Raw genomic sequence first — 72,089 nt, forward strand, 5'->3', positions numbered from 1 at the left:
ATTTGGTGCACTGCCAGAGCATGTGTTCTAATGAAGCTATTTCCTCACAATGTGGACAAAGATTACTTGGATATAGGTCAGGGTACATGATGTGTAACATTTTCAAAGTAGGGTACATCCGCGTTTGCAAAAGCCTTAGTGTAAGTGCTTGGGGCCGGGTTAGATTTTTGTGAGGTGGAGGAAAAATCCTTCTAGACAGGTAGAAATGTTTAGTGAGCTCGTTATATGTTGTAAGAATTTCCCGGTTATCCCCTTCACCAGTAGAACGCATCCCCGGGGAGGCGCGGTTGGAGAGTTCTCGCGCCGCCTCGTGTGCTGCTTCGTTGAGATTGGGAGGGGAATCGTTGATTTGTCCAAGGTGAGCTGGGAACCAACTCAGAAGATGATGTGTTATGTTCTTGCCTTGCAGTATTTTTAGCGTTTGTTCACAGACCGTCCCCTTGGCGAACGCCCGTAGTGCTGCCATTGAATCACTGTAGACCACTTCAATGTTATCCATCTTGAGTGCTAAGGCGATGGCCACTTGTTCCGCAATGATTGGGTCTTTCGTCCTGACCGTCGCTGAGTTGACGACATGGCCAGCCCCATCGACTACCACTGCCACAAACGCTTTCCCATTGGCGTAGGAAGCCGCGTCAACAAATACGACCCCTCGTTCCTCGTTTGAGACTTGACGAAGTATAGTCCTGGCCCTCGCTACTCTTCTTCCGACGTTGTGTTCTGGATGCATGTTTCTCTGTATAGGAGATACCGTGATAGTCTCCCTCATGTTGTCAGGGATATCATTGTAATTGCGTCTGATTGCTATTGGGTTTTGGCCCAGCTCCTGCAGTATCATTCTCCCCGACCTTGTAGTAGATAACCTTGCAAACTGTGCTCTCTCCTGGGCTTCTGCTATTTCTTCGAGCGTGTTGTGTATGCCAAGCTCAAGCAGACGCTCGGTGCTGGTATGTATGGGTAGGCCCAGGACTTTCTTGATAACTTTCCTGAGGAACACATTCAGTGTCTCGGACTCTGCTCTTGACCAGTTGTGCATTGCTGCCTCGTATGTGAAGTGACTTAGAACAAACGCATGCATCAACCTGATGAGGTTGTCTTCCTTGATCCCATTTCTTTTGTTGGCCACTCTGCGTATGAGGTGCACCGCACTGTCTGTTTTCCGAGTTAACTTGGCTATAGACTAAATTGGAGTATTTTGGTTTCTTCATAATGCGCTCGCGGCCATTTTGCTAGCTCCGCATATACCAAACATGGTGTTACGTGACGACAATGGATGAAGAAATGTATGACTGGTGCAAACATGATAATCTTGACACGCGTGTCATGTAAAAACTTGACAACGTAACGCGCTCGTAGCGTGCTCCTGGCCATGTCGCTAGCTCCACATATACTAAATTTAATATCACGTGACATGTATAGATGACGAAGGTAAACGAGACAGCAAACGTGATCATCATGATATCGAAGTCATTTATGACATCATTTACCTCCACCTCGTAACGTTGTTTCATCTTAAAGTGAAATATCAACATTTCGCATTCGTGCTTCGCATATCATCGATCTCCACTGTACGTAGGATGTGGCGATTATTAACTCGAAACCGAAACAAAGAAACATTGAGTTAGCATTGAACGCTACTTGCCCATATCAGCACTCGCCCAATTTCCCTGTGTGTACTAGACGTTGAAGCGAAATAAATATATCAACTATCTGCCAATTAAAACAGTAAGCAGGATGCTAAGCACAGCATAGGTTGACTTAAAGTTACGTTAATCCTACGCACCTTGCCTGATCCTAGCGTGTTCTTGCAAGTGGAACCCTTATGACTTTCCTGCAGTTTTTGCTGCAGTTACTAGTTCCCAACTTTTGTTAGAACATGCCACGCGGATTCGTCGCCATGTGACGCGGGAGCACGTGCATTCATCGTGCTCCTGCGGAATCTAGTTCCTCGACACCATCATGTGAGGAGGCCGGGATGTTGCCGTGCAGGTCGGACGCATTGCGATAGGCTCCAGTGATTTCTTCGCTTCTTGGTGTTATGAGGCCGCATTCACCCGAAATTGGGTCGCAACAGACTTGTAAGATCACCGGGACGCTGAGGACACAAGAATCACACCAGTAAGTGAACTATTTGTACAATAATAGGTGACTTTCGTGACGACAACGCTGAGAGTGCAGCTACAGACGCCGCCGTTCGTCCAGGCCGCCATTGTTTGCGTGATGCACAGGCACCGCGTCTCAAACATAAAAGGACTAGTTCTCGCCACATTAAAAGATGGAAGATGAATCATCGAAGACCCCGGGGGACGCTGAAGAGGATAACAAGGATAGCGGGTGGATTACGGTGACTAAAAGACGATCGGAAGTGAGGAAAGCCATTAGAGCTGCTGGCGCCGGAACGCCGGTGTCTACGACGAATGCTCAAGAACCTACGCTCGGCCGTCACAGCTTCAGAGATGTAAAGAAAAACCATATAAGAGGAAGCAAGATGCCACCGCTGCCATGTGAAGAAACTAAGGTCGTCGTGAGGCCGAGAGGTGGTCTGTGTATTAGCAAGTCCGGCGCGTCTGTCGTGGCAGAGGCCATATGGAGTGCGGCGGGGCTCGGTCCGGAAGAGAGAAACACGGACACAATGTGCCCTAATCACCTGCAAAATATTATGGTCGTCAGTACTTCGAGCCAAGAGAATGTTAAGCGCTACGTTAAAGTTGTAGCTTTTACGGTGGCCGGACAGCGCCACAAAGCAGTGCATATGTTGCTGCTCCGCTTGCTTGTGCAAGGGAGTCATCTATGGGATCCCTCTTGGTGATGATCCAGGAGCCATTGACCGGAAGATTGTCAACGCGAGAAATCCACTGGCCCTCGGAGCAAAAAGGAGAGACGCTGCTCTGGTCGGAGTGAGTGCACGCGCGCCGTGTCGGCTCCGGTTTCAACGAATGTTTTGCAGTGGAAGTCACCTAGAAGCCCACAAGACTTTGGTACCCACGTATTCAGCTTGTCATCAGGAATCACCCGGCCCAAGTTCCAGGTAGGGACTCGAAGGCAAAATTCACGAGGCGGACAAATACGTACACAGCTTGTGGTTCCCTGCCCACACACCACTAGGTAACGCGGAGGCCAGTCCGATTGAAGTGGCGCGCAACGTGGCTCGAGGTCTTACGTTCCGAGCCACGTCAGACAAAGCGGCCACCCAAACGGACCTTTCTGCGCCGGTGTGGGAATGGGACGATCGGTCACTAAATTTAATGACATAATTCAACACTATCGACTGCAAAGACGGGAGTACCCTCCGCCTCACTCCAAGCTAAATCGGTCCCAGGACGTTCAGTGGCGGCAGCTACAAACACGCACATACACGAACCCTGTCATCATGAACCACATATATTCCGACGTGTATAGTTCTAATCTATGCCAGTGCTGTACCACCAGAGCCACTCTTGACCATATCCCATGGGAATGTCCAGCATTAGTCAGAAATTCTGGGGTCGCGGCCTCCAATGAAGACCATCGGGCGCGTTGGCGGACTGCGCTGCTCAGTTCGGGCCTGGACAAACAACTTAGGACGATCCAGCAGGCCAAGGAAGCTGCTGGGCGAGACGGTCTTTTCGTTGGCCCCTAGGTGGGAGTCCATGCCAGCAATCTGCCGGAAATTAATAAAGTCTATATCTCTCTCGGAGCAAAAAAAAATCAAGAATACTGGCGTGATAATAGTGCTGTTCGACGTGTACAAGGTTCCCAATTGTGTTTCCTATGGCGGCACCCTCATCAAGTGCACTTTATACAGGAAGCAAGTCGATGTTTGCTATGCCTGCGGCCGACTAGTACACCGCTCTGACGTCTGCCCGACGCCCGACGCTTCAGTCTGCAAGGCTTGCAGACAAGCTATTCAGCAAGAAGAGGATCATGTTTGTGAACCAATATGCAGTTTGTGTGGCGCAAAGCACCTCATTGCATCCAGGGAATGCCAGCACCGATATCGGATACCCTATGTTGTCAGGCGCAGGCGAGGCCTTAGGGCCCGCGCCCTTCGAGAGAGGTCTCCATCCGTCAATGTCGATGGCTTCCTCGAGCTCAACGACTGTCATCAGCAGGGCCAGCCTGGACCATCAACTCCTGGAGGCCGATTCAAATCTCGAGGGAGATCCAGAACCAGAGGCAGCTGAAGGAGTCGTTCTACGTCCAGATTGCTTCTCGGATGCCGTTCAAGATCTAGAGCCCACTCCATGTCCAGTACACTGTCTCAAACCAGGAGTGGCACCAGACCACGTCCCAGCTCCGGTGCCCGTTCCGGATCTGGTCTCAGACCTGGCCAGGGAAAGACTGACGCACCGAGTACCAGACCGGACCCCTCACCCAGGACAGACTGCGGGAAGGCACGGGGACTCCAGCTATCCCGGGCAGTCCACGCCACCGAGGACTAGAACAGGGGCAAGTCAAACCTAACCTGGGTCGACAGAGTTCGTAGTAATGATGGCGAGCAACCAATGCAATGCGACCCATCCCCAGAGCATGCTAGAGACGCGGAGATATTACGATTGAAAAAGGAAAACGCCGAGCTTAAGGATACGCTTACTAAAATGGCAAATGAACTGGCGGAGTTTAAAAGAATCCTGAGCACGATGCACAGAAAAACTGAAGGCGCAACCACCGATACGCCGGTTCCGGCTCCTATTGGTGATGGGCCCATGGCAACCAAACGCAGAGCGGTAGTAAGCAAGGTTAAGAACACGGAATCTTATGTCGAGGACATTAAGCAAACGCTGGTTAGAATTACAGAGAACATTTAGATGGTGGCAGGGAGTGTAGCTAGCCTCACGGAGAGTGTTAGGCAGATGCAGGCTGCACTCAGTGACCCAGTAGAGGGGCTTAGGGCAATGAACGAGCGCACCATTGCACTAGAAGTTCACGCCAAACTGCCTAAATCTGCGCCACAGGGTGCGTCGCCTGGCAACGTGGAAATTGCCATTTTTATACAAGTCGAGAGCCGAGGAGCTAATTATAAAGATGAACCGATTTTTCGAACCACACTGACCCCCCAGGGTGGAGATCAAAGTAGAATCCATAATAGATAACGATAAAGACACTCTCTGTATTTGGCAATGGAACTGCAGGGGGTACGACGCTGGTAAAAGAGCACTCCTGCAGCAGTACTTTAGAACAATAACAAAGAAACCTCAAATTATAGCACATCAAAAGACCTTAACCTTTGCAGCGTCCCTTTCTGGTTACCGGGCAGTCCCTGGCCAGTCAGGAAGACGAGGTGTCTGCACACTTATAGGTAAAAAGCTGATGCACGTCGCCCACAACTTGCAGATGGCCAGATGCAATATAGAATATGTAATGGTAGAGATCCTACTTCACACACCAAGTCGCAATCAGCGGAAAAACAGTGTTTTTGTTTTGAATGTCTACAGTAACCTCAGGCACAGGCGCCAGTATTTCAAGACGTTGCTCGAAAGGGCAGTAGAATTAGCCGGTCCTCGGCCCCTTGTCATAGTCGGTGACTTCAATTCGCCACATGGCTTATGGGGATACTTGTATGAGACGAGAAAAGGTCGTGACCTCTGGCAGGACGCCACCGAACTAGACCTTACCTTAATCACTGATAAGGCTTTTCTTACGCGGATAGGCAACTCTGCGAGCAGTGACAAGACGCCAGACCTCGCTTTCATCAAGAATGTCGAAAAGACTACATGGGCCAACACCGTCATGCATTTTGGCAGTGACGACTACGTTCTGCAAACTTCTATTATAGTGGACTGTAGCAGAGTCCGAGAGTTCACGTTGGTGGACTGGATCTTTTTCGCAGCATTCGCGGTACAAAGGCCAGTGCTCCTGAGAATTTCGAGGAATGGTGCGAGGGCATCCGCAGAGATACCACCGCTGCCACCAAGAAGATTAAGACAGATTTAAATGTGGAGCAGATGGACAGTAGGCTTGCCCACCTGCTAGAAGCCAAGACAGCTCTATTTTCTCAATTGAAGAAGCAGAGGCACAACCGCAGGCTGCGGCAAAGAAGGTCAAAGTTGAACAAAGAAATCGAACAACATTGCGACACACTGTGCAAACAGCAGTGAGACGAGTTGTGCGAGTTTGGCGACGGTCAAATCAGAAATGGCAAGTCCTGGCACCTTCTGAAGGACCTCCTGGACGAGCACAGCACTTGAGCCAACCAAAGACACAATTTAGCCTGTGCCTTTCACGAAGCCACCAAAGAACAGGTGATTGACGAACTCGTTACCCGATTAGTTTCCAAGTACCTGCCGGTTGAACGAGAGGACGAAGACGGCGTGTTCCCAGAGTATGGCGGTCCTTCTCTACCTGAACTAGACGAAGACTTTCAGAGGCTGAAATCAGGAGAGTGATTCAAATGCTCAATCGCAAGTCGGCATCAGGGCCAGACGGGCTCACGAACAGAGCCCTCAGAAACCTCGACGACGCATCTATAGAACGTCTAACTGGTTTCATCACTGAAGCATGGAAAACGGGAAGGGTTCCTGAGGAAAGGAAGCTAGCTGACACCGTACTGATTCCCAAGCCAGGAAAGTCACCTAGCGTTGAGAATCTTCGCGCCATTTCCCTCACGTCGTGCGTGGGCAAAGTGGCAGAGCACGCAATTCTCAAAAGACTTAACGACTACCTGGAGGGAGATGAGATTTATACGCACAATATGATTGGGCTTCGTACCGGCCTTTCAAAGCAGGATGCAATGCTGCTCATTAAGCACCAAGTCCTTGATGGATACTCTAGAGATAGAAAGTCTCTTTTTGGCCTAGACCTAGAAAAGGCCTTTGACAACATCAAGCATGAATTCATCTTGGAGACTGTGGCGAAACTCGAGCTTGGGACCAGGCTGTACAACCACATCAAGTCCTTCTTGTCTGGAAGAAAAGCGAGGCTGCGCATCGGGAACTTCTTCTCTGACGACGTACCACTTGGACATCGAGGCACGCCCCAGGGGTGTGTGATTTCTCTGATGCTGTTCAATCTCTGCATGATCGGACTGTCGAAAAGACTGGCTAACGCGCACAGCATCAAGCATACCATCTACGCCGACGATATCACAATCTGGTGCGTTGGTGGCAGCGAAGGCCGGGTGCAAGATGCCCTTCAAGAAGCAGTCGCCGAGGTGAAATCGTACTTGCGCCAAACAGGACTCAGACGCTCATCCGCCAAGTGGGAGCTCCTGCTCTATAGAAAAGAACGAGGTGGCCAACCTAAGGGATGGAAACCCGTCGAAGAAAGCGATAAACACATTTACACGAGTGACGGTGAGGAAATCCCAAGGGTAGACACCATCCGAATCCTCGGCATGTTTATTGAAGCGAAGGGTGGTAACGGTACTGCTCTGCGGAAGGTTGTCGCCAAGACTGACAACGCTTTTCGACTCGTCGTCAAAAGAGTCTCCGGGAGACATAGAGGCCATAAGGAAGAAAATTTGTTAAGGCTCATCAATGCGTTTGTGCTCTGGCACTTTACCTACACCGTTGCTATGCACAACTGGCTTAGGTCAGAGTGGGACAAGCTTGACGTGATTATCAGAAAGACCGCAAAGAAAGCACTGGGGCTTCCCGTACGCACACACACCGAGAACTTGCTCGCGCTCGGTGTGCACAACTCTGCGGCCTAGATAGCGGAAGCGCAGCAACGCTCGCAGCTGGCTCGCTTGTCCACTACGAAGGCTGATCGGTGCATACTTGGTGAGCTAGGTTTTAACCCAATGGAGCTGGAAACAAATAACGTGCGTATATCAAAACATATACCGGAAAACGTCATTTTTGCCCCAATACCCCGCAACACTCACCCTGTACAAAATGAGGGATGTCGTCGGGCAAGGGCGACGGCTCTACTGAAGCAACTGGGAAAAGGTGGTGTAAATGCAAGTTTCGTTGACGCTGCAGCATATCGAGACGGCAAAACGTTCACAGCGGTGGTCGTGGACCAGACTGGCTCGACTACGAACTGCGCCACCGTACGCGCAACGAATCCCCAGGTGGCCGAACAAGTGGCCATCGCACTCGCTCTCCTAAATGGTCGGTGCGAAGAGGTGTACAGCGACTCCGAATCCACAGTCAGATCCTTTCAGAAGGGCCGCATATCAACAAGGCAGCCAGGATCTTGAACAGCTCCACCAGCGATACGATTGTCCCTCACACCATACATTGGTTGCCCGCGCATCTCGGCTCCGTAAATGGCGTTGCACTGAACCCGACCGAGTCGGCTCACACAGCAGCGCGTGCGTTCACTGACCGCGCTGCTCTCGACCTGGGTGACGGCTCCAGTGCCGACGACGTGGGACATCAAGACACACCTACTACACACAACGAGATTACCAAGTATTACTACATGACGAGGCGGGCATTCCCAAGCCACATTCAAAACTCAATAGAGCACAGGCCGTCTCGTTGCGCTTACTTCAAACCCATTCGTACCCGTCGTTATCATACCTAAATGCAATTTATCCTCACGAATTCCCCGATGCCGCCTGCGCCGCTTGCGGGCAGACCGCTATGTTAGCACACATTCTCTGGGAGTGCGGGTCGCTTGGGCCGACATATAGCAAACTCGAGTGGGATGCGCTTCTGCACAGCTCAGAACTTCAGGACCAAATCCTGGTCGTCCAGTGTGCCTGCGACAGGGCCGTCAGGCTAGACCTGCCGGTCCCCACGTGGGAGTAGCCGGGTGACTCGTAGCAACCTGCACTGGACCATAAAAAAGTTGTTCTCACTCACTCACTCATCACGTGATTGCTCGGAGAGCGTAAGGCGGGGAGGCCACAGCCTCTCACGCAGCCACATGCGCCAGCCCGAACGCGCAAGAGCGGCAGGATACAACACGTTGGCGTCTCGCGAATCTGCAGAATCTCGTTCCCCGACGCCATCACATGATTATTGTGAGTGTGTAAAGGGGAGAAGTCACAGCGTCTAAGCAAGCGCCTTAGATTGGCCGGAACGCCTTAGCGCGTTCTAGTAGTGTGGGGCCTGCTCTTGGTACGCACACGGGATTGATCTTCTTCATAAGCTTCTTCGCATGAAAAAACCTAATCCAAATAAACATGCTGACTCTGTTCAGAAGCCATCGAAAGTGAAACTCATGCGACTACGACTATTTCCTCACAGCTGTCTCTGTACACGAGATACTTCAGAAACTCTGGGGATGTCGCATTCTTAGCCAGAAGCTTTCAAAGAAGGATAGTGTTCTTGACATTCTCACCGTCACCCATTGTTGGTCCGTTGGTTGTTCTTTAGAGTTCTGGTGCCACCCCCAGCGAAGGATCGGCCATGTAGAGCGTCCGGTTCCTGGCGGGCGTTGTCTTCTTCTTCCACTCTCGTGGTCTCTCGAGGATGCAGAGAGTGCGCAAAGCGATGGTGGTGATGATAGTGAATTTTGATATGGCTGTGAATTGTGCGAAAGTGTCTCTAAGCAACCCTTAGTAGTGCTGACTGAAAGGAATTACCACACGAGAGAGAAAGAGCATACGTCATGAATAATTTGTTAAATCTTGAGTTAGGTGAAATCGGGCCTGGATTTAGAATCCCGTCTTCAGAATGCGAAGCGCAGAGAGCACAGATATTTTTGGCATGAATGGCAATTTTCGAATAAGCTTACGCGAATGCTCTAAGGAAATAAAAAGCAAAAAGGGGATGTCAAATTTCCTCGCCAAAGATGTTGTATCCACCGTTCATGCGTCAAACTGGGTAGATGCTTCCGTAATCTTTACACACGCAAAAAAAACTTTTTCAATGCCTCTACCTCTAACAATTTTTATCCAACCGTAGTTCTGAAGATTCTCTGCCGGTGCACGCTCGTTGCCAAAAACAAGCGATCCAATGACCCAATAAATAGGTGAACTTGCTGTTGCGAACAAAACTCTCTTGTGAGAGCCAAAAAATTTGTTTTTAAGAATGGCTTTTACTTTGGTCCATGCGGTATTTTAGTATTCCAAGAACTGGCAGATCCCACGTGCAGTAGGAATTGATAATATGGGAAGCACGAATTAGGAACGTTGATATGTCTATCAAAGTCACCACAACGTTTCCAAGCGGATGAATGTAGGACACAGTAAACTTAGGCGGACATGTTTTGCGCATTCAAGTATCTAGATAAGCTGCAAGTGTGTTGTTTATAGTCGCGTAAGGACGGAACCACTAACTTTGGGAATACCAGCAGCAGCAGTGGTAGGCATGTAAGGTAAGCCGAATATGTCTTCCACGTCACGATTATTATGTTTGAGCCTTCATTTGTGTTCGTCGTCCATTTACGTCACGTATTACGAAACTTTGCATGTATTAGGTTAGCGAAATGACCAGGAGCCCGCTATGAGCGTAGTGTGTAATCATGTTCGTACATGACACGCATGTCGTGATTAACATGTTTGCGCCAGTCACATACTTTCTTCATCCATTCACTTTACGCAATACCCAATTTGGTATATGCGAAGCTTGTGAAATGGCCATGTGCGCGCTATGAGCATAGAAAGTAGGGATGTGTTACATGAGACGCATGTTATGATCAACATGTTTGGACGTGTCATTTGCCTTTGCCGTTCACTAGCGTCACGTAATATCAAACTTGGTATATGTGAAGCTAGCGAACGACTGCTTGCACAACATGAACTTGGTGTCTAGTCATGCTGTCAAGTGACGCGCATAGCATGATTTATACGTTAGCGCCTGTCACTTATGTTCGCGTTGCAGGCACGTCTTAAAATACCAGTTTTGCAATATCTTGTGAATGGTACCACCGCAAGAGTAGCGCGACCATGACGTGTATATCATGAGATCTGTTATATACACGTTTTAGTTTTACTGTTATATCTAGCCACCTATGCTCGTCATACAGTCGTGTTATGTCATACCAATTTTTGTACAGATCCGATCTTCGAAACAGCCAGGAGAGCTAAAAGTCGTAGGTGGCTAGATAAATAGATAGATAGATAGATAGATAGATAGATAAATAGATGGATGGATGGATGGAGGGATAGATAGATAGATAGATAGATGGATAGATAGATAGATAGATAGATAGATAGATAGATAGATAGATAGATAGATAGATAGATACATAGATAGATAGATAGATAGATAGATAGATAGCCTCGGGGTGGCCTCTGCCGTCACCTTCGATGGCGACTGCAGATTCAGTGCGCCTCCAGGCACTTCCCAGTATACTTTTGCAACAAGTAAAAACGAGGAAAAAACAATGAGATTTTTTGACTGCTTCATCGTTCTATTTTGTTGCCATCACTCGCTTTCCACGCATCCAAGTTTGTCGCTGGTCAAGACATGTCAACGTAGCAATGTGTCATGGGAATATTCCGACCTTGATGTCTTTATGCTTATCACCGAGACGATGTCAATGCCTGGTCCCTTCATGTTGAACACAATGAAAGATTTTATTTCGTCAATAGAATTACAGCAAAAAAGAATTTCTGCAATTTTTGTTTTCCTTGAGCAGAATACGTTTGCTGCCTTGCGCTGCTAGAACTTTTAGAAAGATTGTTTCCCTATTGGGCGACCAGCTTTGCTTCAATCTGGTGCTACTACGCACCGTTTTAGGTTCAATGCGAGTGGTCGTACAGGGCAGCGCTTGTCTCAATATCTTCGAAAAGTAATTTTGGTACTTTTGAGAATATTTGCGATATCGCAAACAAACTGGGCCGTCTGTAGCGAATACATTTCATGTATGAGAACGTAAGAATCTGATCGGATTCGTTGTGAAATAAGATTAGACTTGCTTCATAGTTTTGCCATTATGTTGCATCAAAGTGTTCAATGCCAGGCTCCAGAAAAAATTGAGTGACTTACTTCCACCATAAAAATGACGTCAAAAAATATATCAGGTAAAAAAAAATCTGCTATGGGAATGGGACCCACTATCGGCCTGCGGCAATAGCTGCCAGCACGTTATCTACAGCGCCACAATCACATAACCTGTACCGTTTAAAGACACGTCTTTTATACTGAGTGATGCCCTCTCAAAGTAGTATTGGTAAAGTGTAACTATGCATCATGTCCCTCATATAACTGATTAGTTACTTGAAGGCGTAATTTTTTGCGTCCGTTTCTTTCGGTGCGTTTTCAACAGAAGCAGCCGTATTTTGTCGACGCCTCAATGCCGACAATATTGTCGATGCGTGTCGGGTGGCGACCTTACTTGAACCATCAGTGTGGCTCCTAGCAACTATCCATATTTTAGTGACGGCTGGACTAAAAGAGTGGCACACGCGCACGCATGCCGCTCCTCCAGCTCAGTTGTGGCTATATAGTCGGTTACTAACTAAGAATAAACACATGCTCCGCCTCCAGTCCTGCAGCATGCCTGTAATTCATTTGTACAACAGAGCAATGATTAGCGATCTCTGTCTAACCATAAAAGCATTTTTGCTGGCAATGCAAATACTAAGAATAATCCAAATAAAGCTCGTTATTCTTTGTTAAATTATTAAATTTTGATGAAGAGCGAAGTTTGAATTTTCCGTGAAGTTTGCGAAGGAGTAAAATGTCTTGATCAAAAATTTGCAAAACCAACATGAGCCAGTAGAGTGAAGGAATAAGCCTAAAATCTGCGAAATCTGCCTGACGTCACGTACTGTAACGTGCCGCGAGTAGGTGACCCTCGCCCCATGTTTCCTCGGTTGGGTCGCTTGATGCCAACCCTAGAAATTTTCGTTCGCAGGGCCTCATCAAGTGTGAGGGCCATGGGACGGTTTTACGCTTTCCCATAGTCGAGTACCTACTCCTCTAAATTGTTAACCACTTTTTCTGAGCACACACCATGGCCAAAGATTGGCATACTGTCAGTCGTGCTTTCTTAGTTGTCACATCACTTTTTTTCTGGTTCCGCTCCTACTGTTAGCTAGTAAAGCTATCACAGGCATCCATGACCAAGAGGGCATGTTTAATCGATAATCAATAAACAATCATTAGCGTTAGTCGTTACGATGGAAATGTATCTCTAAGCGTCAATGTGATTGAATTTGGGTTAAACGGAGCTTTAATAACTGTCGAATACCAACAGACATTGTGCAAGCTCTCCGTAATCAATGTACAATAAAGAACAAACTGCTTCTGTAAGGAGACGCTTTAGTTCGTGCTTTGCTGATTCCTAAAAAGTGGAATAAGCAGCGTTTATTTTTAATAATTCACGTTTTTATCGTTAATCTTTCACGAAAGAAACATACATAAGTGTCTTCATTGGAGAGTTCAAGCCGCTTCAAACCAGGTGTTTTGCATGCCTATCTCAAAATAGCATCTAAAGAATTCATTATTTTTTGCAAGTCGTGAACCTCCCTACGAAGGAGAAAATTCTGTGTTTAGAGCCTCTCAACTTAGCGATTCTTCTTTCTGCAGATGTTACTGCATTTCTCCCTGTCTTAAGAACCATTCCCTCCCCCCAACAGTTGTAAACAATATAAATACCAACACAGATTGAGAGGTAAATTCAATTCTTCAATCCGCTGTGCTCTTAGCGGACCCGCTCTGTGGGGTGGTCCATTGTTTGCCAGCATCAGCATTACGAACCTATCGTCAGCTTTGTTTGTTCTGATCGATCAGCAAGCCTCTCCTTCAAGCATTTTTTTGAACAAGTGCATTCGACAAAAGAGGGAAAAGGAACTATTTGAAAAAAGAAAAAAACTGTACGCTTGAAGATGCAAACGGAAGAGGTTTCAGTTTGGATGCAGAATAAGCTGCTTCGTAACAAAGTGGTGCAGCAAGACCTACTGTTTTCCCCTGGCACTGTCAGATTGTAGATGCGTCCAGCAACCAAACCTTCAGATGCAAACAATGATTGAATTGAACTAAAGAAGTTTCCTGCGCCTTCTTGAAGTGCACGCAGCATATAAACAAACAAAAAGACAAACAAACAAAAAAGTTTCGAACATGAACGAGAGTTCCACCTAACAACGTGTAAGTGTGCATACAGAACAAAAAAAAGAGAGCTTAAAATTTTCTGACTTTACAGAGATGACGGTCGGGATGATATCAAATTATTCTTTACAGAATTTCACCGTAGAAATCGCACAAGAAAAAGCACGATATGTGCAGAAAAGTGAGCCATATTACTTCACAAAGCAACGTACGTGACGTCAAGCTTCAAAAGCTTGAGCCAAATTATCCTTCTGAAACTCATCATGATTATTATCTTAAGCTTGACTACGCCCACTGCAGGGCAAAGGCCTCTCTCATTATTCGCAAGTTAATCCGGTCTTGCGCTTTTGGCAGCCACGTTTTACCTGCGAACCCTTTTTGTCATCAGCCCACCTAACTCTCTGTCCCCCCTTCGTGCGTTTGCCAACTCTGGAAATCTAGTCAGTATGACTTAATGACCAGCGGTTATCCTGCTTAAGTGCTGCGTGTCCAGCCTATGTCTATTTCTTTTCTAGATTTCAACTATGATATCCTTAACACTGGTTTGTTCCCTGGCCCACTCTGCTCTCTTCTTGTCTCTTTACGTTGCACCGATGGTTTTCGTTTCCGTCGCTCGTTGTGCCGTCCTCAAATAAAGCTGAACATTTTTTTAAAGCCTACAAGTTTACACCACTCGCAAGCAGTCAACAAAGTTGAAATTGAGCGAGACAGGAAGTAAGCCAGGAGACAATAAACGCGTGAGCATAAGGGCCATCCGGTCAATAAGATGGGCTATGCGTGCTGGACTATACGGGTTGCATGTATGATTTCATTGGAATGAAGCCAAAGTTGTGCTAACTTAAGCGCGGGGGAGGTTTTCCTTTCGTGCGTAGTGTGAAGCATAGTGTTCAGGGGAAGTTTGAATTCAGCGCTGGAGTTAAACTGAGTTGTAGTTGCACCCGACTCTGAAGTCTGTGATGTTGGAAGGGGACGCCGCTTGCAACAGACCACTATTTGTCTTTAATAATTCTTGGAGGAAGACTGCTTCAATAGCTGCAAGCATTTATTGTGCCTAGGGTGCGTAAGCTGGGACCTCTTGTTAATTTATGTTCATTGTTTTTGCACGTGTGTAAGTTGTGCGCCCAGAAGTAAACATGTCTAAGACAGTTTCACTTGCAGTAGGTTCTAACTTCAGACTATGGCGTCATTATAGGTTATGACTACTATCAGATGCGTTCTCCTTGCGGGTCGCCTGTCGTGGGGGCACGCACTGTGCCAGTGCACCCACGCCGACACGCATTTTAACCTACCGTGATACTCGAGTTGTTGCGTGTTGTGGTATTTTCCTTTGTCTTACGTCACACTCGCCAAGCTTGCATTTATGCTTAGTTGCTCATGCATTGATTGATGATTGATTTGTGGAGTTTAACGTCCCAAAACCACCATATGATTATGAGAGACGCCGCAGAGGAGGGCTCCGGAAATTTTGACCACCTGGGGTTAGTTGCTCATGCAACCTGTTGCGTTAAATTCGAGCTGGCGTTGTGATTCGCCCACCACATAGGTTTTCTGATGCGGCCTGCACCTATGCACTTGAGCCGTTCGTTAAATTCGAACTGTATTCGAATAAATCCTTCAAGTCTGTTCACAGCACATTCACTTTACCTTAAGTGTTCACTTTTAGAAAGAATGGTAAAAAGCTTCTAACCAAAAACATTGAGTTACTAACAGCACCTATTACTAACTTTTCGGGCACGTTCTAATTTTTGTGACCTTTTTACTACTTACGTTAGCAAACACTTAAAGGGTGCAATGGTTGTTTTCTCACTGTTACAATCTTTTTTTTTCCACTTACCTCTTAATGAACCTGTTCAAAAAACTTTAGATGACAATATTACCAGCGTCTAACAACCTATTGCAAGCACAGGGATACGTTCAAGTTGATCAAATCACCATATGCACGGATCTTAAGTCTAGTACATTAAGTTTTGTTTTTCGATGCGCTATTATGCAAAGTAGACATAACTTATTTTTTCTGTATTCGAATTAATGTCCTACGCTACCTTACCACCATCGCTCAATATAATTATACTCTGTCTAAACTAAGAGGAGAAATTTAAATAGTAATTTTAAAGCATAGCCGCCCACCTGCACTAGTTGCGTGTTTCATACGTAAGAATTTGAGAGCTCCTAGGAACGAGCTGAACGCGTCGCGTGGACCTATCATTTATGTATGCTCCGGGAATCATTCATTATGCTATGGTCGACAGGGCCTCATGAAATATGAGGCCCACGTAGCGGCTTTTTGCTCTTCCAAAGTAGAGTACCACGCCCCCACAAGAACTCTAAACATTAGCAACTTTTTCTAAACACAAACCAGGACAGCGTAATGCTCTCCCATAGAAGAGTACATCGTACTACGAATCGTCGAACATTTCTTCTGAACACATTTGTGGGGTTCAGAGAGCCGTCAGGGTCTATCAATTCAAACTGAATATGCGGTGAGTGATGCGAACATGTGATTGATATCATAAACATTTTCTTGCCTTCAGCCACTCTTTAGAACTAGAAATATTACTCTCCTTATCTTTTCGTCAACTATTCTACGTTATTAGGCTAGCCGTAGAAGTAATCACTAGTACGTATACCTGACTCCCGACTGAGGACCACTGTCTACTGCTATATGTAAGTACAAACATTTAATTAATACTCCAGAACACTGACAATATACAATACAGCCCTAAAGGCCGCACCAGTCTACTTCTAACAGTAATAAACCTTTTCTGTTTACTTTTCAACCAGTACGATCTCCGTGACGTATACTCAAAACGTAACAATCACATAGAAGTAGCCGATTCGTCCTCAAAGCAGGAGCGCGTAACTTGTCAGCTGACAGGAAACGAAAAAGATTGAGTTCGACCACTCACTCCTACGTTGGTCACAATCCGTCACAGTAGACGTGCGACCAACAATGTCAAAATTTAATGAGACAGAAGTTGGCAAAGGATAAACGGGTTTCTGAAAAAGAGGGTCTTCCAAGGCGCTAAGACAGCTTAAGCTTCGAAGTAAAAAGTTTGAAACCATGCTCGAATGTTTTTCCTTAAAGGGCCACTCACCAGGTTGGACAATCATGAGCTGACAAGTGCTTTGCGTAGACGAGGCGTTCATGATCACGTCTGCCAAACTTTGCAACGCTACGCGCCGCGGAAATGCATGGGTCAAATTTCAAGATGAAAGCTGCTCCCCCTCCCCTCTGCAGCCGCACGCGTAGAGAATGAGGGCATGACGTAGGCGTAGGAATGGCCCTACGTACACGGCAATGCAGTAACGTTGGTCCTCTACGTAGACGAGTCTGCTCTGACGTTGTCAACAGTATACCACGTGACATGGCAAAAATTATTTACCACAACATGCGTAGTTTATATATTTGCTGCTTTAAGAGATTAATAAAACTTGAAATTAATAATCAGACGCAATAAAAATATTGTGCCCGTTTTTGTTCGATATTTCTACCGTTAAATGCAACGAGATGCGGAGCTAATGTGCCAGCGTTTCACATCCGTTCATGTACCCGCGGTCAGCGCATTGAGTAGGTGACCACCGTGGTACGCTCCTACGTGTTCGCTCACTCATTGTGCTCATGCATTCTACCGCGTCTAAGACAGCGTTTCTAAACCATCCGAGGAAACAGGCAGAATACCACAAAATAACGATGGTAAACAAATCAACGCTGCTCGTGTGCTCGGGGGTTGGACTTGTTTGGGCACGTCATGCGCACGTCACCTCATGGTCGGATGCTGGAGAGGATGGGGAAGAGGTTTGGCTTGCGAAGACTACGTGGAGGAGCGGCAAGGGTTTCGAGCTCGTCTCCTCTGACCCTTGTTTCGCGCCGCTTCAAAAAACCTGTTTTCTCCACTCGTAATGAACCGATTCGAAAACGTTTTGTGGCAAAACGTTCCTCATCGGACACCAAACAACTTCCACTGTCTAACTGAAATTCGGCATGGGGCCTGGTGAGTGGCCCTGTGAGAACGGAACCTCAAGCAGGTAAAAAAAAAAGGCCGGGCGAGCTACAAGACATGTGGTGTTGGGAGCTGATAGGCGGTTACGCGCTACTGTACACTTCTAAGACAGTACAACAGAATCCCCTACTTAAAGCTAGCGGAGAAGCCCTCTCCGCTAGCTTTAAGGGCACAAAATTTGGTTCGAAAGAAGAGGCCGAACCATTACCAATCGTATATTTCCTTAAAAAGCGTGATAAAGAAATCGTTAGGATAAAGGGCTAAAAAAAAGAAGTCAAGGATGCGGCCTCACTGGTGACCACCTGCTGGTAATGCACTCCCTCACCAGAGTGCACTGGCCACCACCTCCCTAAGTACGCACAAATTAGTCCTGAAACGTCTGTACTCCTGATAGAGAAAATCAGATTCTGTAGCGTCTACTCGCTATCTAAAGCTATTTTTACACAGTGCCACTTGTTTTTACTGTTCTTTTTTGTAATTGAGTGACTAATTTACGACATATTAAATTATGTGCTGCAGTAGGCATCACTCAGATTCGCACACTAAGACATGGGTGCTCTAAGGCGCTTATAACGCAAGGATACGTACTTCAGAAAGCAGTGCTTGCACTGTAACACACGACAAAGAGTTGTTTTTTTCCGAGGAAATTCTTCGGGAAAGGAGATCACTTGTTCACTTTACAATCGGCAAGTGTGTACAACTAATGTATGTCTATTTGCAACGGAGGCTTCATGGGTGCCACCGCAATTCTCTTTGTAATTGTTCGAAATATGCGGGCTACAAGAAAATTGCGTCATGGTGTCACCATTTGCACTCATCTGCAATGTACAGCTTCGAACAGATGTCCTCTTATGCTTCGTTGTTTATATATATAAAAGCAAACTGCCCACGGTACTACGGAGCACCTTATACGTACTTACCTCAATTAGACATGTTCATAATCAGCGTTATTCTCATTTGTCGAACAGTGAAAAGTTACACCTGCTTCACTCTGAAACTTCCACGTGACATCACCAGTCACAGCCATGCTGCATCCGTGAAGCGTCATTTGCTTTGAACCCCTTGCTAAAAAGTGTCTTTCCGAGTAGAAAAATCATTGATTCTCCACCAGGTATATTATAAGAAGTGGGTGAAGGTATTAATAATATATGAGTGATGTAACCGTACGTTACTGGAGCGTTGACCGTGATAATGTAAAGTGACTAACATTAATTGACATAAAGAGTCGACAACAAAGCTAGGTCATCAAACTCATGATGCCTAAGTTGAAGTCACCGACTAGTATATGAACTTTCTTCGTGTATGTGTTTTTCATGTCCTCTCACAGTTACAATTGATATCAGTATATAGTAAGCCACATTTTTTTTCCTATTCTTCTACTGATGAGTGTTTATATGTCAGTGTTTTGACAGCGTTGTGGCCTTTTCTTTTGTTTTAAGTTTTTATTCGGTCATAAGCTTTTATTCCGGGGGGCTTAAATGTCCTTCTCTTTGCAGAGTTCTGGCTTTTTATGTTGTTCTGGTGAACCTTTTGCTAACTTTTTACACGATGGTGTGCCAAGACAACAGGTATTGTGGACAGAAGAGCCTCGGGTCGAACGTGCTTTGTTTCTAAAACGTAATTTACATTCAAATACGTTACTTTTATTCGTTCTTCAGCGGCACCACACACCGCAACATATTTCATGCTAATGAAAATATCATGCTTCCGAAATGCTATTTTTACTTTTTCCAAAATTAAAAAGTGTGTCATTCTTTGGCGACAATATAAGTTGTCGAGTATATCCAGCATAACAAAACACCTATTGCATGCACGTGGGTGAGTGCAAGTCAAAGTGCACAAGCTCTCACTGACATCAAGACGGTCCTTAAGCAGTTATGATAAGCAACACTGCAGAAATGTAGTACGCACTAGGCTGAGTAAAGCTTAAGGCTACTTTTTAAATGCGAAGCATTTCTTAACAAACTTTGCCGACTTTGAGCGTATCTATCTATCTATCTATCTATCTATCTATCTATCTATCTATCTATCTATCTATCTATCTATCTATCTATCTATCTATCTATCTATCTATCTATCTATCTATCTATCTATCTATCTATCTATCTATCTATCTATCTATCTATCTATCTATCTATCTAGCCGCCTACGACTTTTAGCTCTCCTGGCCGTTTCGATAATGGTATCAATACCAAACTTGCTATGGCATCACATGATTATATTAAGAACACATTTGAAGAGACATGACATGAATGTCATGATTAAATGTCATGAATGATTTATTGTTTCATGGTCCTGCAGCTCTTGCGGTAGTTTCGTTCACATGACATGTAGCAAAGTTGGTATGGTATGGCATCATTGCATGGCGAACACAAGCGACAGACCCTGAGATGAAAATGATGATATGCACGTCATGTAACAGCATGACTACACGCCACGCTAGCGTCACATATACCATATTTGGTATTACAGTACGCGAACGCATGATGAAGGTATGATACTGGTGCTAACATCATAAACATGAGATGCATCTCATGCAACAACATGACTTTATGCTACCCTCATGATGCGCTCGCGGCCATTTCGCTAGCTTCACATGTACGAAACTCGGTAATATGCGACGTGAACGGACAATAGAGGTAACTGACACATCCAACTATGATAGTCACAGAATTCATGGCACGTAACATGACTACATGCAACACTACTGATGCACTAGCGGTCGTTTTGCTAGCTTTACATATGACAAAATTGGTATTACGTGACGCCAGTGGATGACGAAAGTATGGGACAGGTGCAAACATGATAATCATGAGATGCATGTCATGTGAGAACTTGAATGCATGCCACAGTCAAGGCACTAATACATGTCGACGCGACGCGGTGCGCTTGCTCGCCGGCGTTCATTTCGTCGCGTCATACCGGCGTTTCCATGCCGTGCGCCGGTCCTGCCATATACTCGCAGGCGCACGCCGCGCTGCGTTGCTTTGTCGCATGCGCGTTTCAGCGCGTTTGGCGTCCCTCCCGACCATGTAGCAGGGTCATGCTTTGGCCCCGTACCTCTCTCTTTTATAATAAATGTTGTTCATCATCATCATCATCCATCACGAAGCGAGGAAGACGTGGTTTTTTTTTATTGATATGGTATATAAGGAGATGTTGGCGCACCATTATGGCGCCGGTGTTGTCTGGGTAACGCATGGTCGCGAAAAGCAGCATGTCGCATTTGGCGCCGGTTGCCGTCGGGCCACGGCGAGGGACGCTCTTCACGTCTGGCGTCAGACTATAGAGTGCTCGCGTTTTGCTAATGTAGCGTCGCTCTGCCCAGCATGCGGGTGCGTCAACGCTACATTGCAGTATATTGAGCCGTTCATGATGCGCTCGCGGCCGTTTTTTAGGGGCTAAGCTCCTTATAGCGGCACCCGTTCGTCCCGCGTAGTATGTAACCAGTGTTACGCTTTGACCTGCAAACATTTTGACCTCCAAGGTGGTGCCGGTGAGAGATTCCTTCTGTGCGTTGTTGAACAACAAAAATAGTGCTCAATGTACATGCCAATAGCTGATAATGGGGTATGAGAGGCAGGAACATTCGGCTTTTAGTCAACGTGCACGCTGCGATCCCCATTAGCAGCCATTGCATGTACATTGAGCACTATCTGAAGGGAAAGGGTTGCTACGTTATACCTGCTGGGTGTAACCACCTTAGTTTTAGAAAGGCTTAGCGAGCGTTGAGCCACAGTGCCATGAATACAATGAACTAGTATATACCAGATAGAATGATTATGTACTTCTATTGCACTCGTGCACTGGCGCCATGTAGGTGCATGCTTAGAGTATTTTTAAAAACATAAAAAAGACTAAACGATAAATAAAAACGCAATATGCTCCCCAGCTGAATGCCACAGCTTGTATCTTCATCGCTTTTCTTCCTTATTTGCGATACCTTATTGGTGCTCCTTCACTTGATAGCTGTACTTCAGCCCTGTCTGTCCAGTAATTAGCTCTGGGTACGCTCCACAAGAATGCGACAATATTCGTGTACCACGACTATGGGTGAGCAGTGCGGCATCCATGCTATTAGGGTTGCACGGCTCGCGTCGCAGGTCGGATGAAACAAGGAAACTGCAGGCATAGTGTAAATGGGCAGCGTTCGCTTAATTATTCGTCCTTTTATTCCGACCACGTCTGACGGATGACGCACGGCTTTTATGTTGTGTTTATCTTGCATCTATTTCGATATTGAAGGCCTCTGGCAGATGAATAGCCCGCTAGTGCATGCTACGGGTGTGCTAACATTTTATGCTGCTGCAAATGCCAAAGTACTTCATTGTCCACTGAAAAATTGGCGACAAGTATTCGAGAATTCAATAAGGGGTGTATAAGCCAAGTGAACTGATAAGGCGTGCAGTCACGCGTGCGACTATGTTAACTTTGTTATTTCTGGTGTGCTAAACTTGGTGCCGGTGAACTTCAGCACAATTCAAAACGAAGCAACCGGCCACGCTACAGACACGAGGTTCATATCACACGCACGCAGGCTTGCCCGGAATGTATAAAATAGGAATGAACCATGTCTGCTTAGCTGACAAGGTCAGTTACCCGTTCTCTGACGTGGGGTGGGGTGCACCTCCGAGTGTGGGTACATATAAATTATGCGCCCGTTGCGGCCTCATTTCCGGCACACGAATTTAAAGCGAGGTATAAGGTGCGAATGAGAGAGCGTGACTACGTACCCGAGAGATGATTTCTTTATATAAAAGGGCGTTGACCCTTGCTCATGCTACGAAGAGGGCGGGTGCGATTCCATAGTGTGCGCAACCCTTTCTTTCTTTTCCTCGGGCTACCTATTAACTGAGCTCGTTGTGTGACGCAGCCAGTTTAAATGGCTTGGGCGCTTCTTCATAAGTAAGGACAAAATGGGGAGCGTACACCCAGAACGCTCATATATAAGAGACTGGGCAAGATGAGTAGCCTTTATCTCGGAAGCTCTATGAGATGTGAAGTTATGGGCTAGTAAATAACTAAAAGACTTTTAACCACCCTCCTTTTTTCGCCTTTTTCTGAAGTGTACGACAACAAGTCGGACAATGCATGCTTGCTTTTCTTGCAGTATCCCTCGTATAACTTTTGTCCCCACCTAGTTTTCGTGAAATTTGCTAACACCACATTTTTCATTCCAGCAACGCAAATAGAAAAATTCGGCAAATCTCACGTACCTGGGAATTGACGTTATGCGAAGCGTGCGGAGGGATGATGACCGTGTTGTTTTTAGTGAGCAACACGTCAGGTAATGACGCTAAATATAAGTACAAATGTTGCATGCACAGACATAAGTTGAAGAGTTCCAGGTGTTATATAACTAATTGTTTGCACTTGCGCAACAGTGTCAAGTGGGAAAGGTCTATTGGCAACACCCGAAGCTGATATGAAAAGCTGATGATCACGAAGATGCTGGCCCTGGGCACCGCTACATAAATCAGCTTCAGCACATGGCACCTAACCACAATTGACGTTAACCCGACGTGTCGGCTGTATCAAAGGGGAACATATGTAATATTTATAAAATTGAGTAGGCAGCACTGCAACCACTATTCACATTTCACAAATATTAGCGTCTATTTGAAAAGTAGTTACGAGACCTGGTGTAGTTTTGTGGTAGAATGCTTGACTGTCACGCGGAATGCTTGGGTTCGGTTCCAGCTGGGACCCCAAGAATTATTTTTCGTATTCGGCGGAAGGTCAACGCAGCCTATGTCAGGTTTTTCTTAACACTGATATATATTCTATGACTTCATTGGGTCGAGGCTACTGCTGTCGGGTATTGCTTAACGCACACGCGTTAAAATTGCCCACGTGGGTTGTTAATCCTGGGTAGATACTAAGTTTCAATTACCAGTGGCACATGCCCGCATACCAGTGGCACATGTCCGCCCGTGGGTATGTGCCACTATCTGGCGGGAAGTCTTTGACGACGTACGCGACGGGATTGTGAAAATATTCATGTCTTGACCAGCACTTCATATTCGTCAAACCATCTTACCCACCCATGCTAACTTTGGCTCACGGCCAAGTTAAGGGGGTGACCACGAGAACACCCAAATATAAGCGGCTAGATAGATAGATAGATAGATGGATAGATGGATAGATAGATAGATAGATAGATATATAAATAGATAGATAGATAGATAGATAGATAGATAGATAGATAGATAGATAGATAGATAGATAGATAGATAGATAGATAGATAGATAGATAGATAGATACGCTCTATGTCGCCGAAGTTCGCTAAGTAATGCTTCGCATTTAAAACTACTAGTTTCGAATTAGTATTACGCACAGAGAAAAATATGTCGGATAGGGCAGATATGTCGGACTCCTACATCTCAGTTTAAAGTTTGTATGTGAATTTACCACGGTGTTCGTGCTCAGTTGATATAAAATGTGAAATCGTCAACAGTACAAGTTTGCGCTCAGTTTGAACTAGTGGCTGAAAGCTATAGTAAAACAGCGGAGCTTGGCAGCCTTACTTGTTCTTTTGTATATTTTTTTCTTCAATTTTCTCTTTCTTTTTTTGTCGCATATCTTCCTGTTTCTCTATTCCTCACATCAACTTTGTTTTTATCTATATCTTCTTCTCTATCGCTTTGTATATATGCTGTTTTATTCCTTCTTTCTGTCCACGTCCCTGTAATTTTATTTTTTTCTTGCGTTTGCTTCTTTCTCTCTCTCTCTCTCTCTCGGTTATCCAGCCTTTGTTGACTTTGTAACCTTAATTTCTCTCTATGTATCGCACTTATCGCACATTCTACCGGAAAAAAATTTGGCAGATCCCACGTACAGTGGGAATCAATGATATGCGAAGCATGAAAGAGAAATGTTAATATGTCACTTTAAAATCAGCACAACGTTACGAGGTGGAGGTAAATTAAGCCGTACATGACTTCCGTGCCATGATTATTATGCTTGGATGTGTCGTTTACCTTTGTCATCTATTCACGCCACGTGATACCAAATTTTAGTATATGTAGAGCTAGCGAAACAGCCGTGAGCATGCTATGAGCGTGGTTTGTTGTCATATTGTTACATGACACGTGTTTCAGGATTACCATGTTTACACCAGTCATATATTTCGTCATCCATTGACATCAAGTAACACCAAAGTTGGTATATGTGGAGCTAGCAAAACGACCGCAAGCGCATCATGAAGGGCCCAATATACTCCAATGTAATGTTGATGTGCGTGAACGCTGTGCACAGCGACGCTACGTTAGCAGAACGTGACCAGCGCTAACAGCGTTCGACCCGACGGCAACCGGCTCTAAAAGCGACATGCTGCCTTTCGCGCCGATGCGTTACCCAGACAACACTGCGTCTCCCTCTTTTCCTGAAGGAGCGACGTCGGACGCGATGAAACGTGCATGCGTCAAAGCTACACAGTGCGGCGCGCGCCTGTGATTATGTGGCAGGAGCAGCGCCTAGCGTGGCAACGCCGGAGTGACGCGACGAAAAGAACACCGGCGTGCACGCGCACCGCGTCTCGTCGAAAAGTATTAGCGCCTTGACTATGGCATGTAGTCATGTTCTCACATTACACACATCTCATGGTTATCATGTTTCCACCAGTCACATACCTTCGTCATCCACTGAAGTCACATAATACCAAATTCGGCATCTGTGAAGCTAGCGAAACAGCCGCTAGCGCATCATGAGTGTGGAATCTTGTCATGTTGTGACATGACACGCATGCCGTAATTATCATGTTTGGATGCACCATTCATGAATGTCATTCATTCACCTTGCGTATTACTGAATATGGTACATGTGAAGCAAGAAAAACGACTGCTAGCGTATCATGAGTCTAGCATGTAGTCATGCTAGACTCAGTGACGTTACGCATGTCAAGCATCTCATGTTTATCATGTTTTCACTACTATCATACTTTCGTTATCCATTCACGTCCCGTAATACCAAATTTGGTATATGTGAAGCTAGAGAAACGGCCGCGAGTGCATCATATGTGTGGCATCTATAGTCATGTTCTAACAAGACACACATCTCATGACTTTCATGTTTCCACCCGTCATACACATTAGTCATGCATTCATGTCCCATAATACCAAATTTGGTATATGTGACGCTAGCGAAATGGCCGTGAGCGCATCATGAGCGTGGCATGTAGTCATGTTGTCACTTGACACGCATGCCATTATTCTCATGTCAGGGTCTGTCGCTTGTGTTCGTCATGCAATCTTGTCGTACCATACCAGTTTTGCAACATGCCATGTGAACAAACCACCGCAAGAGCTGCATTACCATGAAACGTGATTCATGACATTCCTGACATACATATCCTGATTTTCATGTTAAGACTACTAATATATGGTCTTCATAAAGTCATGTAATGCCATATCAAGTTTGGTATCTATACCATCAATGAAACGGCTAGGAGATCGAAAAGACGTAGGTGGCGAGATAGATAGATAGATAGATAGATAGATAGATAGATAGATAGATAGATAGATAGATTGTAACCAAGGAGGTTAGAACTTTCAGCATAACCTCCTTGATTGCAATACGTTCATGTGCTGCCACCTTGCGAATAATATCAAAGCCTCCCAAACAAGTGATTTGTAGAACATCCACAGGGCAGCACTTGAAGTCAGAAAGCAATCGCTTAAGTGGTTTAAATGTAAAAATTGGAAGATTTCGAAAAAATGTGAGACATTAGTGCCACCGCCTGAGTAAGGTGTTCCTAAATAAGTCCAAATTTTTCGTATAACTAGTGCAGCTCCATGCAATGCTTCTTCTATAGTAATCAGTATCAATTAAACACACGCGTAAATTTCCGCTTTATTATGAGGTCTAAATTTAATGGTATAAATGCTGCTACATCAAGTAGTTGTAATGAAAATTATGCTTCCCCGCGGAAGCAGAGTTTGGCGGATTACAGCCAGGTAGTGAATTCTCTATGTCTGCGAACCATAAATACCTGTGAATGTTGCCTGTATCGCATATTACTTCCGGGAAGCAAGACAGACTGTTTTCATAGCACATTTTATCACATTCTCAGCATAAGAGGTAAATAAGCAGGGTTGCACAATTCTTCCGAGCTAACAAGAGAATAGTCACCACAAAACAAAACAAAAAGTCGCGCCCCTTCTTTGAGGTAGCCCTAAATAAGGTGAAATTCAATGTATTTTTGCGTTCTGGAAAGCAATATTTATTGTAATAAAGAGGTCGCTACAAGACAAAAGACAGTTCAAAGAATCAGTAAATATTTGAACAGCTAAAATATGCGCAGCCATAAATGAATGCCCATATTTACTTTTAACATTGTCTCCACGATAGTCTGCACTCAAATGAATGAAGCTTTGCTAATGCATAATGAACGTCATTTGTTGTTTACCTCCCCCAGTCTGTTTGACGTTAACATTTAACTACACATCGTCATCGACAACCGTTGTATTGGTGAATGAGGTGACTATGGAAATACTTTCTAAGAAAAATGCCAATAAGCCCGAAAAGGTGTGACACGTTACTTGAAAATTTTACTAGTGACTCTGTGAAAAAAGAATCCTAAATCCGCTTATGACCACTCTGAAACTGGTTGTACTGGGAACTGTGAATGTGACGGCAAGTAATAATTCTTGCAGTTCTCATTTAAACAAAGGGAATGCTCGAGCATAAAGGAATGTCTATGAAGCTAGAACATTACTTACTTATTATAAAGAAAATGTCTGATGTTTACAAGGATATAGTACCTAGAGGTATGAGTGTACCCTCGAACCAAGACCTTTATGATTGTGGTGTAGACTCGATGAAAATGTGGTTGTGTTCATGACAGCGCAGCTGAACAAATTGACAACTCAGACATCATTAAACCAGGTGAATGTCTAGCAATATCGACTTGTTTGGCGGAATTAGGTGACCGTCTGCACTGCCACATATCTCATTATTCTGGTTTTAAAGCAGTACGCCGACGCAGTACATCAACACGCTGGATTGTTAACTAAGTCACGCGCGTGGCTCCTGCTGACCTAGTTAACAAGTGCAACATCTTTTTCAGTTGGGGCCATTCTTTTACGAGCCGCTGTAGGTCTCCTTAGGATATATATGCAAACAAAAAGTCACTGGTCTTCTCTAAGTCACTCAAGCCAAAACAGTTCATTGTATTGCTCTACACTGACGAGCGCTTGGTTGCTTCAAGGTGTCTTGGTCATTCTTGATATCTTTGTCAATCGCTTTAACGGGAGTTCCTGTGTTCCTTAGTCGTGGCCGAAGACGATGAAAAAAACGCAAAAAAATACCGAGGTACTAGTACTTTGTCTAGACATTTGTTTATCTCGTTGTGTTTCTCATACCCCTTGGGTTACGTTGTTTTTGTTAGTTTGTTTACTGCTTTACTGATTTGGTACAAAACAAATAAAAGCAGCCAGTCCCCTAGAAGAGCTTGCTGCAATACTTGTCCAAAGTACACGTTGGAAAACGTCTTCTCTGTCACCATCTTTTATTACTTGGCAATTTCACGGACATATCGTCAGACAGTAGTTTTCTAAGCAACGCACACAGTTCATTTCTTTCAGACTGACAGATGAACTCTGTACTTTATCTTGATCGCAAGAAAAAACACTTTATCAAGAAATGCCGTGATCGGACGTTGGCATGGCTTGATTAATGAGCTACAGTGTCGCAATCGTTTCGCGGTGTTGACCTGGTTAGTGAACTTTCACCGACGCCTTAATCAAATCTTTCTTCATGACGCAAGCTCAAACATCAGACTGTTAGTTCGGGCGTCAGTAAAACAAACGTGGACGTTCAATTGTATGGCTCACGAAACACCCAGAATTGAAGACTGAAACACATTGTATTTTATATCTTGTCATCGTTGCGTTTTGCATTATTCAGAGTATAAGAGGTGGTTGCTTACTAGCATCTCTCTGATGGTCACCATACTGTCCTCAATATCATGTAAAATGTTAAATGTCAACTATTAAACTGTAGGTGTTAACTCAGGTACGGAGGTCGTAAGCCGTTATAAGGAAAGACTTAATCACTGTTTCAGTGGGCTTATAATACGTGTTCTTTGAAGGATGGGCAACAGCACATGCTTTCTATGTCTCCCTGAAACCTGGCACGCGCACCGCCTATAAGCTTGTGACTTTCGAAGCAAGACATCCGATTCCTGTAAGGACGCTTCTCTTGTTAACCTAATGATAAAGTGAATAGAAAATGCTGTATACGCTTGTTTGTAGCCAGGCCTTATTCAAAGTGACATGAACGAAACATACGCCTGATACTTGCAAGGTAACACGTATTTGAAGTTTTATACATCATGCAAACCTAGCTGCCAATCAGGAAAAAGAAGCATACACATCTCCACGAAGTGAATCATAACGAGTTGGAGAAACACTGGGGATCGTCCTTACGGTCATTTCATCCGTGACATTGTACCCTCGCGCATATAGAAGATTGACACCACGTGTGTACAGTATATACCTTGTGTTTTTGCCATTGTGCCACCGCATTTTGTGCCCTCGTTTTCTCCGTAGCAGCTTGCTGATGTTTCCGTTTTGCCGCTGCTTACCCAGTGTTCGCCTGCGCGGTGGCTTGCTGTCTGTGCAGAGGTTGAGCAGTCGCATGCCATGCTATCGTCTCTGGAGTAGCAGCTTGTTGTCACCGTTGCCAGTTTGTCCTTCGAGGGCGACAGCGCTTTCATGATTGTTTTCATTGATGACACTAGAAGAATGTGAGGTCTAGAACGTGCTTAAAATAAAATATTTCTACATAAGTCAAGTGCAGCATTTTAAGAACAAGAAACCTGTGTGTGCCCACATGTAATCATTCATTCGAATTCTAATGAAGTTTCCAATGTTAGCACGGGTATGTATGTCACTGTCTGGCTGAAACTGTTGGACAACGTATGAGAGGGGATTTTAAGATTAATCATGTCAGGACCAGCAAGTCACATTCGTCGAAACATTCTTACACTACCATACAGTTTTGGTTTTTCCTAGAATGAGGGGGTGATCACGAGAGCACCCACACTTAAGTGGATAGATAGATAGATAGATAGATAAATAGATAGATAGATAGATAGATAGATAGATAGATAGATAGATAGATAGATAGATAGATAGATAGATAGATAGATAGATAGATAGATAGATAGATAGATAGAAGGCCGTACATATGCGAAAAAATAAAGCTAACCTCCTTTAGTACGTGAACATCAGTTTCAGGATAAGCCTCTTCCATACCTTTCTTGTAGTGATCGCCTAACGAACATTGATATTCGAAACGCTTTTTCTTACCAGGGAGGCTCACTTTTGATAGGCTAGCTTTTCGAAGTGTAGATGCAGACAAGATTACGATGGGGGCAGGGACAGCTGCGCTTGAAAAAAAATGGTTTTAACTTTTTTTCGTGGAATACGAAATTGTGCGTAAGCGGACTGTGTGGGCTTCTTTTTAAAACCTGGCTCCGCCGGATACATCGACACAGGAGCCGATCATGTACGAACTCTGTGGGCTGCACAGGAATGCCACTACCTGTGCCACCTCGCGTGGTTCAGCAGGGCGACTGAGTGGTATGCTTGCAATAAGTTGCTTCTTCTCATCTTCAGAAAGACGCTCGGACAGAGGCGTCTTCGTAAAGCCTGGTAGTACGGCGTTGCACCTAATGCCCGTGCCTGCAACGTCTAGTGCCATGCATCTTGTGAGACCCAAGATGCCAGCCTTCGAGGCTGTGTAACTGGCATTGCCCCTGATGCCACTTGTTGCAGCAAGGCTTGACACGTTGACCACGGCTCCTTCCTTAATCCCAGCAGCCAGCATTAGGCGGATTCCCGCGCGGCTCATAAGGAATGTGCCCTGCATGTAAAATCATTTCAATTCCCTTTATAACGTTGCTATTGATCAGGTAATCCTGAGAAGGTTCTTGTTTTTTTTTACTGTACACGAGCCCTAAGGCGTAGCTTGATAGCAATTTCTCATTTGGAAAGAAATACTCGACAATTAATTTAACTTGGCAAAATCTATGTTATTTGAGCCATAATTGAAGCTGCTCTTTTGAAACGTAGGTGACATTTGATTAAGGTTCAATTTTTTATGAAAAAGCGCGGTTGGGCGTGTATGAAAGCATCAAATACAATTTTGCCCTAGCCTTGTCCCTGGCGTAATAAAAGCCTACATTAAACATATTAATGCATAGAGAGACGAAATGAACTCTATTTTAATATAATACTGGTGCAATGACCCAGACTTTGCTGCTTCGACTGCGCAGTCTGCGTTTTACTTTTTCTGGGGGGGCGTTCTGCGTTTCGATAGCGTCCCAAAACTGCTAGGACGAGCGGTATGACCGGAACGAAAACCTTCGAGATGAATGGTCCCATCACTACTACTAGCAGAGTGCCCTTACGAGCTCACCCCTTCGTACCACACTTACTGCCCGTGCCACTCAGACACGAGTAACTCGGGGGAGTAGCCTTGCTCGATCATTGGTTGCGCAACGTTGGCGCAATCAAGGACGCCATGTTACGTTCCCTAAATGGGCGCAATCACAACAAAGGCGTATGAATATTCCTCTCCGAAGCGAATCGTTATACATCCTGCAACTTCCTTATTACGACATTTACCTTAAAAAAGTACTTACGGTAGCATGTTCACGTCGAGCAAGTGCGCAGTGACATCTCAACCAGATATTTTAGGCCAAGAGGTTTTTTTCCCAGCCCTGATTGAGTGATTCGTGGGCTTTAACGTCCCAAAACCACCACTTGATTATGAGAGACGCCATAGTTGAGGGCTCCGAAATGTTCGTCGACCTGGATATTCTTCAACGTGCACCCTAATCTGGGCACATGCACAGGCCTTTTTCACCTCCGTCGAAAATGCAGGCGGGATTCACTCACGACCTGCTGTTTTCTAGTCTTGTATTAGATTTGCTTAATCTGTCCCAAATTACTTAGCGAAATGGCTACGCTTGCCTTCAGAGAGCTTCCACGAGTAAGTATTACAGATAACTCAAAGCATTTTCTCAGGTGACGTTCTGTTTAGAATGTTGCTAGCCTAACAAGGAGATCGGTGTTAACAAATTCCATACAGCAATTTTCGCTTTTAGTGCGTGATCTTTTATCACATACTTCTTTATTTTTTTCTAAAAAAACATAGCAATATTTCTCTGCGGATAGAGGCTTACAGTTCTTTTTTCTTCGTTTTTACTTTTCGAACGCCTTCATTTTTTGCTAGCCCACACCAGACTCAGTGTTTGAGCATAGTGGACGCTATACCGCCACCGACCGCAGCGAATGTTCTCGGTCTCACAAGGAATAACTCGATGCCGTGGTACACAACCAACACCAGTCGCCACAAAATGTGAATTGCACTAAGCATGTGTTGTTTAACGTTTCCCTCATATGACTAAGAGTTCTGTCAGAATTCATCACCGTCACCAGCCACAGCAACAACCACTGACTGCACAAAATGCCTTGCAGGCATGTACTTGGCCCACCGCTTTTCGCGGTAGAATCATGAATAGTGATGCAGTGGGTACTTACCAATTTCGCTAAATTGTGATTATTGGTGGCGTAGCGGGCACCGTGTACTTAGAGTAGTTGCCGGAATAGAGTTTACAAGGAGCCCTACAAAGGCTTATCCTCCAGTCTTCGCTGGGCTATTTTGTAAGTTCCATGCAGGGCTGGCTTTCTTTGATATTTGTTTTTACCTTAAGATGGATTATAGAAATTAGCTCAAGCCTGTATTTGATTTAAGAAGATTTTGAAGAAATTGTTTGAGGCAACCAAGACAGACAATAAAGTACGTGTGACCATAATGCCCTACTTAAAGTTCTCCCTGTTCACCACCTAGCGTTCGCCACATATCGGCTGCATCTGGAAACGGTGCTAAGAAGGACAACCTTGAAAGGATTTATGTTGCATGTTGGGTGCGTTCAGAAGCGGCACACAGTTTCTTTATTTTAGCCCGTCCGCACGAGTGAGTTTGAAAACAAAGAAATCGATGTGTAAGAACCATCACGGCTAGTTGAATACGTGGTACAGCAATGTAAAGATAGCAACGTATTCTTCTATCACTTTCCGAAATATGCCGATGACGTGCGACGGACAACAGCACAAATCAGGAACTTGTGCATTTGAAAAAAAGTGACAAACACAACTTAAGTTTGTTGTAATGAATTCACTCAAGACGACTTATATTCTCCTTGACGAGCACACAATTATTTAGTGTGTATGCATTATTTCAATATACAGGCAATAAGGGTCACGTTGACTCAGTTAAGCGCTGCCACCTTTTTCTGACCAATAGCTGCCAGCACAAAGAGCGTTTTATGAAGTTGCAAAAGTTATCCCTCCATTCAGCCTCTATTTATTACCTGTAGCATACGCTGCTTGTTGTTTTTTTTTTGCCCTTCATGGTTATCTAATCGGCGTACTTACTTCAGGAAGTGATTACCTGATGTGTTTTACACGCTACTGACAGGTTATTTACACCAGGAAAGTTATACGTTGTATCTCACCTTCAGGTTTGTCTTCATTATGCGATCAAAGTCATCTTCACTAGCGTCGGTGATCGAAGTGAAGAGAGCACCAGTGCCGGCGTTGTTGATTAATATGCTCATGGGTGTGCCTCCACTGAAACCTTGAATGATCCGGAAGAGCTCCTCAACGGATGCCGATTCACCACCATCCACTTTCACTGCACGATGGTCCTGGTTGCCTGTGATCAACGGTAACTCAATTGGATATAGTAAAAGAAGAGTGTGACAGTTTAATGTAGGAGAAAATGCTTGACAGAAGAGCAGCTACAAAATATAAGTATGAGCCAAACTTTGGCGAAACACCTGTAACTTCAAAGAATTAACAGAGACAGAGTAGACGCTACCTGGTTTCGCATACTGGAAACTTACTGGAAAGCACCAAGACTGGCGTGTAACACACAGACTTTGCGCGCAACACTCCCGCTGTACGTGCAACATACACACTGTAGGCGTGCCAACGAGTTTAAGGTAAAAGGTGGCGGCAAAAATTTACGCGAAGTAATCTGATGCTGTAAATTTTTCAGATTTATCATGCAGTGTATATTTTCGCATCATCGTATGTGAACAAATTTAGCTCAAGAAGCCAGCTTCATGCCCCTCTTGTGCTCAACGAATTACGCCTGTAGTCAAAACGTTTGCTCGAAAGGGCAACGCCATCGTGCGATTTGGGAGCGCTATGCAGATACTTCAGTATAGAGTACAAAAGCTATTCAGCACCTTTGTTCAAGCTTCGTGTGTACTGAGTAGTTGATGCGACTTAGTAGCGCAGTAAACAAAACGTTGGCTTCAATTACTGGGCTTCCAAATGAAGGAGAAAGGAAATTTTGTTTGGGATTTTCATGTGCCCCTAGTGTACCTTTTCATCCAATCATAAACTAAAATTATATTTGAAGTCGCTTGTCGAAACTTCTATTTCCGGAACCAGTGAGATAAGAACAATGATAGACCAGCAATGCATTGCTGGTGGATGTTGAAGCGTTATCTTAGACTGTCTGTGAGAAATTTCAAAGTGCATTGCATGACCATGTTACTAATATTAGCACATGTAGTTTTAAGTTTTGGAAGTATGATCACGCATTTCTAGCCACACGAATGCATCGTTAAACATTCAACAGGACTGTCTGTGAGAAATTTCAAAGTGTGTTGCGTGACCATGCTACTAATATTAGCACTTGCAGTGTTAAGTTTTGGAAGTATGATCACGCATTTCAAGCTACACGAACACTTTATTAAACATTCAACAGGACTGTCTGTGAGAAATTTCAAAGTGTGTTGCGTGACCATGCTACTAATATTAGCACTTGTAGTGTTAAGATTTGGAAGTATGATCACGCATTTCTAGCCACACGAATTCATCTTTAAACATTCGAGAGGACTGTGTGAGAAATTTCAAAGTGTGTTGCATGACCATGCTACAAATATGAGCACTTGTAGCGTTAAGTTTTAGAAGTATGATCACGCATTTCTAGCCACACGAATTCATTGTTAAACACTCGACAGGACTGTCTGTGGGAAATTTCCAAGTGTGTTACATGACCATGCTTCAAATATTAGCACTTGTAGTGTTAAGTTTTAGAAGTATGATCACGCATTTCTAGCCACACGAATTCATCGTTAAACATTCGAGAGGACTGTCTGTGGGAAATTTCAAAGTGTGTTGCATGACCATGCTACTAATATTAGCACTTGTAGTGTTATGTTTTGGAAGTATGATCCCGCATTTCTATCCACACGAATGCATCGTTAAACATTCAGCAGATCCCACGTATGCGAATTGATGTAATGCGATAAACGCGGAAGGAAGTTGACCGCGGTGTAATTTCATTGTGTGAAATGTTACGAATTGACGCTGAATATATAGACAAATATAGTATGCACTGATATAAATGTTCAACGGTGGCATATATTTTATATAATCAATAGTTTACACTTGCATAACGACGCCAACAACGACATGCGTATTATCAATTCCAGATGCAGTAAGCTAACATGTAGCGCTCCTACTTGCGAGAATAGCAGCTCAAGGTTGTGCTGCATAGGCCAACATTAGCTGATGGTTGTTAAGTATACAAGTGAGATTAACTCAATGGGATGCGTGTATCATAGCAGCACGTATGTAATGTTTGTAAAAATGGGTGGTGACGATAGCAACCACAATTTGTGTTTGACGAGTATTACGCCTGCATTGCGTTATTTTTCTGAGTAGTCTTGAGATCTGCCCAGCTCTGTGGTAGAATAGTTGATTTTCAGACAGAATGCTTTGGTTTGATTCCTGAAAATACCCCGTCATTTATTGTTTGAATTCATTGGGTGAACACTGACAGTGTGTTTTCCTAAAGCTGTTCTATTTAAATTGTCAAGGTCTGTTCTTGCCATTCCTTTCTAGATATAAACTGTCAATGTGGCCCGTGGTATACACATATGCGCCACACGTGTCTTCACAAATTGGCTTTATCACAAAGTTTTTTCATTATTGATGTCACAACGAGCCAGACATCATTGCTGGAACCTTTTACTATTCCATAAATATTTGGTGTACTCCAAATTGAGGTGGTGATCACGAGAGCACCAAGACGTAGATGGCTGGATAGGTAGATAGCTAAATAGATAGATAGATGGATGGGTAGTAGATGGATGGATGGATGAATGGATGGATGGATGAATGGATGGATGGATGGCTGGATGGATGGATAGATAGATAGATAGATAGATAGATAGATAGATAGATAGATAGATAGATAGATAGATAGATAGATAGATAGATAGATAGACATACAGATAGATGGATAGACAGACAGATAGATGGATAGACAGACAGATAGATGGATTGACAGATAGATAGATGGATAGATAGATAGGTAGATGGATAGATAGATAGATAGATAGAAAGATAGATAGATAGATAGATAGATACATAGATAGAGAGATAAATAGATAGATAGATAGATAGATAGATAGATAGATAGATAGATAGATAGATAGATAGATAGATAGGGAGATAGATAGATAGATAGATAGATAGAAACGCCCAAAGTGCCTGCAGTTTGCTAAGAAATGCTTGGCATTTATTACCACTGTTACATGCGCCGAGATATCCTGAGTGAACCTAACCTGAGTGTTAACCCACGTGTATGCTATGCACCTACACAGTTCTTAGATGCAAGAATTCTTTTGAATTTACAGCAGTAGTACATTTAGGAGATTCAACATTGTGCATATCGTGTTGAAGTCTTGCCTTTGTCCTTTTTTTTTGTATCTAAAATACGCGGTACCTTTTTTTAACTGTTGCGTGTGCAGACAAGAACGGCATTCGGACGCAGCCTCTGATTCAGTGCATAGTTTCACAACTCGTAATTTTCAGCCGCAGGAAAGTAGTGGCTGCTTTTGCGATGTGAAGGTATGATCTTAATTCTACGTAACTCAATGATGAAGACACTGGCGATGATGATAATTGTTCATTGTATTGGCGCAAGGGCAGCTCACACCAAAGTGCGGCTAAAACGGGGATGTTGGTCAACTCCATTACAAAAACTACTCGAGTGATAAGAATAAAATGCCATGCACAGTGCCTAAAGCTATGTGCGATGAGCTTAAAGCCGGCGAAACTTGTGGGCTTTACTATGGCATGCAGAAAAGGAAACACTCTTTGTTAGAACAATGAGTGCGTGCTGCATGACATTTGAAAAGAAAAGTCTCAGTGATTCCCTCAGCATTAGGAGTAACGCGCGGCAATTTGGCGTGCAACACACAGACTTTGCTTTATGAAGCCTGCACTGGCTAAGAACATTAAAAACTACTTTGGGGAAACATGGGGAAAGAAAACGAGTTGTGAGGGGCTATGTGTCGTTTGTATAGCACTGGAAAGTGACGCAGTCTTTCTGATTAGTGGTATGGCCACATTATTGAAATATGAATGACAAACAGAGTGTCACCAAATTTTGCATGGTGTGGTGCTGGATAATTGTATAAAAATTTTGAGTGTGCTGTATGTGTATGACCGATCCTGAGTCTGCACGGTCGAACCTCCAGATGCCTGGTAAGTATTTTAGTAGCATATCTTCTATCTCGGCTTTACTGTGTGCAGTTTGCTTTCGGCGGCTGCATTACATTCTTATTGCCTACACATTCGGTTTTTGATGTGTGGCCCCGGGTCCTCTTACGGGATGACATCTACGCCTACTGTTGGACAGAGTGCAGCTGACTTCGCAAGTCGGTCCACTCCCTCATTGCCGGCTATGTTGCAGTATCCCAGAGTCTAGCATAGCGTAATCTTTACCTGGGTTTTCTAGGCTGAGAGGATGCTGTTAGATATGTGAGTATCTTAACGGATATCAACGCACTCATTGCATTGAGGGAATCAGTGGATATAATGGAGGCTGGTTCTTTCTTCTTCAAAACGTGCCTTACAGTGAACAGTATGCCATAGCATTCTGCAGTAAATTTACTGGTACCTTCGTTTATCGCAGATTCAAAGAAACCAGAACTATGTATTGCACATATCACCGCAGATGACTTTGGAGCATCAACGCATAGTATTAACCACACCTATATTTTGCCTGCAAGTACATGAAGCTCTGATCGATTGCGACCGGGCAGCCATACTTTCCTACCTCTAGGAATGGCATGTATACCAATTAGTAGCCAGTATTTTCCACGACACCACATCGTCCTCATGTGAGCTCAGTTCAGAATTAGAGACAGACTTGCGCGGATTTACTAAAGGTGAAGCTAATCTGGTAGGATGCAGTGATGTAACTGATAGTCGCCCTAAAAACAAGTGGAAGTTTGATGATACCTGCATTGGCTCACGTAATAGTAGGTGAAAGTGGGAAAGCATGATGCTTGCTAACTGGCGTCGTCGTTCTAGTGACCACCGGGCTGTCTGAACATACAGAATAATTATTGAGCTCGCTTGCAAAGCACCGCCCCACCGCGGTGGTCTAGTGGCTGATGTACTCGGCTGCTGACCCGCGGGTCACGGGATCAAATCCCGGCTGCGGCGGCTGCATTTCCGATGGAGGCGGAAATGTTGTAGGCCCGTGTGCTCAGATTTGGGTGCACGTTAAAGAACCCCAGGTGGTCAAAATTTCCGGAGCCCTCCACTACAGCGTCTCTCATAAACATATGGTGGTTTTGGGACGTTAAACCCCACATAACAACAACGCTTGCAAAGCACCACTTGCCAGACGAAGCCGAAGGTGGCACACTGGGTTAAGCATCTTTAATGCAGATCTTGACACTAATTCGAAGACGACAAAGTCATAATCGATACGTGACAGCAGTGAACTGCTCAATAGGTTCAATAGCCAATGACGATCTCTACCCCATGACTGATGCGAGAGGATCTTGACTATAAAGATTCGAAGCACTTCAATCGCAACATCTTGATATGGGTAATGATCATAAACCAGAACGCGTAGAAGTTTCTCATCTTTCCTAGTAGCTGTATTTTTACATTTATTGTGATGGTCCCGGCTGGCCTAATGACACGTGGTTTTAAACGAGTAAACAGTCAGTTACCTCACAGTGCAACTTAAAATAGTGTTCGTCATCCGGGCTTGAGAGTTTATTTGTTGCCTACTGAATTTCAGGCTCACAGATAGTCAGGTTGCACTATTTGAAGCTGATCTGAACCTCGTCCTTATATAAGAAGCAAGAGATTGGTTTGGGCAGTTGAGTGCTTAGGCAATTCATTTTAAGTATGAAATGCGTGGTAATAAAGAGAACACTTTGGCGGACACCGTTCACCTGTGAAAACCAGGGCCCGAATTCACAAAGCTTTCTCTTTGGCTACGCATTTTCTTAGCCAAATATTCTCTTATCTGGAGGGATTACTATAGCGCGGGTATGAATTTAACTTATTCGGCACTTAAGAGGGCAAGGAGGACAGACGATAGCCGATGAAACGACAAGGAAAGAAAGAAGTGTGTGCCGATAATATCAAGGTAGCACGCAAAGCGTCTAGCATCGAGAGTATACGATGATAGCCAATGATTTGCTGCATCTAAGTTTCAGTTCCGCGAGCGTCTGCTACAGCGCTTACGGGATGCCGCGTACGTTGTAATAGACGTTTTGGTGGGCTGTGCAAAGCCAAGCACTCGCCTTTAATCAACGACTGTAGCTAAAAAAATAATTGCTTCATGGCCTTAAGCCACCGAGCAATCCATGCACTATCTCGCCAAGTACAAGTAAACAACACTTCAGGTGCACCACATAAATGAAACCACACATAAATCAATGCATGCAATGTTTGAAAATGTGCCTTGAATGTCTTCCCTTATTTAAAGCGACCACTTACCTTACATTTCATTGAAGCTGCGCTGCTACTTAACTAATTCGGTGCTATCTAGCACGGTATAGTGGTGAACGTAAGGGTGTTTTGTACCTATAGTCAAAGGTAGCCTTTGTTACAATATTCTTATTACAAGACACATGAGCGACTTTGGTGTCTGCAGAAGAATTGTGCTAAAATAGATAACAGCAGTAATCAAATGAAATTGTGAGCGCAATTTCGCTGGTTCCATGCACCACAGCATTTTTATAAAGCCGGAATGCGAGAACGTGCATACGCTTACGCTTAGGTATATGTCTACGTAAAATGAGGGAGACTCGTCGGGAGGTGTCGCAGTGCTAATGCTCTTCACAAAACACGGTGCAAATATTTCGTCCAGTGTTGTTTGAGTGCGCAAACAAAGCAAGGGACGTGTATACGAGTCTTGAGGTCGAGAGATGTTATCACACGTGCGAAAAGGATGAAGAGAGAGAGAGAGACTCTCGTTTTGGCTTCGCGAAAGCTTGAAATTGATAGATAATAAACACAATTTTCTGGCCCAGCAGACGTCAGGGAAAGTCTCCGCAAAGCAGCGTCGGACGCTTCGAGAGCATAAAAAAGAGGAGTACGCGTTATATGGGAGTGACAGCCACTCAGAAAGCGAGATGAAGTGTGACTGTCCTTAGATGTGAGAATCATTGTTAATTAGGAGAGTTGAGTTAATGAGCCAAAACTTTCTTAAATAACGATAATGGAAGCAAACTGAGCATTCATCTAGTGCAAGTGACACTAGTGACAGTGAACTCATAATAGTTGATTAGCGTTGTCACAGGCTGTTATATATTTTTATTTTCCTATTTATATTTGGCAAACTATGAGAAGGTAGCCTACGTTAGCGCCGGCTATCCCAACGTCATGACAGTAATGTACAAGAATAAATAGCGCATGGTTATACAGTCGCACGTGGCGGTTTCTATCTTCTAGTAACCTTGGGCAAACGCATTCTAACTATTTTTTCTATTTTTGACAAAGTTTCACCGGACGTTTTTGCATTTGGCTTCATTCGAAGGAATGACGATATATCAGCAATAGGGCGAATGCAAGCACCGCTGCAGTGGACGAGCGGTTACAGCGCTCAACTACAATCTACGAGGTACTTGGTTCGATTCGCAGAATCACTGAACACTTTTTTTTTCAAGAGGTTGCCCGGCCTGACATTATGCGCGGTGGCGGGTACTAATTTTTTGAGAAGTAGGCTTTCGCACTTGCTTCTTTCACTCCCCTTTTGACCCAAAAGCGCTGTACTGTGCTCCTTCAAAAATTAAACAAGTCAGGGTTCATAATTTTTTCCTCCATTCTCTCTTATCGCAAAAGTGTCTAGTGCTGAAATACCAATATTATACCTGGTATATTACTTTTCACGTGTTTGGATATTCGACCAGCAATCAGTATTCACGGTGTTTTGAAGAAAATCTACACATGCAGTGAGCTAACTGCTTGCAGCCAAGTTGACTGCCTTTGTAGGGACACGCTTTCGTGCTAATTTGGTGGGCATCATCACATGCAGCAAGACCAAAGAGCACGGACCGTTAGAGCTGACGCGAACAGAGTGATTAGTTTGTGTCTTCTCTCCCGCTATTTGTCATGCTGCACGCTTCAGTGTAATGTCGCTGTGAATGGTTAAAATGAACTATAGCAGTTAATCGAGTTCTGCTGAGAGGGTCCCTATTGTCCAGAATGGAACAGAACAAGGCAATTTGATTTGTGTGATTAAGAGATACCCTGCTTTTGGTTACTAGAATAAATTTCTAAACTGAAGTTTATTTTTTATTAACAACAGTTCCAGTGCAGATGAAAGGTGCATAGACAAAATTCGTGTATTCAACTTGACTAGGTTTGTGACCTTAATTGTAATTGCGAACCGGTATCACCGTATGCATAAATATCACACACTTATACAACGACGGGTGATAGCTTGCTTATCCTGATTAAAATTGAAAGGTTGAAATCGACATATTCAACCAATGCAATGTGTACGAGATATGCCATGTAGAGTAGCTATGCTCTAAACTAATCTTCGCAGGTTCGTTCCATTTTACCCAATTTCTTGCCCATGACTGTAGGTTGGTAAATAAAACAACTGCTTCGAACACACATATTCTGTGTAAGGTTACATTTATTTTTATACAGTACAAAATAAATTGAAATATGTAATGGCTCAAAAGAGAAATAACTAGAAACAAATTCAGCCATATTATTACCAAACTTACTCACCAATGATAAATGGATTCTCATTTAAAAGATACATACATACATACATACATACATACATACATACATACATACATACATACATACATACATACATACATACATACATACATACATACATACATACACACATACATACATACATACACCCATACATACATACATACACACACTCAGGTGTAAATAATAAAATGAATGGCTATAAAACAACAATTCTAATAAACTCATTTTGAATATACTACAGAAAGTAACTTACGAGAGAAATCCACCGGCACTGTTATGTCTGAACACGGTGTTTCCCGAATCATCTCGCAAAAGCTTGATGCATGGTTTTTCGCTGATGCCCAGTGACAAGCACTCTTTATAAAAAACACTAAAATAAAGCCCTTGACATTGTCATGCTAAAGAAAAGGGCTGTGCATCAATATTTTGTACATGTCTGCAATATCACTCTGTTTATTTACATAGCTTGGCTCATTCACAACCCACTAACAAAGCATGTTAGGACACTTGGGCTGAAAGTTGGCACAGCGCGAGTAAATTATAGACAATACATGAATAATACATTTATAAGGTACTAAGCTCCTTGGTGCAAACAGTGTTTATATTGACAGCTATAGGTGCCATTTCGTTTCCCCAAAACACTTCTCAAAAGTAGAATCAACTTTATTTAGCTAAAAGTTTCTATTTTGGCGCGTCGTGGTGGCTCAACGGTGGAAGTGACTCTTTCGGCCAAGGAAACAAGGACCAATTATTTTTCCAGTTCGTGAATTCACCCCATGCTAACATTGAGGCAGCTGGTAGGAGTGCTTTTGGAGAGAGGAAACCACCACATTCCCACCAGTTGTGGCCTTGGGTAGCTACTTCATTTGGACAAAAATGATAAAAAACACTCCTCAAGAAGACTTCAAAGTTTGCACATCAACACAGCTCCCATACAGCTGTCTGTTAGTCTGCTTGAAAAATACTGAGTTTACTGGTGGGCAAAGACTGTACACTATGTGAGGTGATGCTCCAGTGCACTGCATGTATGTCTTGCTGCTGGCCTCAACTACGATGTTGCTCAGCACATATGTGTAAAATAACAACTAATACTATGCCACTGCAAAGTAATTATGTGTCATTTGCATGAAACAGGGACCACAATAAAAGAACATAACATTTGCCTTTACAACGTTCAAAAACTGTAAATAAATTTCCCCAGAGTTTTCACAGTTCATCTGAGGATAGTAATATTGGTTGTAAACACATTCTTACTTCCACTAACAAACTATTTTAAGATGCCAGATTCAATATTAGAGTATACCAGCACTTTTGTAGGGCTAAACAATTGTACAGGCACCTAGAAAAACACAAGTGAGTGCATGCTATAGCTACATATAAAAATAAATACTTTTATTTCTAGTCTGAGTAGAGCTGCATAGATGATAAGTCACTTGCATTACATTATGAACAAACCTATCCGAGCAAAGTATACATTTAAAAAGTTACACTTACACAGGAGATAAGTAGACTGTTGAAGGACGGACAGGCAGTGGGATAATACCCAAGCACTAAAATCTACTGTTAAGATATACTAGGAGTAGTGATGATCCTCTTCCTTCCAAATAAAATAATCCACATAGATTCACTTCCCAGAGGTTATACACTCATGGCATCATTGGTGCTATACAAATGAGTGTACACTGAAAGATTACATCGACTAAGTACATGATTACTGCATCCATGGCTTTACTTCTTGTACTACAAAGAATGCAAACACAGTTACCATTGGCGACCATGGATGCTGTGATTTCTGGCATGTAAATGTAGAGACACGCAGGCACTTAACACACATGTTAAAAACTTCAGCTCAAAAATATTTGCCCACTAACACTACAGCAGCCTTTAAATTCGTGTCATAGTTTGGTATCTTCCATGCAAAAGTTAAATAATTTCGAATGCAAGCAAAAGAACTGCTGAATAATGCACTGCTAAGAAGTTAAGCAGCAGCTGCTCCTGACATCACAATGTGCTCTTTCTGCTGTTGTAAACTTTGAGGAGGAGAACAGTCACTGGCAGTCCCTTTATACTTGTTGGTCTTCTGTGCTCTGTTCTTGATACACTGTACATGACCGTGGAGCACCGAACCCCTTGTTACTGCTGGAACTTAGAAAAATACAGAATATTGTTACAACCATGCTACATGCAAGAGTGTATAGTTGTCAATTATGTGCTCATATTTACAGATATTGTATTTTCAGAAGCCAATGACAAGCCTCAACACACACACACACACACACAAACAGTGAAGGCTGAAAATATATTTAATATGATACAAGAGCAAAACCACAATGTTATAGATGAAGGCATAAAACTTCTGACAGGCATAAAAAGCCAGTAGAGTTTCTTTTATTTCGACTTTACACTAGGTGCGAGAAGTAGACCACAAACAAGTTCACTAAGAAACACAAGTTAGACTGCATTACAACACAACAGCCAATGTTGATAACTTTAAGGCTGTCTAACATAGCCAGCTCACCATACCGCATATAGGAGCAAATGGGCAGTCTAGAAGACAAAAAAAACTTGTGGATTATGAGTGTGCTTGTTACTGACATCTATTATTCTAAATGAAGAAAACCTTTCAAAATTGCACTTCATCAGGGGAAATAATCATACGCAACAAACACAACGGGCTCCTAAAGGTGCCACCAACACTCACCATTATTGTTGATACCAGTGTCTTGCCGGATGGATATGCTGTGTCCTGCACAGAACACCAAAGGAGCGCTCCATGACTTGGATTGCATGTGTGCTAGCTGCATCGCTCTGCTGCTGAAATAGGCTAGCCACCGACAGAGAAATGAGAAGCCATGGCTTTGAAACACACTGAACGTCACCTTTAGAGATCAACAATGCATACTTAGGTCAGGTACAATTTGTAGAAAAATATATATCACTATGCAATCGTGGTGAACATGTTCGGCTGAAACACAAGCAACAGCACTGAGAGAGAAAAAGCTACATTAGATAAAAGATGCAGTTACTGGCCCTATGTCATCTGAGGCTTCTTTCAATAGGTCTTTCTCCTTGCAAGTTGTGAACAGCCAGGCAATTTTCACCCACTTGCTATTTCCTTCCAGAGCACTTGATCCACAGAGGGAGTCACAAGCCCGAGAGCTCAATAAGGAATCAAAGTATTTGTGCTCGTTTCAAAGCACAAGCTTTTGAGTCTCAGATTATTGGAGTTTCATTCATAAGCTGCAGGCTTTCAGCTTTCAACATTCTCAAGTATCTTGCAATTTAGTTCTGTAAATGTTGAATAAGAATTATGTGTAAGAGTATTACAGGTATCCACTGAAAGCAACCATGCTTGGGTTTTCAATTTGTGCACAGTAAGTGGTGTTCACGTAATCGTATGTATTAAAGAAAAACTAACCTTGCAGCCAGCCGTTAGGCAGTTTTGTGCCCTCGAAGCTCCCAAGCAGATTGCAGTCCTTCCAGATTAGGCTGCCATGCATGCTTCCACGCCAGATCCGCTGAATGACAACAGTCCGAGCAGTGACATAGGCTTGCACAGTTAGGGAGAACGTGTCCTTCCTATTTTTGTACAGGTGCTCCAAGTAATGATGAGAATTGATGTGCCAGATTGTGCAACCGATGCACCACAGGATCTTAACAAACCAATCTCTGCGATCTGTGAAGAGCCAAAAACGAGATATTTAAAAACAATCATTAAAAGCACTCACTTCTAATACTTATTTGAGGAAGCTATCACTTCGTTAAAGTGACCAAAATCTGCTATATTCACTTTGAAATAAACTGAAGCCTCATGTAAAATTTACGTACCGCAATATATATGTCCTACTGAAGTTTAGTACTACCACAGTGGTAATCGTCTGTAGAACTAATTTTCCAAAATAACATAAATTTTTTAAGTGCAACCTGGCTCCTGAAAATAAATTCACATCAACTTTCCAACTATCAAACGTGGTCAATCGACAGGCCAAACCTCATAATTAAGCAAGAGCTCACTTGTATCAATTCACAAAAAACTTTTTATGTATTTGCTCCATAATATATGTACGTATGTAACAGTAGTAGTAAATTTTTCATGCTTTAACTTACCGTAGAGAAACATTACATCTGATGGGCTTAAAAACTTGCACACGTTATAGAACTGCGTGAATTATAGTACCGGTGAAATTTAGTTCTGCAAGGTGAACTCACCGATGGCAGCATTTAGTAGCTGTCGGTGTCATAAGGAACCAAGTACGGCCAACAGGCAAAGGGCATCTGCAGACTGGAAGCTGCCAATGACAGCAATGAAGGGCTGGCCAGGCGTGCACGTCCATTGATAAAGTGTAAGAACTGGTCATGACCGGCTGTTGTCAAGGCTCTAGTGCCGTGCAAAACGATGGCCAGACGAACTCGGAAACCTGTAGTTCGGCGATATCGGCCTACAACTTCATCCAAAGCGAGGCACCGGTGAAATCTTTGCTTTTTTGGGGGGCTGGAGGGAAGCTTGACGTTCACGGGCTCTCGCTGCCACATAGAACTCTCAATTTGTTAGCGAAGAACAGTCTAGGCGCGCTTCCAAAGTAACACGATCCACAACAGAATGTAGCATCTCGCAGTTTTAGTTGATCACATCACAGCGCTAGGACTATGGTTATCACAAAAAGGAGAAGTGACGACTTAACAAACAAAAGCGCCAAGCTGCCCCACCACGAATTCGCAGGGCAAAACAGTTATCAACGCTGTCTTTCAATTTTCGGTCACACGAGCACAGCTTGTTCACAAGTCTTTGAACGTCAACACAGCACCACTGTTCACAACGAACATCGTTTCACTCCCGAACAGTACATTGCTCTCAAGTAAATAGAAGCGTACGGGCTAACTAGTGGCGAAGTAAGAACCGAGCGCGTAGTTCATACGTTTCCGTACGTACTTGGGGTCACTCAAGTAACGTGTCAAAACGCTGTCAATCCGAAATGTCGCACAGCACCAAACTGAGAGACTGGAAAGTCAAGCTAACGAACTGTTACCGGCACACAAACACACATTGCAGGCTTCTCGAGTGCTAGTTGCCGTCGATACATCGACGCCGATCCCCGCTTGATAACCACACCGACGCACAGGCTTCGCTGCGCTTCACCGTACACCATTGCACTGCCACAGCTTTCCGCACTGCTTACACGCACCGAAAGAGCTGCTGTAATCACAACACATCCGGTCAAACGCTGAAGTAACTCGTGCGAGAAGCGTTTGCTGAAAGTCGCACCGACCGATAAGCTGTTTACGACGCCATGTTGTTTTCGACAACTTCGCAGCACATAAGATGGTAAGAAAGCTCTTAGAAAGTACTTGCACTATTTTCACGGCGTGATAAAATTTTCTCTTATGTGCGAGGAGGGTGATATGACGAACAGGACAGGCGTGCCAGATGAAAGAAGTGTTTTGGAAACGTCACGGAGTGAGCTGATGTAGAGGGTACTACTTCACAACCAATCACAAGCTGTGCCTGTCGGCCAAGCCGTCGTCTGCTCACGTTTGTCGTCTGCTTCGATCAGAGCATGCGACAGGGGATTAGCCTTCGCAACGCTATTATTCTCAGGTCAAGTGGTCGCTACGTCGTACAAAATACATGTCGGTGGCTCGCTCTACTTTTGAATGATGTTCGTGCGCCAAGTTAAATGGCTGGCAATAGACGCAGGGATGAATTCAGCCAAGGTTTGCTCCAGAATCGTGAGGGTTTGCATATTTTTGGTGTCATACAAAGTTACTAGGGTCATTTCATTCCGATTGCTTGCCATAATATCACGGTCCATATCGGTGTCTGAACAGTGAAGGTGAAGATGCATGATTTGTTTGTAGTTCCATGCGTAATCACGCGTACCCCTAATACGTTTTGGTTTACAAAGTACGCTTTGTTCCAGATCGTCCCAAAGTGTATCGACAGCTGTATTTCAGAGATCGCAACCATTGGACAGTTAGAGCCAATGAAAGTACACGAGAGCACAAACTTTAGGAACCACTCACTGAAAACTTCCTCTCATTTTTATTTCCAATAGCGTGCAAAGAATGTGCTCCCATTAACCTCTTTGGTGGTAATTTCCACCAATGAGGCAAGGATCTCGAGTCGCACTTTTAATTGGATGAGATGATGGGGCGCAACACAACAACATAACAAATAGGGTGATCCTATGCCATGTCGCGTTCGAATGCACCGACCATTCACGTATCACATTGGTTTTCATCCAACCACAAATCTTTACATGCGTAGTTTTATGCCATTGACGCCCAATAGAATTCTTCAATTACTGCGACTTCTAACTTATTGGACGATGGTGGTTGTCAACACCATCCACTGCGTACAAGGGAAACAACACGCGAAGCTCAAAGCGCCGAAAGAAATAAAAACGCACCAGCAGTCATCAGGCAGCCCTTGATGGGCGTGAATTAACTCAAAACCAGCCAGGGCACCAAAGTATACCGCTGCGGCAGCAGGTTCTAAGTAGCCACATTGTTCCTAAGAGTGGTCCGGACCACTCTTAGGATTTTCTCTCAGCCATGCTGTTTTTACGCACAATTTCGCTTCGTGAATCCACTTACGAGCACTTTTCGGTGACGTAAGCAAATATAGCAACTGCATCACCATCGCTGACATGTTCCCTGGCAGTCACAGCGTGCTTTATTTGCAGCGGCCGATGTGACAACTATGGCCTCTTACGGCGTTTTTTAGTTTCGTGAATCGACTTACGCAAGAAAATTTCTCTTGCGCAAAAATGTTTTCGTAAGTGAGTTTTGTGAATCCGGGCCCAGTTTCATAAGCCATTACCTATACAAACCACGAATGTACCTTCAAATAGCTTATTTTCAATAACACTGAGCATGTTTCCTGACCCAACAAAAGAGTACAAATGACGAAGAAGGCCATAATGCCATGTGTTGTAAGCTTAAAAAGTAAAAAAATAAATACAGAAAGGCAGTATTGTTCGGGAATGAAGGCATCCCTGACTTGTGATTCGAATGCTACTTACTAGTTGGTCAAATGTACACAGCTGAGACCTTAATGACGCTTGACGACGATAAGAAGGCCATTATTTTTACGGTAATGTTCAAGACAGCCATTTATCATTTTTTTCACCTTGTAAAAGCAGTTTACGCTATAGGACTGTAAGTAGTAAAATTTTTGGCATATTTTCTTTTTTTAGGAACGGGTATAATAATGGCCTTTGTGCAGGCTTAGCATAGACACGCATAAAACTGTACGTTGTTATACAAAAGTACAATGGCATCAAGCGTGTGTTCCTCTATGCGCTTCAGCATGCAATACATAGTCCTGTCTGGCGTGCTGCTTAGTTCTCTCATGCTCTTAGCACGGCATTTAGTTCATCGATAGTGAGAGGCTATTATATACTTTGTAGGATGGCCTTCTATCAAAGATAGATATCTATCTGCTTGGTGCTCTAGCGTATCACGAATGCTACCTAAAATAGGCTCTGTGTGAATGCTGTGTCCTTGGAGAGCTCTGTCTCTTGTACACTGTACGCGACTTCTTGTAGGTCACTGAGATCATAAATTACTGCCAGCTGTGTCGTTTAGATTCTCGTTGGCTACGCCTGCCGTTTGCATGGGCACACTTGAAATAACTAGGTTGTCAGCTGTAGGATGCCTGCGGAAGTTTGAACATGCTTCGTTTTGAAGTTCTCGGCCATTTTGGGATTCTGATTTCCAGCATGGCTTTCGTATGTTTCGTGTCTTAGACGTCTTGAATGGGTTGCTCTATTGTATGTATATTATGCAATGTGATCAAGGGTTCAGTTGCACTAACATATAAGTTTTCAATTCATGAGTGTTATGGTTCAGAGAACTCTCCGAAATATATCGAGTAAGCACAGTGTTTTCTAAGCCCCGCTGCGGCGGTTTCATGGCTATGGTACTCGGCTGCCGACCCGCAGGTAACGGGATGAAATCCAGGCGGTGGTTGCTGTTTTTTCTATGGAGGCTAAAATACTCTAGGCCCGCGTGCTCAGCTTTGGGTGCACGTTGAAGAACCCCATGTGGTCGAAATTTCCGGAGCCCTCCACTACGGCGTCTCTCATAACCCTATGGTGGTTTTGGGACGTTCAATCCCGCACATAAATGAATCAAGCAGTCAATCAGTGTTTTCTAAACGCGGTACCATTTTCAGTTAGATTTTAGGGGCGAAGCTCCTTAGGGCGTGGGCCGTGCGTCCCCTGTAGCCTGTATGTAGCCACCTCTAGTTTAGTTCTTGCAGTGTTCACTAGATGGCGGTACCGTCCCCTGTATGTAGCCACCTCTAGTTTAGTTCTTGCAGTGTTCACTAGATGGCGGTACCGTCTCCTGTATGTAGCCACCTCTCCTCGTTTAGTTCTTGTAGTGTTTACTAGATGGTGGTACTTGTAGCTGATGATGAAAAGATGCAAGATGTTATAAACTAGAAAGCGGTACTTGTAGTTGATGAAAGACGCGAGATCTTATAAAATAGTCACATATGACGCGTGTCATTGGTTGAAGGCAATAGTTCGATTTAGTGCGGAGACGTACGCTAGGGAAGCGTTGTAATAAAATCCGTTCGCTGTTGGCGCGCGCTCGGAGTCGCCGGATGGATAAGGCTGCACAGCGGAGAGAGCGCAAGGCGGCAGCAGCGCACGCTCGCAGACAGAATCCTGATGTACGAGCGCGCGAGGCAAGGGACATCGCAAGCCATCCATCGTCTAAGAACAAATAAAAGTTGATTTGTGTATATACACACACAGCGTTTCTCACGTCTTTACATGATGATCGACTGGGCGAATTACACGGAAGATTCACAGTTTACCGATGAATCCCTCCGGAGCTTCGCCCATTCATCATCATTCACCCCGTGAATATGCCGTAATTTTTTGTTTTTAATGTGTTTAAAACAACCAGAAAAATGATCACTTCTTTATAGTTTTTGTACGACAGCCCACGCAGCATTGGCCGATAGTGCAGGGGAGCTAGTTACAAGATTTATTGCTGAGTAAAAGTTGTCGGCTACATTAAAGTATGCTGGCTCTTTTTACGTATACAGGTATGGCAGGACAGATTGAACCTTTCGATTAGCGAACCTCGGGAATCGGTCCCTCTACATCTCTACAAAGCGTGGTGCTCATTAGAGCCTCCAACCAACAGGAATGAATGCGAGACCTGTTCAATGATTATTCAAGTTCCTAAATTAAGAGGTGGCATTGCTAAAGAATATAAAGAGATCACGCAGTCATTATTCTCTTAAAAAGCGCAGTTTTATCGGCACTGCCTATAGGTTGGTAACAAGAGTGAGGCTTCAAGAGAAAACTCTTTTGTACCATGTAATCAAAAAAGTGCCTTGCCAATGCCTTCGGTATACCACATAACGCTTTAGAAAGTTAGTAAGCGGGCCGTTTAAGTGTGTTTCCTGCAAACAATGTGCGTTTGATGGGTATTGTGCAAGTATTTCATACATGTGATCTAGGTTCTAGGTAATCATCGATAGTTGCAGTGAATGATATACTGAGCAGACATTTTAGCGAATGGGAGATAGAAGCTTGACTAATGAAAGTTTGCCGCCTTTTGAGATGGCTGGACAGGAGGATGCTTTTTTTTCGCCTAGAGACGATCTAGAGAGCTCGCCTTACTATGGAGCATTCCATCAGTGACGGACCCTGGTGTCACCTCGACTGCGTCCGGTAGAAACGCGGAAGCTGATGGAGGTCTTTCCAGTGGGATGGAGTGTCTCCCAGTAAGGTGTGTCGTCCCTGAGGTTGGTTAGAATTTGACCTCTGTGACGGAAAGCTTGGTGCAGCCGATGGCTGCTTGGTGGGGGGGGGGGGGAGGGGGCTGAGATGGGCACGCATCAGTAAAGCTCTACTCTGTGGCCATCATCACTAGACGCAGCTGGGTCCACCAGCCCACTGCGTCAGCATAGGATCTCTCGCAGACAAGAGAGCACTTCTTTGGGGCTTCATAGCGGGTATGTGATGTTCTTGGTCAATTTGATCCTGATTGTTTTTCTTTCATTTCTGTAATGTCACGTGTTCGTGAGTAAGGGGCGCGTGGTCCTTGGCAGTTTTTTACAATCCCATTGGGTGGTATTAGAACTTTCATTTGGGTGCCCTTTGGCACCACATTTTGCACGTGTGTGTTTTCTACGACATGTGTTTGATCCATGTCTGTACTTTTGGTATTTGAAGCATATTCTCGGATTCAGTAGGTATGGCGGATTTTCTAATGAATGAAAGCCACTTTTATAGCTTCTGGTGGGGTGAATCTATTGAAAACGAGGACGATTTAAGGTGTGATAATCTGTTCACTATTTTGATGGTTGTGATGCGGTGAAGTGCGAAAACATCTCGGTCTCGGAAGCCTTCAGGATGGTTGGAGTCCGTTTCACGGATAAGATGGTGCTCAGATAACATACAATGGACAGTGTTCAGACTGTTGTGGGCAGAGGGGTGATAGACACATTCATATTCATAAGCAGCAGCCTTACTACGCCCACTACAGAAGGCAGGCCTCTCTAATGTTCTGCCAGCCAGCTCGGTCCTGTGCTTGCCGCTGCCACTTTCTACTTCCAAACTTCCCAGTTTCATCTACTCCCCTAACTTTCTGTCATCCTTTCACCCACTTTCCTTATCTTGGGCTCCAGCCTGTGATCATTATTCACCAGTGGTTACCTTGTCTTCGCGCTACGTGTACTGCCTATGGCCACTTCTTGATTTTTATTATGATGTGTTTAACACCGGTTTGTTCTCTGATACCCTCTGCTCTTTTCCAGCCCCTCAGGGTTACACCAATCACTTTCACTTCCATTACAGGCTGCGTCGTCCTCCTCTTGAGTTGAAACCTCTTTGTAAACATCTGAGAGGATGCATACACATAGAGGAAACACCTGGAGACACACCCGGAGGAAAGACGGATAATTTTGAATGAAATGCTTCTGTTCGAGAGCGTGTCTTTTTGCGTCACTTCAGCAGGAACATCCGCAGAACAGTTTTGTAGCATCGTACTTTTTGCCTGTCACGTTATCCACGATACTAGTAGTCAGAAAAAGAGACGATGCTGCACCCGACTCGTTATTAAACAAAGGAGCGTTTACCACAAACCTAAAATGCGATCACAATCAGTTCGGTTTTTTTTGAAACTCGCTTCGGTGCGGTTCCTTTTCAGGGACCGATCATTGAGTGTAGGGAAATATTTTGCCATGTGAAGCACTTGAACTTCAACTGCCTCTGGCCACCTAGGTCAACGAGGGGACGCTAGAAGGTAAAACACTTGAAGTCATCAGCCATGCATTGCCGCTATCACTAATATAAGTACCCCTAGGTTGGTAACTACACAAGGTTAACCCTTGCCGCCATTAAAAATGGGAGTAAACTGGAGAAAAAAGAAGACATGGGAAATAAAAGTGAGAAAGCCGAGCATGAGGACAAAGAGAGAGGGGGGGGGGAAACGGGACTGTTGGTTTTTCAGGATGGCTCAGTCCAAGGATACCGTGAAGTGAAGTGAAGTGAAGTGAGCTACGTGAAGCTAGGGCCAAAGGCAGTGGCTCAACGCAAGGCAGTGGCTACGTGGATACAGCAAAAACACGCACAGCTGAACTTAAAAGAGTGCCTAACCCATCCCCATTCCCACTGTTGGCTAGGGCCCGTGGCGACACTACTCACCAAGCATCTGCTTGCACAGACTCCGCTGCGAGGGTGTAATGCACGGAAGAGTTAACCATAAGTTACTAAAGATAACGGGGATCTGTGCGAACTGTTCCAGCCTTGGAATAGCGTGAGGCTATAAATAAATGCACACTAATGAATGTCTTATGTATTATAGCAGTATGGTTATTTCCAGCATGTGTGAAGTTATCAGGGATGAAACAGTGTAAAAAATTTATATGTCCGTTATCACCCCCGTCCCCTACCAACAAAAAAGAGAATTTTTCAAAAAATTTTCCATTTCGAAGTTATCAACGAAGTGATACATTGCGCTAAGCATGAAAAAGTGTTCTTTTTTATTTTGCCCTACTTTTTACTCTTAACTTAGTAGTGAACATATGAATAAGGGTGTCTTACTAATGAGCTTAAGGTAGGTCACCACTCACAAAAACCATTTAAAAATTTTGGGGGGAATTTCACAATTTCCAGTTCGCTGTCGATTCAAGAATAGTTAGAGAAAACTTCATGTAGCTATCTTGAGTGGCTAGAAAGTCATCACCCTTTTTTAGAGCCCTGCTTTATGCATCTGAGATCGAAAATCAACGTTTTCATACAACATCTACCATGTCGTCATAAATACTTTGAGTACACTTGTTACGCAATTCTGAGTTACCTAAGTACGTTTGAAAGCTTTTCCGACTTAACGTTCAAATTTTGTTTTAAATCTTTTCCTACTTGTTCGAAGCACTCCATTAGTCAAATTGCGCGGGTTTTCATTCAGGCAATCAGTGTTGTTTTGTATGTCATTTGAAGTTGTTAAATTTATTTCTGGATTTTCAAGAAAAAAGTTACGATGTTTCATGAAACATGACGAAGTATAGGACGAAAAAGAAGAGTAAAGATAAATAGCCATTCAATGTGCCAAGTGTAGATGCACTGTGGAGCACGGGCTTGAGAGTCACCTAATGACTGAAATAAGCTAGAAAAAAAACATTCTTTTGTCTCACTCAAACAAAAGTCTATACCACTTTAAAAAGGTGCCAAGCTAGAAGTCTGGTGTTTTTAAGTGTATTGAAGGATTCTTTCTTACATGGGCATTCAGTTCAAATCTTGGAAGCCACTTTTTTTGATACCTGATTTTTTTGCGTCCTAGTGTCACACGAACAACAATAGCTCTGCTTCTAACCAATGTTCCCACTTGCAGCACTGCGTGCTATTGCTTCATAGGTGCAGCTGTGCATCCAAGCAGAATAATTGATAGCAAGCTGTAACATTATGTAATATGGCCAACTGCGTGCAAAACACTCTTACCATATATCTATTTATTCACTGTTTTTATGATAATTCACCTAGGCTTCAAAATATCATGGCCGTGGAGGTTATATGCTCAGGGCGTTATCCTCTCTACATAGCTGCCAAGTCACGTTTCAGTCGCACTGAAATTTTTTTAATTATTACTGTTGGCAAAACACGCATAATTTGGCACTTTTTCGTTTTTATAAATTTAATTTTCTATAGTTAGCTCTTTCATCACCTTAAGCTTAAATTTTTTCAAAGCCATATAAGGCTAAATCATGAGTGCAACTTTTGAATTAAACTGAATTTTTTCTCGGTGTTGACCTACCTTAAGCCTGATTTTGAGATATTATTTATATGCAAATTTTTAGAGGAAACAAGCTTACGTACCTGAGCACGCATACTGAAAGCACACAGATAGCTATTAAAAATGTGCTTAATAATATCAGCTACATTTACAGACCACCCTGCACAGAGTATATATCGTTTCTGGCATATGTTTTGTAGCTGTATCGTGTACTCGTTTACTGTTGAATTTTAGCCGCTTCCGCAGTCTGTCACTCGTCCCAACCTGTTCCCTTTTCCAGCCCACAAAACCGTATCTTTTTAACAAAATTAGGGGCTCACGTTGTAAGTCCTCTATCGAACATCAAGGTGCTAAAAAGCATATATGCAATGCCAGTGCCTTGATGAACTCAAACATCTACTTGGTAATAAATACTGGGTGAGTTTATCACCCCCGTCAAGTTTCTTTTTCTTTCCGTGGACGTTACGTAGTAGATTCACTACTTCTAATAACAACCCCGCCGCAGTGATCTAGTGGCTAATGTACTCGGCTACTGACCCGCAGGTCACTGAATTGAATCCCGGCTTCGGCAGCTGCAGTTTCGATGGAGGCGAAAATGCTGTAGGTCCGGGTGCTCAGCTTTAAGTGCACGTTGAAGAACACCAGGTGGCCTAAATTTCCGGAACTCTCCACTATAGCGTCTCTCATAATCAGAGGGTGGTTTTGAGGCGTTAAACCCCACATGGTATTGAATAAATGCTTCTAACAAAACTCTCAAAATGCGAAGAATTTGGGGAGTGTTTTCTCGTCATCTTACCAACTTGCGTTTTCTTTCTTGAAACCCCATTGCTGGCCACTTTCCGATTGAGACTGCTATGCAACACTAATGACCCACGCGCCTTTCGCGACACCCCACTGCCGGAACCATAGAGATAACGCGAGGAAAATACTCCACGTAGATGACGAATAATGCTGTGTAGCAGAAACATTCCCCAAATACTCGACTTTCTTAAAAGTGAAGTATGACACCTCAATTAACAGCTGCAAGAAAAATCCTTACGCTGTACTGTCTTCATTACCTGTATGGTATAAGTCCGGCAACAATCAATAACCATTGTCCAATAATTGAGCGGTGGCGGAAAAAAAACTTCTGGCAATATTCAGAGAAAATTGCAAACTCTGTAAACAAACCTGGCAGGGAGATCGAGACCTTTTCGGCCGCTTCTAAGTTGATGTCCGCCACCACGACACGGGCTCCTTTTTCAGCCAGCACACGGCAGATGGCTTCGCCGATGCCGCTGCCTCCACCGGTCACAACTGCGAGGCGTCCAGAGAACTCCATCTCGGCCGACATGTTGCCGTGGTCTTGTCTGTAAAAGCGTCCACACTTCTACTTCCACCACTACAGAGGGTGAGGCGGAAGGAGGGGGCGTCTGATCAGCTCCCGCTTTTTCAGTATATGTTCGTCAGAAGCACGTCCCTTTATCGAAGCGATAAGATATACCTCTCGATTTTCGAGAGTTCTTTTTTCTTGCACCTTGGGATAAGCTCAGTCATCTTAGTGCTAAGGTCTCTAATTTTTGTGTCCTTCACCGCACAGTCAGCCTTGAATCCTTTCTGTCGAGGCAGGGGTATCACTCAATATTTGTTCCAGTTATCGACAACGAAACATCGACGGTTTGCGAGTCAGGAAAACTAGATTGTTTTGTTCACTTAAGCTGCGAGAAAACTGTTCAAGTTTCCATGATCGGAATAGGCGATGGGCTCTCGTTCATTACCAATCCGCTATCGCAGCCGTTAATTGCAGCTGAAAGAAACGCCGAAGTCGGCGAATAACCATAAAAATGTGATGACCAGACACGCGTCTCTATGAAAAGCAGCTTCACGCAAGATCGGAATTTATATTACTTTGACCTCGTGTGTTACGTCAACAGCCAATCAGAACACTGGATGGCAATTTTTCGCGAGACAGCACATTTATTTTTTTTCTCGGGCTTTGTATCTTAAATTGAGCTCCATCGCATTGCGTTTTCACTAGGCTTTGAATGATGCAGCCAATTTTTATCGCAAAATAATTTTTCACACTATGGCCTTAAGCTGTACAGCCGCAGCCGGGATTCAATCCCGCGACCTGTGGGTCAGCAGCCGAGTACCTTAGCCACTAGACCACCGCGGCGGGGCAAGGCAATGTTGTTACCAGTTGATATTTTCATTTGGGAAGACTAAGTGATCGCAGCAACATCTGTGTATCAAAACTGCGGATGGCGATGTGTGAGAGGCCTTATCCTTTACAGCTGCTAGTAAACTAACATCACCTGTGTTTCGTCAGTAAATAAGCTTGCAAGGCCGTTACACTTTCCAAGAATCACCAGAAACGCAAGCTGCCACTATTCTGAAGCATCGGCAGATTCGGTTCCACAATACGCCCGCAAGAAGCCTGAGCCTGTGTCCAGTGTACGGCTCACTTTTATGGGGAGCCTTTCTCGCTTTATTTATTCTCCTCGTCTTTCTTAGCTTAGTAGCAGCAAAAAAAACCGCATTGTTGTTACTGTGGCTAGAAAAAGAAGATAACAGCGCTTAGAATAACGAACCGCTCATCTAGTTGACGCGTCTTTATTCTGAAAATATAGAGCCAGGCACAAGAAGGACGCCAGGACACCAGTAATGTCCCGACTTCGTTTAGTAGGTGTTTGTAATGAGTGCTGCCTGTCTGCGAAGTACATTTCAATTTATGTCTATGTACACGCACACGCTCCTGACGGCTATACAATACAAACGACACTGCGTACCAGAGGTGCTGTCATTGGGCGAAAGATATCCTGTTTAGCGATAGCACGTGCACGTGCACATAGCGTTTCCACCTAGGACGCTGAGGAAGGGCAAAGGTAGCGAAACGAGCTGACGAACGCAGCCTAGTGGAGGAAAGAGCGAATAGAGGAAACGCGAGGAAGTCCAACAGCGTTCACTGAAGACTGGTACTCAACTGCAACTCCACATATACGTTGCTGCCTCTGGGTGGTTCACGGACCCTATAAACATTTTTTAGGGGCGAAACGTCCCCCGTAGTAAGTAACATGTATAACATTTTGACCTCCAAGGTGGTGCCGGTGAGAGAATTTTTCTGTGCGTTTTTGAACAATAAATAATAGTGCTCAATGTACATGTAAATGGCTGCTGATGGGAAATGAGAGGCAGGAGCATTCGGCTTTTAGTTAACGCGCAGGCTGCGATCACTATTAGCAGCCATTGGCATGTACATTGAGCACTATCTGACAAAAAGGGTTGCTACGTTATACTCGCTGGGTGTAACCTTCTTAGCTTTAGAAAGGCTTAGCGAGCGTTGAGCCGCAGTGCAATGAATACAATGAAATTGTATATACCATGAATGAACTCGGGGTAGTTAAAAACGGGAAGTAGATACGAAGCGCAAGCCGTAAGAAAGTAAAAGCCGAATTCTCCGCCTCTCATTTCCCATTAGCAGCCATTGGCATGTACATTGAGCACTATCTGACTGAAAAAGTTTGCTACGTCATACTCACTGGGCGTAACCTCCTTGGTTTTCGAAAGGTTTAGCGAGCGTTCGGCCGCAAGGCCATGAATACAGGGAACTAGTATATACCATGAACTCGAGGTGGTTAAAGGTGGGAAGTGGACCTTTGCACCCTTTGCACCACAGTAGCTGAGGTAGCAGAAAAAAAAAGCGACAGGACGAACACCAATCGATTCCTGTACAACGATGCTGCGTAGTAGTCTACACTGTTGCCTCCGTGTTGCAACGCCGAAGTTAGTGGGTGCTCGGTCAGCACTAGCTGACGCGTCGTTTCCACACGTGTGCACTGAGCAGCTAGGAAATGTCTGTATTGTGCAGTGGCCGTTGAAGTCTCTCGTAATCTGCTCACGTACCTCCGCTGTACGGTCTTGTTGGACGATACCTGGCAGTATCCTTGTCAAATAAGTATCGCGATCGAGCATATATTTGTCAATCCGCTTACACGGCAAGATGGAACGTGCAGGGAAGAAACGACAGACCGAAGACTAGAGCCAGCCGAGATCTATAGCCTTAGTTAGGGCGAGCCATTTACTCATTTGCCTCATCACGCTAATATAGGCTAGTGGTAATAGGCATGGCATTGCTATATGAGAAACATAAATACATGCAAGGGCAAGTTCTTTTTATAACTGCTTGGTATTGGCATCTCGTGAATAAACGATTCATTCATGAATCAGACGTGAAAACAATATGTGTGTCTGTCCCGCGTTCGTTACGCAAGGGCTTTCCTGTTTTCGGAATAAAAGTTCCTTGAATATAAAAGCCGGTAATTGATGAATACCTTCTTTCAAGAGTCTGCGCTTCTGGAACCAACAAAGTTCATCGAGCTCTGGTGACTTTTTATCGACTAAGCGGATCCGGCGCACCGATGTTCAGAAGTATTTTTCAATCCGGGTTTTCAGACGATTTCGTCCGCACGATCGCTATCTTTTTTGTTAGTTTCCTATTTCGTTTCATATTTCTCAATCCTATGTTTGTTCCTTTTATCGCATTTTTTCACCGTTAAGACTAAGAAGCGTTTTGGTCCTCTATATAGAACGTGTAAGCCTGTTTACTGCCTCTTCTTTCGTGTGTATTTGTGCATTTTTGCATGCATTTGTAGTAATATTACTATGATAATAACAAAATTTGACCTAAAATCTTGACACGATAATCTGTAAATTTACTAGCGACAATAGGCCTGGCATATTATACAAATCTTTATTTTCTAAAAATCACGTTTTAAGTGCTTTATCCAAGAACAAGATGTTATAGGTACGTATTCCTCAATAAAGATCGACGACACGTACGCGAGTTGGTTCCATTTCTTTGGGCATTCAGTTTAGTTCAGTTCTCCTTCTTTTATTTGTTTGTCTCACTGTGGTAGTGGTACCTAATAGGTAAGGTAAATATATCAGACAAATAGCAATGCCACCTAGACGTTGATCTGGTTGTTCTTATAAAATAAATGATGAATTAGTGCTCACGATGTCATGGGATAGCAGCTTCCAGTCTAAAGCTACTGTAAGGAATAACAGAGCAGGAAACCTAGTGACGTGTGATGGCATGTGGTTGGTCAACTAAAGTAGATGACCGCTCTTGTAGCAATGATATATACTTCGCAATTGAAATAACACGGAAATAGCATGAAAAGTTGGGGAAGGGTATATTAATGCGGCAACCACAACAACAAGGACTGCTCATTGAACGTATCTTGACATTAACACGGATGGTGATGAAACATATCAAAGCACCAAATTTAAGAATACTAGAGTTACGCCTCAATAAAAAAGGGATCCAGCCGGTACACGTTTCACTCAACACTAGGAAACAAAATGTTCGAAGTGATTCATGCAGGTTTGTTTATTTTGCTTGTGCAACCGGACAATACGGTTGTTATTGTGATTGCCACACAAACGCTTCTCTGCTTGTTTGTGTAGCTGTATACGCTCACAAAACCCTCTTTTGCGACACTTCGTCCTTTTGTCATTCTTTTTCTCCGCTTCGCCTCTAGACGGTGCTGCTCGTGGGAACACGCAACAGCGCGGCAGTTTGAAAATTTGGGCATTTGCATTAGCGTATAGGACAGCCCTTACCCATCGTATTCTCATAGCAGACGATTAATTTGGTGGATCAAAGATGACATTTTTCTCCACCATGTGACTATCGGCCAACTCAACACTATGATACCGTGCTTCATATAACCGGTAATGAATGATACGGTGATTTTTGAGAAAAATGATACGATGAATTCATATAATATTTCAAATAATATATTGTTGATTGATTGATTTGTGGGGTTTAACGTCCCGAACCACCACATGATTATGAGAGACGCCGTAGTGGAGAGCTCCAAAAATTTTCACCACCTTGGTTTCTTTAACGTGCACTCAAATCTAGGTACACTGGCGTACAACATTTCCGCCTCTATTGGAAATGCAGCCGCCACAGCCGGGATTTGATCCCGCGACCTGTGGCTCAGCAGCCGAGTACCTTAGCCACTAGACCACCGTGGCGGGGCAAATGATATATTGTTATATTCATACTTCTTGCATTTGATAACTTACTTGAGTAGTGATGCGCCGATGGCATTTTTACATGTAGCCTGGGTGTAGAACATCTAGCGTTGATTCAGAGAACTGTATTTCTATTACAAATCAAGTTAGCATAAGAGGTATCAAGACTACAACATAAACAAACGTATTGTAGTGTGAATAGCACCAACACCACAAAATACACAGCCTCTACTGATTTTATGGGAGAAAATAACAGATGTCTAGAGCTACTTCTTCTTCTTCTCCTCATCTCATGGCTCTTACCCAACGCAGGGGATTGGCCGAGTGTTAGGTAATTTTTTTCTCATTTCTTCGCAATTCTACTCGTATATGCTAGGGATAGTTTACACAACAAATAACTATTTAATAATAATATTTAGGTGTTTGAAAAAATGAAGAACTTAGCTGTATGTTTCTTTAGTCTGACTGATAAATTCCTCTATGGCGTAATAAACATCCCTGTGACTGAAGCCCAGAATAGAGGCGCCGAATGATAGAACAACTGATTCTGATATTTCCAGACCCAAGTTTCGAAGAGTAGGTGCTATGCATCTTTTTCTCAATGACGTATACCGGCGACAGGATAGAAAGTAATGACTGATTCTTTCCTCCTCCTTTCAGAAGATACACAGACGAGACAACGCTTTACTTACTCTATGCAGGTAAATGTTGAGGGAGGTAACCCCGCAGCAAAGTTTAGTTATGACCACTTCCATTAATCTCGACCGCGCCAACTCACTGTTTCCGGGAAATAATAGGTGCTTATGTTCTGGAAAAGCTGTCAAGATACGATCTGATAAGCATTTTGTGAGAGTTACGGCGCGGAATTGAGCAATTGTAATGTATGTTGTCAACGGGAAAACCGGAATGATTGGCATCAAAAGCGCTGCCTTTGCTAAAGAATCAGCGCTTCCGTTTAAAAACAAACCCTTGTATCCTAATACCAAAATTAAGTGGAGACATTGTAGGTGCCCGGGAACTAGTATTCTGAAAAGCTTTAGAAGATGCGATTAACCAGATTCAGAGAGAAAAGAACACAAAGATAATGAGTGAGTGATAATTGCTACTATACTATTTAAACTGGGCAACCTTTACGGAGATAATATTATGGCCGTGAATTCAGCTATAAAAACTTGGATAAACTCCGGTAGTCGTAACAAAAAAGACCAGTCAAGTTAAGGGCAGAATATTCCTATGCCACCTTTTTTCTCAGTTTGCGATGCGTCTGTTGCAATAACCACATTCTTTGGCAGATCATTTAGATGCTCTTGTAATAGTCCATTTAAAGTTCCGTGAGGTAATGATTTCGCGTGGTTAAAGAAAATGTTGTGGTAGACAATGTCTGTGAGTTTAGGTTTTATAGTCAAAGGACGCACATCATGAATTTGTACATTCACGGGATTGAGTAATGTTTGTGCAAATATGATTTGTGGCGTGTGAATTCATGGTCATTGCTCGGAGAAAATATATCGGGTTTGCAGATGAAAATTATTTCAGTATGGTTAGACAGTGTTTCGTACAATCTTAAGAAAGTCTGCGAAGTAAGTAGATTAAATCTGTTTAACAGGGGTGGTGTTCTCGCTTCCAGGTATAATACTGCGTTGGCCACATATTTTGGAATGCCTAAGCACAGCCGTAAAGCCTCTCGCTCTAATAGGACTAGTGGCCGAAGCTGGTATGCTGGCGCACCGGAAAAAAAAAACACAGCCTAATTCTAATACCGGTCGTACGTACATTTTGTAGACCATAAAAAAGTTTTCCTTCTCATACCCGATCTGCGGCTGCTCAGCCTGTGCAATACATCTATTGCCCATGCTACTTTTGTTGTGATATATTTAATATGAGCTTGCCAGTTTAGTTGTTCGTTGTATATTACTCTGACGTATTTTAATGATTCCTAATGCGGAATATCCTGCAGCGCGTGTGTCAGAGATATTCTCACCGGATCGTTAACCGGTAAAACCACATTAGCACACTTATTGGTATTAGGACTTAACTGCAGTCCATCTAGCCACTTCTCGAGTTCACTTAAGTTCGACTGTAAAGTTTCGTAAAGGCGATGTATGTCAGCAGCTATACCGAAAAAAGTAGCGCCGGCCGCATAAACATAGGTCTGCACCTCTGAACGAATAGGTATAGTACACATGAAGATGTAGAATAATGCTGGTGAAAGAAATGATCCCTGTGGCACGCCTCGGGTCTGCTTGTGCTTGCAGGAAGAAAAGCCACTTTTAACACAGTAAAACCCCCTTTCCTTTAAACATTTTGCCACCCATGCTATGATATAAGAAGGAAGTCCATGGCACCGTAAACGATTTAATAACACAGAATACTCGACACTATCATACGCTTTACTGATTTCTAAGGTAACTAACGCAGCATACTGTTTTTATGCCGCGTAAAGTGAACCCGACCTTTGAGGTCCCCGTGCGCATTCCAGATTGAATGTCCAGATCAGAAGCCGTTATGGCTGGGGCTCAACAGCTGCTGGTCATTTACAAATCTTATTATACGACCACGAAGGACCCACAAATCTCATTATACGACCACGAAGGATCCTTTCAATAGGTTTCACTGCATTTGATGTTTATGCTATTGGACTTATATTGTCGATATTATATCCAGCCCCTAGTTTTTAAGCAGTAGTATGATTTTACCAATCTTCCACTCATCAGCTGAGCATGCCGTCTTAAGATAGTACATTAGGCTTAATAGATGCTTGGGGGGTTCCTGATATATTAATTTTAGCATTGAGTTTGTAATTCCGCCAGTCCCTTGGTGCTGAGTTTGGCAACCTTAACATAGCCTGATCTAATTCGGAAATCAATACTGCTGTGTACTCAAAAATAGCTGGTGTATAAACTGACGGTGGAAGGCGCGTTGTGAACTTATTTTTTAACACTTGAGCTAATTGATTAATCGCTTCCTGTCATTCTTGCTAGGTGTAAAACGCTGAGTCCACATTTCCTGGCATTGTAATTTTGTTTGTACAACGTAGGAAATCGAACAGTGCTCAATTATTTTTGACTTACATAGTTAGCCAAAGTGATTCTTATCATATTACTCTTTCGCGCGTGATACTTGTACGTTTTAATGTTGCCGCAATAAATTGATAATCTTTCCAATTTTGTGAGCTCTCACTTCGTATGTCACTTTTCTCCTTCTCAAGTTCCACGTACACTCAGTCTTCCACCATTGTCTGGGTGGGGAGCTCTTGGTTGACGTGGACGTATTCACATATTCCGAAGTGTTTTTTGATAATTATAAAACAGAAAGAACGTTCTTACTGGGGTCTACATTTCTATACCTGGATGCTACCTCAATGTTAGCGCGAAAACAGTCTTTAAACTTTTTATCATTCACCAGTGTTTTATATTTTCTTCCAAATGATCTAATGGGACACCCTATTTCAAAGTATACTGGAAGGTGATCATTGTTTGAAGCAAAATCGACTTTTCTCCGGGTCTTCAGCGCAACACTTGTAGTACAGAACGTCAAAATCTAATACTGATCGTGCTCGACCACGAAGAAATGTAGCCTGCTTCATGTTTATGCAGGAAATTTTTTTTGCGTAATCCAGTCCTATAGAAGAGTATTAGCCGAGTCTCTTCTAAACCACCATGACACGTGATGGGAGTTGAAATCGCCAGTCAGAATTATTTCATTCTTGCAGCTACTTAAGACACGGTCCAATTGTTGTGTATTGTGTACGCTTGAGGAAAAATTTGCATTTATATTAGAGAAATGGAGGCATCCTGGAATTTTGATGTCGATTGCCAGAATTTCTGTTTAGAAAAAATTTATTGCCACAAACGTCAATAACACTCAACAGAACAATTCCTTCTTAGACATACTCTAACGATGATGACAAAACAGACGTCATCTACATGAACATAGATATGAGATGACGTTGAAAGAACATGTACAATCGATGGTTCCCACAAACACAACCACAAAAAATACTTCAAAGTAAACAAGAGGCACAATTAAAACATAAATATGAACATTTTGCATATTTACATGTTGGTATGCCATTTCTGCCGGCGCATTGATAGATCAGCCTACCAATACGAGGACGGCCGAAAGACAAGTTTTACTCGTCCGTCTGCCACAGAACGAGCGCTCAAAAAGGGCGCGCCACCAAATTCTCGCGACGAAACGCCGGAGTAACGCCGCGAGGTCAAAAGAAAAAGAAAAAAAGAAAACAAGCTCCCCGGGCATGCTCCCTCTCCCCTCGGAAGTGTAGGTTCGCCGACGAACCTCCTCACCCCACATCGGCGGCCGAGCAAGTACTCGAAATTATTAGATGGAAAGGGGCGTGGTGATGCCGAGTTGCATCATCCGTCGCAGACGGCCCTCGTATCGTCTCGACCTTTCCCTCAGCCTTCGCAGCGCATCGCGCCGACGAAATGATGAGAACTTTCTGGAATCTCGCGCGGAATGTATTTAATCGAGCAGCCGAGACGAAAGATCAGGAGAAGGAAGTTAGCGCCAGAGTGCGTAGGGTATCCCGCCGTGTAGTCGGCGAAGGTTTTGTCCGCAGAGACAAAGCAGGAGAAGAAGATGATTTCCACTTGAGGGGTGACGACTCGAGCTACAGGCAAGAGTGTGTGTTTACCGCTATGGAGCGAAGACACGTGGCAACAGCTGCGTGTGTGAAGCCTACGTGTTTCCGGCGAAGTAGTTTGAAGCTTGGAGAGTGGCCAAATGAAGACGCGAGGCTTCCTGGAAGAGAAACTTCGGGGGCAAAGTGAAGACGCGAGGTTTTCTGGAAGAGAAACTTCAGCGAGGTTTCCTGGAAGAGATACTACGGGGCAGCGGTACGACAACAATGCTGGACTTTGAGTGAGTGATTCTCGGAAGAATATCATCCAGACTTTTGTACCAAGAACTTTGGACTGAATAGGTTTTCTATCTCTTTAGTCTTTAAGTGTCTTGGTTGTTCAATGCATGCGACTGCATTGTAGTGCGTATTGTTGTCTGTGTCCGTTGTTTTGAGTGTGACTGATTGTACTGTGTAGTACGTTGTTTGATTGGTGACATATTGTACTCAACTATTGTGGAGTGTGCATACTTGTGTATTGTTTTGATCTGCCATTATTGAGAATGGAATTTTGTTTTGTTTATCAACTCTCGGCTCCGACTTGTTCTTTGGGCCGCAGCCGGCGTCCGCTGGCGCACGAAAAAGGACCACTTCTAAATTGTCCACGCTTTCGTGGTGCGGTTCGGGGGGCCGATACTTCGGCCTTTGGAATCAGCCCGGCGATCGCCTCCCGAATTAACGGGACCTGTGTGACAAATAATATGGCGTCCGCGACAGGACCATTTGGTGCACAGTGTGTCGAAAGTAGTGAGAAAGAGCCTCGAGTGTTGATAGTGCTATTGGAACAATTTTGTGTGTTGCTCAGTGTTCTCGTTAACGAGTGCAAGATAGTGTTCCGATAGACTGATTTAGGCAGATACTTTTTACACGCGGCAAAACTTTATTTGCGAGACACCATGGATCTCGAAAAGATAGTTGCTCTCGGTGAGAAGATGGGTCTTTCTGGCGCCGAACTACGGAAATGGGTAAGCCAGAAGGAGAAAAAGGGGGTGGAGAGAGAGAGGTTGGCAGCTGAGAGAGCCAAGAAAGAAAAAGCAGCTGAGTTGGAACGAGAGAAGTTGGCAGCTGAGAGGGCCAAAGAAGAAAAGGCAGCTGAGCTGGAAAAAGAAAGGTTGGCGGTCGAAAGAGCCAAAGCGGAAAAAGAAGCTGAGTTGGAGAGAGAGGTTGGCAGCTGAGTGAGCGATAGCAGAAAGAGAGCAGCAATTGAAGTTGGAGCTGGAGAGAGAAACGTTGGCAGCCGAAAGGGCGAGAGCAGAAAGGGAGCAGCAATTGAAGTTGGAGCTGGAGAGAGAAAGACTGGCAGCCGAGAGGGCGAAAGAAGAAAGAGAGGAAAGGGAACGGCAACGACAGCATGAGATGGAACTCGAGCGGCTCCGTTTGCAACAGCGAAGTGAAACTCCGGTCCAAGCTAGAGTAGAAAGCAGCGAACGGGAATATCATGGCTTCCGCTTGAACCCAAGCAAGCTGCTCGTAGCGTTTGATGAAAGGAAGGACGACCTTGACACGTACCTTCACCGATTTGAGACGATTGCAAGGAGCCATAATTGGCCGGAACATCAATGGGCAACTGCTCTGAGTACTTGCTTGAGTGGTGAAGCGCTCAGTGTGTACGGCAGGCTGACGCCGACCAATGCAGCCAACTATACAAAGGTGAAAACTGCTTTGCTGAAGCGATTTAGATTTACTGTGGAAGGATTCTGGGACAGATTTCGGACAGGAAAGCCAGGTGTTGGGGAGACGGCTACGCAGTATGCCGCCCGACTTTGCCATTATTTCGACAGATGGATCGAACTTTCAGGGACAGCGTAGGAGTACTATCAACTTAGAGAGCTCCTAATTAGAGAACAGTTTCTCACTAGTTGCCACCCAAGCCTGTCACTGTACTTGAAAGAGAGGAAAGCTAAGTCACTTGAAGACATGCTTGAATTAGCTGATCAATTCTTGGAAGCGCAAGGTGGCACTAATTTGGCCAAGGTCAAGATGGAGTGTCCCGAAGATTCGAAAAATTTGGCACCCGAACAAAAGAAGCGTGCACCGGAGAGTGTTCCGCGATGTTTTCTGTGTAACCGAGTGGGTCATCGCGCGAAAAACTGTCGAGCAATCTTTACGAGCCCTACGGTTGTAAAATGTTCAAATGTGGTCAGACTGGGCACAAGGCAGACACATGTCGTAACGGAGTGAGTCAAATTCACCAGGTATCCTGTGTGCAAGCGGCACCGAAATCCGGTAATAATGCCGTCACCGATGGATTCGTAGAGTTGAAAAATGGGGAGAAAATTCCTATTGTGGGTGCTGTAATGTCCAAACAGCCAACCGGTGTTACGAAGGGAATGCCAACGCTGCCTGGAATAGTTGCGGGCAAAAAGGTTACGGTGTTAAGAGATACCGGTAGCTCCAGTATTACCGTGCGAAGAAATTTGGTACGGGAAACAGGTGAAACGAAACCAGTCTGCCTAGTTGACAGTACGGTTCGGATGCTTCCCGAAGCAGAGATTGAGGTCAAAATCCCGTACTTTAGTGGGAAGGTTACTGCTCTATGCATGATGACCCCCCTGTACGACCTCGTCATCGGAAACATCGACGGGGCGCGAGGACCGAACGATCCGGAATGTTTGGGAGAAGACCCTAAGATAGAGCCCTCGCCAACCCAGCGACCGCGAGATACAGTGGAGGAGCATCCCGTGACGGAGCTCAGTAGAGTCCGAGGTGAAGCCGCGGCGCAAGAGACAGCGAATGAGAAGATGATCGTGTTGAATGAGCTCACATGCTGGGCAGCTGGACGTACGTCGGCACGACCTCAACCGACCGACAGTGTAAAGGTGACGGAGTTGGCCAGCCAGGCCCAATGTCGTGACGTGAACAAGCGGGTGAATAACCGGGCAGGATCGGTTGAACGTTATGACCCGTTAGCAGTGTCGGAAGTGACAACGATGGCTGAGACGCCGCCTCAGATACCGTCGTTGGAAGGGGCTCGCCGTAACAAAACGAGCAAAAACAATAAGAAGAGATCGAGAAAGCACCGCAACAAAGGGCGCAAGCGCCGCTCGAAATGCACCGGATAGGTGTCGAAGTCGATTCAGAATGTGTTTGGCAGTGCTGAGTGCCATATGTTGTGTTAATGTTGTGTTATACTGTGTCACAAGTGTCGAAGTGTTTGTGCTGTGATGTGATGTATAGTATTGTACAATTGTTGTAATGAGAGAACTTTGTACATTTGTATTGCTGGGAATGTGTGGTGGAGTGTTGTACTCATGTGCCTGTGGTTATATTTCATGCGTTGTGAGATTGAATTACCGTGTACAATTGTATTGAATGATCTATTGTGATTGTGACGTGTCATGAACGATGGACTATGTTACAGTATTTGAGAGTGTGGGGACTGTTCGCGCTCGTTTGTGTGGTTTTGAATATTATGAGATAATATTCTTAAAGTGGGGGGCAGTGTCACAGAACGAGCGCTCAAAAAGGGCGCGCTGCGAAATTCTCGCGACGAAACGCCGGAGTGACGCCGCGAGGTCAAAAGAAAAAGAAAAAAAAGAAATCAAGCTCCCCGGGCACGCTCGCTCTCTCCTCGGAAGTGTAGGTTCGCCGACGAACCTCCTCACCCCACATCGGCAGCCGAGCAAGCACTCGAAACTTCTAGATGGAAAGGGGCGTGGTGATGCCGGGTTGAGTCATCCGTCACGGACGGCCCTCGTATCGTCTCGACCTTTCCCCCAGCCTTCGCGGCGCATCGCGCCGACGAAATGATGAGAAATTTCTGGAATCTCGCGCGGAAGGTATTTAATCGAGCAGCCGAGACGAAAGATCAGGAGAAGACGGAAGTTAGCGCCAGAGCGCGAATAGGGTATCCCGCCGTGTAGTCGGCGAAGGTTTTGTCCGTAGAGACAAAGCAGGAGAAGAAGATGATTTCCACCTCAGGGGTGACGACTCGAGCTACAGGCAAGAGTGTGTGTTTACCGCTATCGAGCGAAGACGCGTGGCAACAGCTGCGTGTGTGAAGCCGACGTGTTTCCGGCGAAGTAGTTTGAAGCTTGGAGAGTGGCCAATTGAAGACGCGAGGTTTCCTGGAAGAGAAACTTCGGGGGTCAAGTGAAGACGCGAGGTTTTCTGGAAGAGAAACTTCGGCGAGGGTTCCTGGAAGAGATACTTCGGGGGCAGCGGAACGACAACAACGCTGGACTTTAAGTGAGTGATTCTCGGAAGAGTATCATCCAGACTTTTGTTCCAAGAACTTTGGACTGAATAGGTTTTCTATCTCTTTAGTCTTCAAGTGTCTTGGTTGTTCAATGCATGCGGCTGCATTGTAGTGCGTATTGTTGTCTGTGTCCGTTGTTTCGAGTGTGACCGATTGTACTGTGTAGTACGTTGTTTGATTGGTGACATATTGTACTCAACTATTGTGGAGTGTGCATACTTGTGTATTGTTTTGATCTGCCATTATTGAGAATAGAATTTTGTTTTGTTTATCAACTCTCGGCTCCGACTTGTTCTTTGGGCCACAGCCGGCGTCTGCTGGTGTGCCAAAAAGACCACTTCTAAATTGTCCACGCTTTCGTGGTGTGGATCGGGGGCCGATACTTCGGCCCTTGGAATTAGCCCAGCGATCGCCTCCCTAATTAACGGGACCTATGTGACACCGTCATAGACCGACAGAAAAAGGCAAGACCAGTGCCGAAGAAATTCCTCTTCACCGAGGAAGAAGAGCTCCCCCTACAAAACAGACAGCAGCTCCGAGTACAATCGTTCTAGGATCGGGTAGAGCGCGTGGCGTCGGCGGCCCGCTGCAACCGCCTCGCAGCGGTTGCGCCAGAGGCAGAAACAGCCGGCAACAATGAGAAGACAAGCGAAGCGGCCTCGCGAACAACGCCCAGAAGAAACGAAGTGATTTACTCTGAGGCAGTGAAATCCGGCATATGCGGCTCTCCAAAAACTGCGAGCAATGACACAATGCCTCAGAACATGCTGATTTGTTTCCCAAAGGGAGCAGTTCGGACATGTTGCTGACTGGACAATTCTCCACCTTTCGAGGCGGTCGAGAGTGGGAAGCACACCCCATCCCAGGTGCCACATGAAGTCTCGGAGGTGTCTAGGCAGAAAAGAAGCCGTTAAGGTGCTCCAAGAGACCCGTCTAGAGCGAGCACGGCAGGCTGGCGGGACCAACGGAAGCAACAAAACAGCAGTTGTCTCAACACGACGTCCCTATTTGTTGGGGTCCTCTTCAAGCTAACCATTTCTCTCGACTAATCAACGCTCTAACGACACCACCGATACTTGCACATTTCGACCCAGATGCTCCTATAGAAGTGCGGACAGACGCTTGCGGTCTCAGCATTGGCGCGTTTTGGCCCAAACTCAGCGGGGCACTGATCGTGTAATTGCATATGCAAGTCGCCTGCTTTCAAAGTGTGAGCATAACTTCTCTATAACACAAGAGAAACCTTGCCCTTGTCTGGGTGGTTTCAAACTTTTGTCCTTACTTCTATGGCCGCCCTCCCCTTGTCGACACAGATCACGCCCTCTTTTTGCTTTCTTCACTGAAGCCCCCTTCTGGACGACTTGGTCGTTGGGCGTTGCGTCTTCAGGAGTACTCCTACTCAGTTGCCTACAAGTCTGGACGCCTCCATCTTGACGCCGATTGCTTGTCCCGTTACCCTGTTGACCAACCAGATGAATCAGTCGGCGAGCCTGACCCAGCGTCATGTCCATGTCTAGGTTTTGTCAGATTGGTGACGAACAGCGTCGCGATCCTTCCTTGCGGTCACTCAGTGCCCGTCTGGAGTCTGACCCTAATGACGTGTCACTCCGCATGTTTGTTCTCCTAAGTGGCACGCTGTACCGTCGTAGCGTCAAGCCAGATGGCCCTGAGTTAGTTCTAGTTTTGCCAAATCATCTCGGTTCAGCGGTCCTGCATAAGCTTCACGACGAACCAACTGCCGGCCACTTGGGCTTATCTCGCACGCACGACCGCGTTCGGCGCCGCTTCTTTTGGCGTGGTTTCGCGTGGTGCGTTCATTGCTACGTGGCCTCCTGCGATAAATGCCAACGTCGAAAACGACCTGCCGCCCCCCTGGTGGTCTCCTTCACCCAATTTCCGTCTTTACCGAACCATTCTTTCGTGTTGTGTAGACCTCCTCGGACCATTCCCTGAATCAAACTTTGCGAACAAGTGGGTTGCCATTGCTATAGACCATGCGACAA

General features: G+C 44.4%; 2 protein-coding genes across 5 annotated transcripts; both read right to left on the reverse strand.

Annotated features, from left to right (window-relative positions):
• Positions 1 to 29,428: 29,428 nt before the first annotated feature.
• Positions 29,429 to 56,565, reverse strand: LOC142768834 ((3R)-3-hydroxyacyl-CoA dehydrogenase-like). Its single transcript, XM_075871190.1, has 4 exons — positions 56,393 to 56,565; positions 51,860 to 51,868; positions 33,400 to 33,599; positions 29,429 to 30,740 (listed from the first exon to the last, which is right to left on the reverse strand). Exons 1-4 carry the CDS (start codon positions 56,553 to 56,555, stop codon positions 30,339 to 30,341), a joined length of 774 nt encoding a protein of 257 aa, XP_075727305.1. The 5' UTR covers positions 56,556 to 56,565; the 3' UTR covers positions 29,429 to 30,338.
• LOC142799585 (uncharacterized) lies at positions 42,099 to 45,627 on the reverse strand. Of its 4 annotated transcripts, none has more exons than XM_075887445.1 (3): positions 45,384 to 45,627; positions 44,667 to 44,711; positions 42,099 to 44,104 (listed from the first exon to the last, which is right to left on the reverse strand). In XM_075887445.1, exons 1-3 carry the CDS (start codon positions 45,463 to 45,465, stop codon positions 43,944 to 43,946), a joined length of 288 nt encoding a protein of 95 aa, XP_075743560.1. In that variant the 5' UTR covers positions 45,466 to 45,627; the 3' UTR covers positions 42,099 to 43,943. The 4 variants fall into 4 exon arrangements, with proteins under 4 accessions (XP_075743560.1, XP_075743559.1, XP_075743558.1 ...); XM_075887444.1 differs by having other exon boundaries at positions 42,101 to 44,110; positions 45,384 to 45,617; XM_075887443.1 differs by having other exon boundaries at positions 42,139 to 44,104; positions 44,667 to 44,789; positions 45,384 to 45,595.
• Positions 56,566 to 72,089: the final 15,524 nt, after the last annotated feature.

The sequence above is a fragment of the Rhipicephalus microplus genome, chromosome 1 (assembly GCF_043290135.1).
Source record: "Rhipicephalus microplus isolate Deutch F79 chromosome 1, USDA_Rmic, whole genome shotgun sequence".
In the NCBI taxonomy this organism is placed as follows: Eukaryota; Metazoa; Arthropoda; class Arachnida; order Ixodida; family Ixodidae; genus Rhipicephalus; species Rhipicephalus microplus.

What these genes read in the sequence shown, in the direction of transcription:
- LOC142799585 (XM_075887442.1), bottom strand. Translation starts at nt 45,465, where the DNA reads ATGCATGGCAGCCTAATCTGGAAGGACTGCAATCTGCTTGGGAGCTTC. An exon ending in GCCTAACGGCTGGCTGCAAG is followed by an intron (nt 44,790 to 45,383) that starts GTTAGTTTTTCT and finishes GTCGGTGGCTAG; the next exon opens with CCTATTTCAGCAGCAGAGCG. An exon ending in CACTGGTATCAACAATAATG is followed by an intron (nt 44,111 to 44,666) that starts GTGAGTGTTGGT and finishes TATTTTTCTAAG; the next exon opens with TTCCAGCAGTAACAAGGGGT.
- LOC142768834 (XM_075871190.1), bottom strand. Translation starts at nt 56,555, where the DNA reads ATGTCGGCCGAGATGGAGTTCTCTGGACGCCTCGCAGTTGTGACCGGT. An exon ending in TAATGAAGACAAACCTGAAG is followed by an intron (nt 30,741 to 33,399) that starts GTGAGATACAAC and finishes TTTTACATGCAG; the next exon opens with GGCACATTCCTTATGAGCCG.